The 65,341-nt window shown below is 35.1% G+C and overlaps 2 long non-coding RNA genes across 2 annotated transcripts; both read right to left on the bottom strand.

Moving 5' to 3' along the window:
• Positions 1 to 3,333: 3,333 nt before the first annotated feature.
• LOC310892080 lies at positions 3,334 to 8,694 on the bottom strand. The gene is made up of 3 exons (XR_014577864.1): positions 8,581 to 8,694; positions 8,274 to 8,373; positions 3,334 to 5,359 (listed from the first exon to the last, which is right to left on the bottom strand). It is a non-coding gene; the product is annotated as an uncharacterized lncRNA (long non-coding RNA).
• A 40,628-nt stretch (positions 8,695 to 49,322) lies between these two features.
• On the bottom strand, positions 49,323 to 60,609 carry LOC310892079. The gene is made up of 3 exons (XR_014577863.1): positions 60,107 to 60,609; positions 57,969 to 58,052; positions 49,323 to 49,839 (listed from the first exon to the last, which is right to left on the bottom strand). It is a non-coding gene; the product is annotated as an uncharacterized lncRNA (long non-coding RNA).
• Between the last annotated feature and the right edge of the window lie 4,732 nt (positions 60,610 to 65,341).

Raw genomic sequence — 65,341 nt, 5'->3', positions numbered from 1 at the left:
AGGAGAGGAGAGGAGAGGAGAGGAAAGGAGAGGAAAGGAAAGGAAAGAGGAAAGGAAAGGAAAGGAAAGGAAAGGAAAGGAAAGGAAAGGAAAGGAAAGGAAAGGAAAGGAAAGGAAAGGAAAGGAAAGGAAAGGAAAGGAAAGGAAAGGAAAGGAAAGGAAAGGAAAGGAAAGGAAAGGAAAGGAAAGGAAAGGAAAGGAAAGGAAAGGAAAGGAAAGGAAAGGAAAGAGAAAAGAAAAGAAAAGAAAAGAAAAGAAAAAAGAAAAGAAAAGAAAAGAAAAGAAAAGAAAAGAAAAAAGAAAAGAAAAGAAAAGAAAAGAAAAGAAAAGAAAAGAAAGAAAAGAAAAGAAAAGAAAAGAAAAGAAAAGAAAAGAAAAGAAAAGAAAAGAAAAGAAAAGAAAAGAAAAGAAAAGAAAAAGAAAAGAAAAGAAAAGAAAAGAAAAGAAAAGAAAAGAAAAAGAAAAGAAAAGAAAAAGAAAAGAAAAGAAAAGAAAAGAAAAGAAAAGAAAAGAAAAGAAAAGAAAAGAAAAGAAAAGAAAAGAAAAGAAAAAGAGAAAAGAAAAGAAAAGAAAAGAAAAAAAGAAAAGAAAGAAAAGAAAGAAAAGAAAGAAAAGAAAAGAAAAGAAAAGAAAAGAAAAGAAAAGAAAAGAAAAGAAAAGAAAAGAAAAGAAAAGAAAAGAAAAGAAATAAAAGAAAAGAAAAGAAAAGAAAAGAAAAGAAAAGAAAAGAAAAGAAAAGAAAAGAAAAGAAAAGAAAAGAAAAAAGAGAAAAGAAAATGGAGAGAAGAGGAGAGAAGAAAAGAATGGAGAGGAGAGAAGGGGAAAGGAGTGGAGGGGAGGGGAGTGGAGGGGGGGGAAAAGATATGTTGGTTTTCTGGAGTGCTAAAGAAAAATTTAATGTACAAAAATGAAATCTTATGGATTGTATATTTTTGAACATGAACCTTTTCTATATCTATCCTTTCACTACTTAAATAATATATATTAAATTCATGCTATAAAAGATACATAAACTACATATTTACGTGAAACTATGGGAGAAACTATGACTAAAGAGAGGGATAGACAAAAGTGGTGAAACCTATTATCCCATATTATATGATGGATTCTCAGGGAAATTCAGTAGTTTACTACATATTGCAAAGACACAAAAGACCAGATAAGAATTCTGCTCTAGTGCGGTGCTGTTTTTTTTTTTTTTCCTCCTGTATTTTTCCACTATTACAGTTCTTTGCTATGTCTTTTACTATTTGTTCTTCCAGTAAGGAAGTTTTGCAATTGTCTATCTCCCACCACCACCACCTTTTTTTTTTCTTTTTCTTTTTTCAATTTTCCTGTCCTATTTTTTCAAAGGTTTTATTCTCTCTTCACTTGTAGTAATTTTATTTTTGCTGTGATGTACTTACCAATAGATGTACTTCATGCAGTATTTCAGACATTTCCAGAACAGTTGTCACATGGCTAATTATGAACGTGTAAAGGACAAGATAAATAAATCTACCAGGTATATCAGAGTTTGTCCAGTTCAGGGTTATTTCACATTAACCAACTGAACAGTAGAAACATCAGAATCTACCTACTATCCCATAAATAGTATTGAAGGAACTCTTACTTTGCCCTGTTAGGGTAGTGATTCTGCCATTCTGTGCAGCCTAGTACTTCCATTGTGAGTTATGGCTACAGTGAAATAGAGCAGTTTCTTCATGATTACTCCCTGAGTAGAAGCTCTAGCATTAGATACTGTGCTTCTCCAGGTGATGTGCTTCTCCTTATGCTTCCATGAAGACTGGATTCATCTGGTCTCATAGGCAGAAATATATCCAAATGACTAATGATTTCATGTGCTTCGTTTTTCCTGTAAAAGTTTATTATTCACAAATGTGCCTATGCTTAGAATACCATTTTTCTTTAAGTCTTGGCATACAAAGTTAATATATCTAAAGACCAGGCTTTAGAAAATAATCTATTTTCCTTGCAGTATACATTTATTTTTATTTTTTTAATTGTACTGGGAGTGTCTGAAATATTTTGTACGTGCACCTACATATAAATTTGATGAATGCATTTTGAATAATCCAACATAAATCCAAGTTTAAGAGAGAGCATAATCTCGACTTTTTTTTTTTTTTTTAAATAGTTGAAATAGTTGCAGTATTAGGCAAGTCCAATGAAAAAATATTTAGCTGTCATTGTATATATTACATTGATAAAGAAATCTAGACACTATACGGTCTGCAATTCATCAAGTGCTTAAGTGTATATTCTATTTAAATAGCAGTGACGATTTAAATATGGTCAGGATTCAGGAGCTAGAAGTTAGTCTCACATGTTTCCAACGCATGAGCTAAAGTCCAATGAAATGTGATAAAAATATTCCCATTGACTCTGATGGACTGTAGATCAAGCTCAGGCTAACTGAAAAACATCTTGCAAATGAAAGACTTCTAGACAAAGTAAATTGCTTTCACTATGGAATTGGATTATTTTTCAGGATGTCAAATAGTAGCTACTACAATAAATGATAAATAAGATAAATTAATAAAGCAGAGCCCAGGTGCTAAAAAACAGACAAACAAACAAAAAAAAACCAACAAAACAAAGAAACAACAACAAAAAGAAAAACAACACACATTAAATAATTTAAAGTAACTTCTTAAGTTTGATGCATTCATTGTGTGACACAGTTGAAAATTATTTAAGCTTTTAATCTTTAACTAGCATATAGACTTAAAAATAATTATTTAAAGCCTAAACTTGTGTTAAATGTTAAAATATTTGATTCCTTTTCACAGTTATAATTCTTCTCTAAATACAGACCTACTTGGCATACTAGTTGTGTATTTTATAGTTTTCAAATGAATTTTAAAAGCTTGCCTTTTCAGAGCAAAGAATCTAACCACCACACCAGGGAATCCATGCCTGCCAGCCTCTCCATATGTTCCCTACATTCATAAGCCCTCTTGCAGCAATACTTGCTTAACAAATGTAAATACAGTTCTAAACCAAGTTTTCTCTCAAATGAGCACACATCAAAGATCAGTGTCAGTGAAGAGACTTTTCCTTAGTCTATTGCTCTCCAACTTTGAACATTGCCTTATACTTAAATTTTACAAAAGTGACTGCATAAGATTAAAAAGCAGATACTACCTCAGGGCAAAAAACTGCCCCTTATATACATCTTGACTACTACCTTACTCTCTGAGTGAACCTTTTAAGACAAGCATCGGTTTTGACTTCTGTTTGTCAAGTAATACTTTGATATCACTGGACATGTTACAGGATGATGAGTGAGTCTGTAGAACAAAATATTACTCAGTGTAGTTCAGTCATGGGACTATGCATATAGAGGAGTTGCCAGTGTCTCAGATACTGGTGATCAGATACTCACAGGAGGTTTCCACTGAAATCAAAGGCTATTAATATCAGCAACTCCTTCACAGGGTTACTCAGGTAATTCTGAATTGATTCTGGGTAATAAATTAACTCTTATAACACAGGATATAACATACATAACAACATATAACATACTTGTATGTTTTTTAAATTTTGTATGGGTTATCTGGGGAATTGCAGAGGATTAAAACTTAAAACTGTATCTGGTAAAGATGTTGAAATGAAACTTCAGGATAATAAAACACCTGGAATATCATCTAACAAGAATGGCTAAACCAGTATGGTTTCTAACAATAGAGGATCAATCTGTTCAATTTCTTTGAATGAAGAAGAGAAAATCAGCTGGTATAATATATTTAGTCTTTTAAAAGGCATCTGACAAGGTCTCTTACTGTAAGCTGCTAAACCAAAATAGTCATGGGACAAGATGCAAATGTTATGTTAAGAGACCAGGAAAAAGAGAAGCAAACGACAATTTTAATCAAGAAAAAGGATTTGTTGAATATATATATATATTAATGAACAGAAAACACAGTGATAGATGAAAATCAGCAGTGATAACATAAAGAACATCTAACACAGAAGGGAGACACCTTAAGTGCTCATACCACTCACATGTTTCTAAATTAATCATAGCAGCTCAGGAAATGAACCTCAGCATCACTGAAAACAACTCGATGAAGACTTCACTTCAATGTGCAATGGTACTCACCAAGCACATACTGGATATGTGAGAGACGTGGTAGTGAATAATGTGAAATTGTGTAATACCATTATATACACTATTATTTACACATTTTTTTTTTTTCTCATATCTAAAATGTTGTCCATATGTAGGTCAAATGATTTCTGTGACTTTAGAAAACTTAGAGACAATTAAGACAACAAATAGAATTTGTAAATGGAAAATACTTGTATGAAAGAGTGGAGAGATTTGGGCTTTTTTATTTTTGAAAAAAAAATGTTTTAATCAAGTTGTGTATGGAGGAGACAGTTTGAGGCTCTCTGTTTCATAACAGATGAAAATAACATTGTTCGGAAGCGGGAAGAAGCAATTAAAAATCTGTTGCTAAAAATACCTTTCCCATTTAACACATAATTGCACTGCAGAACTCACCATAAATATGTCACCAAGGCCAAAAAAACAGTGAGACTGAAAATTCGGCTGAAATTAAAAGGTATAAACAGCTAACAGATTGGTATGAGTTAAAATCTTTGCTCTTCAGCACTTAATCCAAATTCTTAACAGTCGTGATTAGGATGCAGGAAATTTGCCCTGTATCTGATTATTGCAGAGTATTATATTTACCAGATGTCATTCAGGCTGCTCATGCAGAAAGCTCAAATGGTGCAGGACACCTGTGGGCTTGGAACCCAGTGGTGAGCTTCAAAGGGCCACTGATTAGGAGTGGTAGGAATTACAATTTCCTGCTGAAGATGGAAGAACATTGTGGAAAATGAGGGGACTCATCTTCAGAAGAAGGTATGGGATGCACCGGTTTTCTTGAGAATCCCATTCCTGACCTCACAGATAACATCACTGTAGAAGAAATTTAGAGTTTGACACATCATTTCGTTCCAAACTGTCAGCTTCATAAAGCACCCATAACAGTATTTGAAGTCTGAATGTATACATGATGATAGCCAAGTTTTGTCATCTTCCCACTAAAAAGAAGGCTGTTTCAGTGAGTTGTTTGACTTCAGAACTTTTCTTTGGATGTAGGTCAGGAAAGGGCTCCAGAGCTGAGGGAATGTGACCAGTTTGGACTGACTGGCCATTGCATAGAACTGATATTGAATGGAACTGGTCAGTGGATGACAGGGGTAAATACTGTATAATTCACACTTCAAGTGTGGTGCGAGCCATGCTGCCTCTGTCACAAGAACAGAGCAAATGGCTTGGCAAGCTCCACCATGAAAAATGGCGTTGTCCTCTCCTTGGAAAGCTGTTAACATCAAGGGGCACCTGTAAAAAATACAGGAGAAGCATTGGCTGTAATCAGTCTTCCAAAGAACCTGCATACAAGTCCAGAAAAAAATAATATATATATATTAAAACCTTTTTCTCTACATGTTGATAAAATTTAACCCAGAAAAACTCTTATTCTGAATAAATATACTTATGGCCGAACTGAGTAGGTTCTCAAAATTTTGAACTGTAAAATATGCTGAGCATATAAGCAGAAAAATCAATTCATTTTTATAATATGTAAAAAATCTGCAGTATTTAGAAAGCAAGAACATTTGCCCATGCTCACACATTTTTTGTATTTGGAAACGATCCTTTTGGTCATTAGGGCTCTCTGCAAAACAGTGGTGCATGGGTGCTCCCTACCCTGCGTTCTGCTTGCTGGGCCACCAGCTCCCTTCCTTCTGCATGCACATCACAGAGGTTACATTAAGAGTACCCAGGCGTATTCAGGACTAGTCATAAATTCTCCAGAGCTCCATTCTGTGGCCAGTTCTCTTCAATGTTTTGGTAAATGGTCTGTTTGTAAGACTCAAATGCATACTAAATTTGCAGATGATACTAAATTAGGAGCTGTTGACTCCCTCAAGGGTGGAGATACCTTGCAGAGAGAGCTTGACAAACTAGGGGGCTGGGCAATCACCAAGTTTAACAAGAACAAGTGCTGGAACCTGCAGCTTGGAAGGCAAAACTCTGGATATATCTATAGACTGGGGGATGAGAGGCTCGAGAGCAGCCCCATGGAAAGGGATCTGGCGGGTCCAGCTGACAGCAAGCTGAATATGAGCCAGCAATGTGCCCTGGCTGCCAGGAGGGCCAGCTGTACACAGGGGCGCATCAGGCACAGCATTGCTAGCTGGCTGAGGGAAGGGATTGTCCTGCTCTGCTCTGTGCTGGTGTGGCCTCACCTCAACTACTGGGTGCAGTTTGGGGCACCACAATATAAGAAGGACATAAAACTATTAGAGAGTGTCCAAAGGAGGGCTATGAAGATGGTGAAGGGTCTAGCGGGGAAGACATATGAGGAGTGGCTGAAGTCACTTGGTTTGTTCAGCCCAGGGAGGAGGAGACTGAGGGTAGGCCTTATGGAGGCCTACAGCTTCCTCACAAGGAAAGGGGAAGCACTGACCTCTTCTCAGTGACCAGTGATAGCACACAAGGGAATGGCAAGAAGCTGTGACAGGGAAGGTTCAGGCTGGGTGTTAGGAAAAGGTTTTTCACCGAGAAGGTTTTTGGGCACTGGAACAGGCTCCCCAAGTAAGTGGTCAAAGCACCAAGCCTGTTGGATTTCAAGAAGTGTTTGGACAATGCTCTCAGACATATGGTTTGGTTTTTGGGTGGTCATATGTGGAGCTGGGAGCTGGACTTAATGATCCTTACAGGTTCCTTCCAACTCAGGATATTCTGTGATTCTGTATTGGCTGCTCTTAGACCTTGACACAGAGAAAGCAGAACTGTTAAAGTGGCTGATAGCTTCTATATAAAATTCAGTATGAAAAGGGTGATTGTACAAATTCTTTATATTATTAATTCTTAACTATAAGCAAAGTGAGAAAACCCTTTTCAGTGTGACCATATGGAAAAACAAATTAAGAAACTCATCCTGTGAATGCTATTGATTATATAGGTTACAGAGCAGCTACTTAAAAATAACTGCTTGTGCGCAAAGAATTGTAACTATGCCTGTGTTTGTAAGACTGGGCTCCAAACTGGAAATGTCAAATGCAGTGTAAGAAAAAATGTAGTAGTGTCACAACATCATTAAGTATTACATAATTTTATTATAAACATCATAAATCATTACCGAGCATGCTAATATATCAGTATTAATGTATTGTTATTTGCTGTACAATCAGAGTAAACAAGATAAAACTATTTTGTGGAAACCAATGCCAGCCAATAAAGAGGGTAACAAAATAACTTTAAGAAATACAGCGCTTATGGTATGTACTCTAAATCTTATGAAATAAGTTGTATCCCATCCCCCACCCCCACTCCCAGAACTGTCAAAGCAGTATATGCTTAAATTATAGTCAAAGCTCACAGTCTTGTCAGCATGGGTCCTCAGAGGATTACATTCTTTGAGGAAGTCAACCTACTTTGACTTTATGTTTCTCTAACTTTCTGAGAATCTGGAATTGCCTAAAAGACTGCCATCAGACAATTTCCAGAATAAAGATCACAGTTTTGCAGTTGTGGATCAAATTAAATTTTGATGGTAATCCATACGCCCCCTTGAGTTTGAGTAGCATAAATGTTGAGGTCAAAAAAAAAAAAGAAAAGCAAAACTCATGGAATTAATTCCTGCCAGAACTGTTAGAATGTTAAACAATGGACCACACCCAATAATTCTTTTCAAATGAAATTTTAAACAATTGTCAAGATTCCTTCCTCAGTAAATGTAGTGCTACTGGTTGAAAAGTCTGAATAGAAAACAGTGCCTCAGCACAGCAATCAATCCTAAAATCTCACAGTTCATTTACATATGGAAATTCTTACACATTGAGTAATGACATATAGATGCACACCACTAGTTGCCCTAGCTTTCCCTGTAGGCACTGGTAGCATGCAGTGTTGTACCTTTATTCTTCCTGTGTAAGATTTATCTTAAAAGAAGAATGAAACGTGTGTTGTGCTAACAACCAACCTTCAACTCCCCAAAATGCCTTACAAACACATATCTTTGAATTTATTTTTTTTTAGTTAAAATATTGTCTTTTGAAACCTGAAAAGCTGAAATGGTGTTGAAAGGCACAAAGAATTTTTGTTGATTTTGTTGATAAATCCACCAGTATAATACTGATCTACAACGAATCACAACAAGCTTTTGCCTTCAATATTTTGTGATCTTTCACTTCCTCAAAAGCAAACATACGTATGTCAGCATAATATAGAGAGACGTTTTACTCACCTAAGGAAAACAGGTGTGCATGAATTAGTTTACAGTTGGAGGAAATCTTATGAGTAGTTAGGAAGGTCTTCAGCAACTAGATGACTTGTGATCAGTAACCCTGGATTTAGAAACAAAAATTTAAAGCAGACAATATTATTTAGAATTGTAAGTGCCAATCAATCTTATCTCTATGGACCTGATCAGCCTTTCTTTACCAAACTTTTGATAACTTTAACAGTTATCGAAAAAAATTGATCCCTTCATAAAGTTGTACTTATATCTTCAGCTGTTAATTCTGGCATGGGACAGTTTAAGTGTTACTTACGTTTCCAACATAGTTGTATCTGCATAACTGAAATACTATTTTCCTATCCATGTTTAATCTAAAAGTCTAGTAATATTACTCCTGTCAAATCTGAACAGAATTGCGAGATGGTTTTATCCACAAAAGCAGATGGTACGTCAGAATGCATTAATGATGATTGTCTCTGTGAGAAGATTAGAGAAATCAGTTGTTTCTTTTTGAAAAATGTAAACCTTTGCACAAGCACTTATCCTAATTTACATCAATGGATTTACTGGCAAAGATCTTTTCCTTTGGCAGGTTTGTGAAATATGTTTAGGATTGCAGTATGAAATATGTTTAGTATTTTTAAGTCAAACTTTTTGTAGACCGGGCCACAGTCATAGTGATATGAAAAATATAAACTTATTTTAAAGTACACATACTTTCCTTTGTTATCTGAAGAATTCTGTATTCAAAGAGAAAAACTGTCCAAAGCAAAATGTTATGTCTGAGATGAACTGAGGAAGAAATAAAAAAAATACCACAGCATCTTTGTGGTATGCTAAGTATTCTGTTGCTCTTGAAATTACCACAGTGGACTGTCCTGAAGCATCCTCTTCAATTTATTAAGTGTTGAGTTGCTAAGATAAGAATTAGTTTCTACAAACCCATCTTTAATAGTACTGAATGTTTAGCAAGTACTACTAATAGGGAAAACATACTAATATGCTCCTAAGAATAAGCAAAGTAGTATCAAATTAGTATTAGTGAAAAAAATAATAGATCTTTGCACATGATCAGCTCAGTGAGAAGGTATCTGTACTTACAGTTTAACAATATTGTCTTGTTAGGCTGAGAAACAGGTATTTTCAAAGGCACAAGTTATGGTTAGATGCATAACTTCCTTTTTGCATATCCCCATAGATTTTTTTCTGGAGCAGCAGTTCTTTCCCTCTCACATGTTCAAGACCATATACCTACTTTTCTTATATCAGAAAGAAAAGAAACTGCAGACACAATTCTGATGCTGTTACAGCTTTTTCCAGCTCTCATTGGTTTCACTAGAAGCTGGAAGAGGACACAAGCACAACTAAGGCAGAAATGTAAGAACAAATAGCCAACATTTTGCCTTAAAAATGATACTTTCTCTTATATTTCCCAATCTTATAATCACTTTTAGAACTTTAGGTTCCTCCATTGTATAGAAGTGACCAAGAATATCACTTAGAAAAAATTAACTGTTTTTCAGTAGAATGCCACACAGTTTTATTTGATGTTTGACTTAATCCTTTCTCAAATATGTAAAGTTTTAATCTTACTATTCTACTTCAGAGGATTCTGCCTTGCTTTGACTGACATTTGTCATGTAGATATGGTAGAGAAAGATTATTTATCTTGACAGCAGGCTGATGACAAAACATCTATACTATGATTAAGCTCATTTCTAGATTAGAAGGATTGCACTAGCACTTTCTGCAGCTGGTGTCTCTGTGACAGTTTTAGTTATCTTAGTCTGCATTTCACTGTTTTGCATTTTTTGCCAAAGAATACCTGAAGATTTCTGATTTATAGACTGCATAATTTCATGATTACGTTCATGACTACATAAAAAAAAAAAGACCAGCAGTAGCATGACCTGTAGGATTTTTTTATTTTTTTTTATTTTTTAGTTAGAATATCCTGCTATTGGTATTCAATTTTGATGGAAATTTCATTTTGATTGTGGTCTTGAAATTGACAGCAAGTTTATAGGATTAGACTTGGGTTTGTCCTTTTATTTCCTGATTCTAAAAACTTTGGACATCTGAGCATTGACTTTTAGAAGTCATACTTTAATTTTTTATAGTATTCAGTGTGCATGTAGTTCAGCAAGTGAAGGGGTATTCTTGGAAAAAAAAAAGATGGCAGGTTGGGTTGTCTGTCTGTCAAAATAGCGCTGCAAATGGTAGAGGTTTTAGGAAGGTCTATTTAAAAATGAAAAACTTAGGGAAACTTGAATTTTAAGAGTTGGGTTATAATCTGAAGAAGGAAAACTAGAATTAAGACATCATCTATGATGTCTATTTTCTACAGAGGTTAAGGTCAAAGAGGATAACTGAACAGGACCATTTTTCAACAGGAATTACTAACCATGTTAGTGTTTTATAGACCTTACTAAGTAGATCATATGGCAATACAGATTGAACTTAAGTGTCATTCAAAGCTGATACATACAGTAAGGTAACACAAGGGGGATGGCATATAGAGCAATTATACAGCTTGGGGTAGGATGCAGACTGTAACTTTAGCAGTTTAGATAACCTATAAGATAACCTATAAGACTAAGATAACCTATAAGACTAAGCTATGTACCTTCTTAGAGACAGAGCTTGTATAGGAACACACAAGCATTCTGCAGCACTGTCTGTACTACTGCTGCACCTGCTAGTGTGCAAGCAAGCCTAGCCTACAGTTGAGGTAGATGCTTTATGGTCTTTGCACCAGAAACCAAATGAGCAGCAGTTTGTATCCCTGAAGAGCTGGTTCAGGAAGAAAGGGTGGTTCCATTCTTGTACATCTGTTAGGACGAGCACCTTTTCCTCTTATGTTCATAGACATATATCAAATCAGCTACTTTTTTATTATTTTTATTTTTTACTTTTTTTTTTTTTTTACATTGGTTTTGTGCTAATAGATATTCTGTGCAATGGCATTCAAACATAAGGCACTTGAGGCAGTGCTTTGTTTAATAAGGCAGTGGTGTGTCCCTACGGCTCTTGTTAGAGAATCTTTTGCTCTTAGCCTAGAAAAAAATCAGTAAGTCAGTCCAAACCTGCAGACCAGAATGTCCAGAAAGGATTATACATGCAAAGACAATTACTTTTCATTCATATATATATTAGGAGAAATTTTAAACATTCCACCTGGACAATAAATCTTCCAGTAGCTTATTTTTCCAGGGAATGTTGCCTTACACACCAGCTGTGTGGCCCAGAAAGGAAAAGGAAAAGAAACTTTAGACTGCCCCCGTTTCCATACTTTCCAAATGAAAAATGGCTTGGAGTGAAATAAGGTTTTTAAAGGCCTCTGATGTGACTTAAAGTGGAAGGTATTCAGCTGTATAAAATATGAATAGGCGAACAATCCAACAAGCAATGCCTCAGAGCATCAGAGCCCTCACAAATCAAAATTTCAAAAATATGTTGAAGCATCCATTTGGCAATCAGGGACATGTTCAACAACTCTTCTTGAGTAACCACAGCAAATAGAAGTTATTTAATTTTATAACTACAATATGGCAAATAAATAACACTTCTTTGCTTTCTTATGTTGCAACAGGTTCAAAAGTTCAGCTTCAGTCAATACAGACTCATCATAGTGTACTGATTATTATACTACTGACAGATGCTGTTAAATGTGAAATACTTTTAATGTACTCATTAAGTAATACATAAAGATTCCTGTAAAGGAGAATCAAAATAGATTCATATGGTATTATTTTGTTAATAAATATAGTTTATATATATAGTTATATATGTATTTATATATATGTTTTTTCAAAGTTTTTCATTGATCTCATAGAGAGATAGACTGAACATTCTTCATTTGTGGTTGCAATTAGAAAAAAGTATACCTTTTCAATTTAATAACATGCTGAAAACACTGTCTAGACTAATTTGGTCTATTTTACGTACTTCACACAGTCCTCAAACATATAGCGATTTGTTAACTGTTCTTTAAATAATAAGAACTTCTGTATTAAAACACTCAGATGTGTTTCATTCTGTATGATTCTACCCCCATGAGAAGCAGCTATAAAAAGTGTTAAAAAAAGAGAGTAGAAAACTTTAATTTGGTAGTATGTTACACCTGCACAGGTGATACTGAGTACAAAAGATGCAAGCAATGAAGAGCTAACCCCAGATACTATATATCCCAAAAAATTATCCAATATATCCATCTCCGTCACTCTTCATGTCTTCTCTTTTCCTCAGTGGCTCACCAGATGGTAATGTTCTCAGATCAAATATTCTCTATAAATTGGGAGACCATTTAGCTGATTTATGAGGCTTTTAGCTATTACATACTTACCTACTCAATAAAAGTACTTACATCATATGACACACAAGCTACCTCCACAATCCAAGAATCATTCTTAAAGTGACACATACATCAAATTGTAATGTGATTTCCTGTACCTAATATATCACTTAAGAGCAAATAACAGGCATTCCGTAGTAGATATTTTTTATTTCTTCATTAATTGTTCTTTGTTTTCTCAGACAGCATTTTTTTTTTACTCTTGTGGCTTTCTCTTGCACATAAATATATTCTTTAATATTAAAAAGAATGGGAGCTGGAAGGTGGAAAGGCAGACGGAGACAGGCTGTGGGAGTGAGAGGATCACAGAGACTGTAATTTTCTTAACATTTTCTTTTTATTTTCTGTTTTTCACTTGTAATTAAGTAGCAATTCATGCTAATATATAATAAAAAAGGGTGAATTTGAGATAGATTTTGATGAAAATATTTATCTTGTTTGCAAAATAGACTGTTTGGTTTATACCAGAACTAGTAACCTTAGATTAACTGAACATCAGAATACAATCAGGTATATTTAATTTACAATAACTGTGCTATTTCTGGCTGGCATGGTCTGCTAAGTGTGCATCTTATTGCATTAGAGGAAGTTCTACTATTCAATCTAATATTTTAGAGCCTGAACTGAAAATGAACAAATAAAGCTTTTGGGTAGTAATTAAGCAGTAGTCTAAGCTTCCTGTTGCAGCTCAAGTCTAATAATGCTGTCCTGGAGAGCATGAAATTCACATCTATAGAGATGTATAAAGGCTTTATAAAAATAAGTGTAAAAAAACCCTTTAGCTCTACAGAAAAAAAATATGACTTTTATCAGGTGTTTTATAACCTGTAGGCTTCTGCTTGTAACTGTTAGCTTTTCTTTCAGAGTGGCGTGGATACAGATGAACTTATTTGTGAGGGGGATGATAGTTATTTGATCAACTTTGATCCACAGCAGCAGCAATGAGACTAGATTTAGTTTTCTTAGTATTGCAGTAAGATATGGCTATGGCTAACAGACAGTCTTGAAAGACTTGGCAATAAATTTATCCGGATATTTTCTAGCTATTCTATTTCTAAAGCTGGTTAACAAAGACTATAAACAGACAAGTGATGCAAATACAGAAACTATGGCACAGACATCTGCAAAACACATAAAAGTGAAAGCTTGTAACATCATTAAACTGTGTTACCATTGATAATCCAGACCTGTGATGGTCTGCTCAAACATGGATTTCAACCATGCGTCAAGCATCTGGTTAGCTATTACTTTTTCTTTTTGTATGTGCTTTCACTCACTACTACCTAATCGGTCTTCTGATCAAGTTCAGGTGGAATAGATAGGCAAGATTTTCTTGATACTATATAAAATAGCCCTGCCCAACCTTTTTCTCTGTTGAGCATGGCCATGTAGACAGAGAAGAGAAGCCTCTTTTTTTCTCTCTCTTTCTTCAGGCTTTTCATGGTCCATCCCTACCCTATCATCAGTTATTGTTGATATATAAGCACTTCTTCAGAGCTTCATTTTTTATTTAGTTAAACTTGAAGTAGCTGCCTTATTTCTTTTTTCTTGTGTTATTCTACGTGCTTGGGAGGAATATGGAAGTAATATCTGTGAAATTATTTCAATGCCTACTATCAGCATGGCCTTTAAACCTATTTGACTATGATGTCTAAAAAAAAAATAAGAAAAGTGAAGTTGTTGTTCTTGGGACGGTTAACTGTTAAACAACCAGTATTTCTATTTATTTGTACTCTACTTGCTGTCTGTTGTTCATAGCTGGAACGTAAGCTTCATGGAGCAAGAAACTTTTTGTTGGTTGTGTTCCCTTACATAACCCAGAATACTATGGTACTGCATTTTGACTACATTTCCCTTATTATGGAAATGATGCTCATATCAACAAATACTGAGCATCAACCTGAGTTTTTTAGATAATGTAGAGTCTGTAGGCAAGAATGGCTGATGATTACCTTTCTTACTACAGCTGCAAAAGGTCTAAGTAGTTGCACTGAGAAATAAGGACTGCCCAGCTTGTAGAATCATAGAATGGCTTGGGTTGGAAGGGACCTCAAAGATCATCTAGTTCCAACCCCTCTGCCATAGGCATGGATGCCACCCACTGGATTAGGTTGCTCAGGGCCTCATCTAAGCTGGTCTTGGACACCTCCAGGGATGGGGCATCCACAACCTCTCTGGGCAACCTGTTCCAGTGCCTCACCACCCTCTGAGTGAAGAATTTCCTCCTAATCTCTAATCTAAATCTCCCCTCTTTTAGTTTAAAACCATTCCTCCTCATCCTGTCATTATCTAATTGAGCAAAGAGTCGTTTTTTATAAGTCCCCTTTAAGTATTGAAAGGCCGCAATGAAGTCTCCCCAGAGCCTTCTCCAAGCTGAACAGCCCCATCTCTCTCAGCTTTTCTTCGTAGGAGAGGTGCTCCAGCCCTTTGATCATCTTTGTGGCCCTCCTCTTGACCTGCTGTAACAGATCAACATCCTTGTGCTGGGAGCTCCAGACCTGGATGCAGTACTCTATGTGGGACCTCACAAGGGCAGAGTAGAGGGGGACAATCACCTCCCTTGACCTGCTTGCCATTTCTCTGTTGAGGAAACTGTTGAAGTTATGTCATGAGTCTTCTCTGCACTGAGGGCATGTATGACATTCTTATTGAAATAGTGCAGCAAGCCAGACAACCTATAATTTTGCTGGAAGCAGCTGATGATCTTGAAACTGAGCAAGTACTTTTGAGTTCAGTAGTAATCTGCCAAACACATTTCACAAACTGTGATGAAAATGGTATGCACCAATTTTTCTATTTAAGGAAAAACATTCTAGCATAATTAATGAATATTATGCACTAAATTTAATTAAATTGAGAGAAATGAAGTTGCAACATTCTTCACCATATACAAATTTTTAAAGGATTCCAGTCTCCATTAGTGATTGTTTTACACATCAGGTGTGTTCTCACTGAAGTTCATAGAAGCTGCATTAATCTTAGTAGCATGAAATATTACCATAACTTTAAAGGTGACTTTCAAGGTCATATATCTTGACAAAATATTGTAGAAGTGACAAAAATATTTGGCAGTCTGTTTTGTAGAGTAAGAGTTTATTAAGAACCCAATGGTTAATCATGAATTTAACACATACAATGATTGCCTGCTCTGCCCTCACCTTGTTTCCTATTAATTCAACATCACACCATGACAGTAGAGCAGATTGTCATCACTTCATGGCATTATACATAAAATGTGTTGTTATAAACATTGCATCAAATCAAGACGTAGGATATAAAACTAGAGTAACATGTTTGGCAAAAAGCGATACCTTATCTCTCTGAATTTTGTTTCTGAATTTAAACATCATTGAAGAGATTTTTGCAAAATCTGTTTATCATTATTCAGTGCTGGAAAGGAGGCAGACCAGAGAAACAGAACGTTTTTTCAGAATCAGGAAGTTACAGTGAGTGTCTTGGAAAGCTACTTGAATACACTGAAGCTGGTACAAAAGAAACAGCACCTCGTGAAGCAGAAGAATTAAGTATGTTTCCAGTAAGTAGAAGAGGAACTGTTTATCTTGTTTTCTGGGAAGTTTTGCAAGTTCAGAGTTGGGCCCTGAATTAGATAGATGGTAAAGAACAGAACTCAAAGTATCTTTATATCTAAATTCTAAGAAAAAAAAGTATCCGTCTTGAATTTTCAAAATGAGATGGTCTGATTTGGTCGAAATCCTTCAACCCTACTGAGGTTTATTTGTTTAAGTTTATACTGACTAGCAAAAATAGAAAATAATTTTGAAACATGAAATCAAAACATGCCATTCCAATGTTGTCCTTATCAAAAATCCCTTTCAACATTTTCTTTCCAAAAATTCATATTCAATTCATTTTATATCATTTCAGTTTTCTAGAACTGAAACATAAAACTTCAAACTGTTTAAAAAAAAGCAAAACAAAAAACCACCACCAACAACAACAAAAGAGAGAGAGAAAAAGAATATAAATAAGAGTAAGACTACTACTGTGTAAAGATACCATAAAATGCCTTACTTTAAGCTGCATGACCCTGGTATAACTTGGTTGACCAAAAGGATATTTGTAGCACAAAAACAAAAACAAAACAAAACACACACACACACAAAAACAAACAAACAAACAAAAAACCCTACAGCAAGAAGATGGTTGCAACTTCAGAACCATAGGAAATCTTCTTTTTTTTATTCAGGTTTACTCTAAAAGTTCCTGACTTTTACCATTTTGCTTTAGAAACTATTCCACAGCCTATGGAAAGCTAGGAAAGTCTTTTCTGATATTCTACATAAATTTATCCCTACTAAAATTTGCCATCTTTTTCTCATATAACATTTTAACCCCAGAATTACTTTTTCAACCCAAACAATCTTTAGAAATAGAAAGATTATTATCATGTTATTACTTCATCCTCACCCGAGGTAATACATTTTTTCATCCAGCTTTTCTGGAACTGAGGTCACAACTCTCAATATTATTATTTTTTGTAAGCTTGAATTGAAATTGCTATTATATGTCAATATTTTAAGGTGCTGAAATTATTCAAACAGAATCTGATGCACAAGAGACTGTCTTATCAAAACTGTATAGAGACATTCACTCACCTCTTCCTGATTATCTGATGTCTCTGCAAAATCTTTTCCCCTTGATCAAAAAAGGATCAATATACAATGTTGCATTACACAAGATATTTTTCATGTTAAAAATAAAGAGAAAAGGCTGATTTATAATCCCCACTAATTACCAGATGTAAATTGACTTCAGTGACTGTACTTGAGTGAATGGGTTGGAAAGTGGTGTTACTGTGGGTCAACATCAGCTATACATACAATGGTTGTGCAATGAAATCCAAGTTTAAATTCTTAGAAAATAGACTGATGGTACCACTCTTCCACTTTAATATATGGAATTTACTAGTGCAAATGCAAACTGCTTCAACTTATGGGTATGAAAAACAGTGGAATAGAATGAAGTTCTCTTCTAGAAAGGTCTTAAAACATAGGGTCTCAGTGAACTCTCTGTATTTTTGGTAGGGAAGTCAGTGTGATACTTGATTTCCTCTGCAGAACTGGCTGAACATGTGGTGACCACTAGATCAACCAAAAAAAATTGCACTGATGGATATTTTACTTGATATTCCCTATAACATCTGTCCTAAACCCAAAGATACTTCTTAGATGGATGTAGCTGAGCACTGCCCTAATTAGTGAGTGCTGATCTTTCTTCTCAGCCCCTCCCCTGCTCTGTCCTGTTGACCAAGATGCAAATGTTAGCAGTCCAAACAAATCCTATTCTTGCTCTGACCAACAGCTGGTGCAATGACCTGGAGCTTTACACAACCATTTACTCTGGAGTCTGAAATAGCTACAGCGGTTAGGGCAGCAACCCTGACACAACCATTGAATTGTTCCTGGAATTGCTCATTGTGGCTGCTCTGAGATGCAGACACTACTTTTCTCTCTTTCAGGGCTTCCACCTTTCATCAGGACATTGTCAGAGCTATAGTGAGAATTATTTTTCCTGCCCAAGAGTTTTCTTTCCAGTTTAATGTGATAAATTAACATTTCAGCCTGGGTTACTTGCACAGGCAGTACTGGGTGAAACAGTTTTGTTGGAGATGTGGGATGCACGGCTCCTCCAATTCTTTGTGACAGCATGGGCCTAAATGCTTCCTCAGTCCTTCTAGTATGCATTGGGAATAAATCCTTTGCAGAGGACACAACAGGTAAATCAGATAATATAACAGATAAATCAGAAGAATCAACCCTGATGAAAAATTATAAGCACTGTCTTCTTCCCTTCCTTTATTTTCTTTTCTACTTTTGCACTATTACTGGTTTTATCATTCAGCCTTCTGGGTTACAGAAACCAATAAGTGAGAATTCGGGTGCAGTGAAGACAAGAGTTCTTTTTGCAGGCTGTGCTGGACAATAAAGAGTGCTAAGGAAAGTCCTAACTCAGCTGGATTAAACAATCTTGCAATATATTGTTGCCCACATTATAAATACTCTTGGTAAGGTCAGAACTGAAATGTGTTGGAAATAAAGCAAATAACTAACTTCTCCATATGAGATAGTTTAAATAAGAGTTAAGAGCTTTAAACAAATGAGTTGTAAAAGTAGTGTCTTCTATTCTTATATGCTTATAGGCATACTTCATAAACACAGAGATCACATACATAAGTGAAGGTTATTATTTGTAAAAGTTTCTGCCATTGTGGACAAGTAGGAGGCTGAGAATTAGAGAATGAGAGAGGAAATGTTGAAAAAAAAAATCTGTGCAAAAGGGGCTGTAAAAGGTGTTGGCAAAAAGATCTGAAATAACATAGAAGAAAGGAAAAAGCATCTTGGGATACAGTGCTATAAGAAAACAAACAAACAAACGACAACAACAACAACAAAAATACAAAACAGCTTCCTTTCCATTGTTTTCCTCAGGCACACAGGAAGCCAGAGATGTATATGTTCATTATCAATAAAGAGAATTATATCAAAGTTTTGTCTTTTTTGTTGTTGTTGTTGTTTATTTGTTTGTTTTCTGTTGCTGAAACAAATCCATGCACCTCTGAATTTTGTAGGCTTAGGGCAATAATGTTGCCCTAACACAGCAGCTTGTCCAGAGTCCACACATTCCCTACAGACCCTATGAAGTTTTACAGTGGGAAACTAAACATTTCCAAGCTTATCACTTTTTTTCCTAAAGAGTGTCATTTTCTATGTAATGTCCGGGAAGATTATCAAAGAGACTTAGGTTTGATGTTAACATTCCCCCATGCATTCCTATGAGGAGTGGCCCTTCCAAAGCAGTTCAATAAACAGATAAATCAAGGGAAGACATTCATAGACATATCAACAGTGGGATATTTAATATAAGTTACAACTTCCTCTCTTCACACTAGCAAGCTGTTAATAGCATTCGATTCTTCTGCTGCAAAATTATGCATTAATTTTTAAAGGATAGCTCTAGACAAGTAAAAAATTGGCAATGTACCATTCCAAGAATTTATTTTTAAATTGTTTTCCCAGTTGCAGAGCTGGCTGTTTCATATTTTAATAAATATATCATTCAAATTAGCAAGAGTCATATGAAACTAAATTGGGTTTTGAACAGGAGAATTCAAATGACAAAAATTGGCTAGGTTGCTGCTTGTTTTTTGTTCAGCTCACCTTTACAAAGTGACCATATGTTATATCTTCATTTCTTGGCAACTGTAAGAGTTACATGCAGATACAGTCCTTCTGTTGATACTCTCTTTTCATTGTAGTGCTTCTGTCTAGAGGCGTCATTTTGTGAACAGCTGTAATGGTGTTATTAAAAGCAATACATATATTTTAAAACAAAATAGTAGACATATGTGCCTACTGTCAATGCAGGCAAGTCTATCTAAATGTCATGTCGAGTGTTGCAATGGCTGGAAAACAAAGCTGCTTTCTCCCATTTGCATTTCTGAAATCAATTTTGTGCCGGCTTACAATCTGTCTGCCTAAGAAAACCCATTCTGGGAGATACTCAGGTATGAACTTGGCACACACAGCTAGAGATACAGAACTTGATTCTTCACTGCCTTGCTCCCTTTGTAACCATTTACCCCTGTGGAAAATAGGTAGAAAACACAACTGTTCATTTTCAGTAATATGGCACACTTGTTTTTCAGAAGTGATGACACAAGGTACAACCAATTTAAGTAATGAAGAGTGATTCTATTTGATGTTTTTATTAGAAGTGTTTGGTGCTATTCTAGCACTACCTTTAAGTAACCTCCCCACCCCCCCCACCCCCCACCCCCCACCCAATATCTGTGACAGTGTGATTTCCAGTAGTTGGGGTCAAGTGCAATAAGGCTATGATCTCTTGAACTTCATTTTAAAACCTGCGAAATGCTATTGGTTTTCAGATCAGGTTACAGTGTTGGGTATCCTTGTTTATGAGCCTCTGAAATATTTTTAACTAGAAGAACATGAACTTTCTAATCACACAGTAAAATATGTGATTTATAATCTTACACTATTGGGCAAATAATTATATGAAATTATGAAATTATAATAGACTTATGCTACAGTATTTAAATTTTATCCTGCCTACCAAACTAATAAAGCCAAAAGGTGGTTATATGTGCAAATGCATATTTATTGTTACTAGAGGACTCCAGTGAGCATCTGGACTATAGATTCATAAGCAATACCATACAGAAATGAAAATGTCATTTAGTAGACTTTCTTTCAGATCACTATGAATCTAGTACCTCCAAAAATGAATGGATATGGGAGTTGCAGAACTTGTTTCTGAGTAGTTCCATATTTTTTGCTGTCACCATATACAACTTGAGGATCACCAACAGAAACCTCCCTTCTTACAGAAGATTTGAAAAAGCTCTTTCTTTACATACCTGCAGAAGAGGCTGACAAATTCAAATATGCAGCTGGAGTAGTTTGGTTTCTTAATAGTAAAATTAAAATAAAGACTTATGATGAATGTTTCTGGACTAAACGGTCTACCTCTGAGGATCCTCAAGAATGCATTGGCTTCTGTGTTACAGTATTCTTAGTAATGGTATATTAAAGAAAGCTAAGCTTGACAATATTCATAACAAGAAGAGACAGGAAAAAAAATCCAAATATTTTAAGATGCCATATTACTTGTGTTTTTGTCCTTTTAAAATTCTCAGACTTAAGTTTAACAGCATTTTTTGGTTTTATTATTTTAGTGTATGTTAAGTTTATTAGATCCCCTCCCATATATAAATCTGGCATATCAAACCACAATTTGCATTGTCAGCTCCTATGAGTGAAATCTATTGCAGTTACAAAGCTGTCCTGCTTTTGCCTTTGTAGCAACTTTCAGACCACAATAACCATCATCAGTTTAAAGCAGGCAGATCCATTACATTTCCTCTGTTCCTACAACCCCACATTAAGCTAATATTATCTATTTCCCAAGTGAAAAAAGCCCTTCCAGTCCTATCAATTATTAATTCCTTGCTTGCAGCTAATGTTTTGTTTGAATTATTTAAATGCATCTTCATTTATCAATAAACATAAAATGTTAAACAAAGAATACTGATGAAGGGCATTATTTAAGCTGTAACATTTTATGAGATTATTTCAAGCGCCTTTTTTGATTTACTAGCACAATATGTTTTATAATTATTTTTTCCATTTTTAAAAACAAAACAAAACAAGAAACACCATGTTTCTGGGTATCATCAAGAGATTTGGAGGCTTACTGAATGCTTTCAGGAATGTTACATTTTGGTTTGCTTTCTCAAAAAGAATTTATAATACAACATATATTAAATTCCCAATCCATTTGCTAAGAAAATTCAAGACATGGTTAAGATATAAAATGCCTGTGATTTATTATTAGAATAACAGTTACTGATGTTCACTCTGGTCTCCATTTCTTCTTTTCTATTTCAGCCATTGTATCAGAACCTGATTGAAAATCAAGGCTATTGTTAAAAGACTTGAAATTACAAAAGTTGAGGCAAAAGAAAATAAGCGGTCCATACTTTTTATTATCTTGAAATGCCTGTCATGGTTTTAAAAAATAAGGGGAATAAAATCAATATTATAATATTGATGATTTAATTCAAGCTAATTCTAATAAATTTAAATAACCCCTACTTAATATGTAACATTTTAAAAAATAGTCTTTTTTTTTCTAGTTTGTCATAGAATACATTAAAATAATCTTAAATTAATATCTCAGGCATATAAAAGTGATATTATGTGAAGTTGAAAAAATAGTTAAGACTACAGCCAAATTTTGCCCCATGTCCACTGTGCCTTTACCTTCAGGTGTACAATTTTCTCTTTTTCTACAATGCCATGCAGATGCTTGGAGAAAACTGCAGTTAAATCATGATTTTCAGACAAAATCCCTCATGATCATATACCTTTTTAAAAAAAATAAAAGTACCTTCAATAGACTTTTTCTTTTCTGTAATATAGAATATTGTGGTATTTCTTTGATGATCCAGATTATACAATGATTATGTCTGTGGTCTTAACATAAATATTTATCTTTCTAGTTTGTCCATTGAAAAACAACTCTCTGAAAAAAATTCTTATGACCATTTTTTACAATCTCAGTAAAGGCTTCAATGATGACCTAGGTTCTATTGTATAAAGCACTATACAAATACGAGCTTTCTCTGAAAGTTACCAGTCACCTAGCAAGACAGACAGAATTTGAAAGTCAGAAAGTGTTGGTCACCCAATTTTAGGATAGGCAGGTAGGGTACAGAAGTCTTGTATGCGCTGAATAGCTCTGCTGATTAATTATGTAATAGGAAGAATTTCTCATGACAATAGTGTACATGGGTGGATACAAATAACATCAGTGGCTCCAAACTGTAGTAATTATTTTCAGCCTTGGGAGTTTGTGGAACTACTGTTTCTCCATTGCCCTCCCATCTTAACCAAAACCTGTTGAATGTTTGTGTATATAAGTGGTATTTAAAGAGTAGAAAAACATCTGAAGGCCTGAAAAATGCTCCTGAAGTACAGGAGGACAGAAAGAGTTTTCTAATTTTTTTCAAAAATGCAATAAAATTTGAATTATTCATATTTTTAATTATTATTAATTATTCATTAATATTTAATGATACCTCATTAATGTATATAAATGTCTGAGGGGATGGAGCCAGTCTCTTTTCAGTTGTGCCCAGTGACAGGATGAGTGGCAACGGGCACAAACTGAAGCGCAGGAGGTTCCATCTCAATAAGAGGGGGCACTTCTTTGCTGTGAGGGTGACAGAGCACTGGGACAGGTTGTCCAGAAAAGTTGTGGAGTCTCCTTCTCTGGAGATATTCAAAACCTGCCTGGATGCCATCCTGCACAATGTGCTCTAGGTGATCCTGCTCGGCAGGGGGGTTGGACTAGATGATCTTCAGAGGTCCCTTCCAACCCTGCCCATTCTGTGAATAATTTTCATTTCATTACCCAAGAGGACCAAAGTGCCTTTCTGATGCTTTGAAGGGAGCAACAATTTGTTAGGAACAAAGTTGGAAGTTCATGCTAAATATAATTTTAGTGGTTTCCTGTGAAAATATTTCCATTTAAAGTCTACAACAGCTGACGTTGCTAGAGAAAACAAATACTAATATTCTTCAAAAAAAATGGTTCAGCATTGATCCTATCTATATGTAAGGTGACTATACAAATGAACTAAGAAACCTGAACTGCAGAACCAAACATGCAGCATATCCTACTAAAAGCAAGAGGATTGCTGTGCACTGAAAATAGTCTATCCAATGAGGCATAAATATGGTATACTTAAAAAGAAAAATGGCTTACCCATTTTGAGCTTCCAAATGCAGTTACAGAAATAAATTAATTTCTAACACTGAAATATTTTGGTAGTGGATATCTCTGGAAAATTAAATTTATATTAAAGACACAAAATGAAAAGAAGTTTTGTTTGTTTGTTTTAATGAACTATAGAGCATTTCCAGTATAACAGCAGTATTTCTTGCTTGGAAAAATGCTAATTACACACTAAATACATTTAGTGTGTCTGGCAATATGCAGGTAATATTTCCAGGAAACAAATCAAGATTAAATCAAGATTAATCCAGGAACTGGTTTCTTTTTTTTTTTTTTCTACTGGTAGCTTGAATCATACAGTCATGAAAATGTTGATTGAAAGAAATTACTGGAAGTTGCTTATTCCAATTTGCTGTTCAATGTGGGATTATCACCCTCGTTTTGTAAATTTTATGTCTTTCTGTGAAATATAAGTGTTAGGTGAGATTAGGGGTGCAATCCACTGAGTTAATACTTCTCTGTTTTCTCTACCGTAAAATAAATGCAAAAACTGGAGTTATGTAGGTAGTGATGAATTATTATTTTTTTAGCTTTATTGTCCAGGAAAAGTGCCTTGGCTTGCTCCAATATACCAAATTAAGACACCTGTCTGCATCCAAGACTCATTATTCTAAACCAGGCAGTTACAAAGCAGAAGAGACACAAGGAAAGCGTGATACATGAGGAAAGACAAGAATGTGGCAGAAGACGATTTTGAAGATTCCCATTGGAACCATATCTCTGAAGAAGTCCAGTCCCTCTGTGTGCAAGGACGAGTGTTCATATGACTCCCAAGCACCTCCTAGACCCCAGAATGCATCATCAGAGCTTTGATTTCATTCCCAGAACTACTAATCTCCCACATCAATATTTCCTGGAACAGGACCACAATGTTGAAAAGCTGACTGGCTGTTGCTGTAGGCAATAAGTCATGGAAAATGCAAAGCAGAGTGTAAGCATACCTGCAAGTGTGGGCATGGGATTAGGATGTGGGCACCCTCTTGTCTCCACCAGAAGGTAGCATGTCAGTAGATTCATGCCTACCCCTATGTAAAAAGCTTTTCAGTGTTATTTATCAATTTACGTCACTCTTTCAAACCATGGTACATTAGTTAATTCCTATATTACAGTGAAATTCCTATGGAAGTACATATTATAGCCACATTAATATCACATTAGCTCATCTTGATTAATGTTATTGCAATGAATGAATTAATAATGATTTGCCTCTTTACCAAGTTTTTTTTTTTTTTTTTTTTTTACCCTGACATGAAGAGGATCCATGACATTGATTATCACAAATATAATGGATTGATTCATCATTTATGGGAAAAGAGTCTGCTCTTCCCATAAAGCTTTTTTTTTTTTTTTTCCCCCTCCTTTCCTCAGTAGATGTATTATCTTTGGCAGGAATTCAAACCATGTATAGATCATTCATGAAAGTCAACTAAGCTTCAAGTACTGTGACTTGAATGCTCGCTGTGAGAGAATGAATGGAACTCAAGGAAATGGGTTGTCACATATAAACTCTGTCACGAAAGAAGAGAAAGAAGAGAGTTATCCTGGATAATGAAGGTTAGGCATTAATGGCTGCCCTCTGTACAGTGAGATTAGGTGCTATTGCAGCTATTTAATTATGGGTAAAGGTGATCTAACAGCATATGTTGTGACACTCAGGTATATAAAAGCATCATGATATCCAGTGCTTCTGTTTTGCCCAGCAGAAGACCAAGGCTTATGTCCTCACTGAAATGAGAAGTCATTGAAATTAATTTCTTGTTTGCTTCAGTGTTTTTATTATTAGAGGGTGGTCAGTGTTTATACACTGAGTACACAATTATATACTAAGAGAGTCACTTGTTAGCGAGCACTTGGTCTCATTTTTTCTCACAATATTTTATGGTTGTTGTAAAAGTGATAGTTTTCCTGCTATTTTTTTCTGCTGTTAATGTAACACTGAGGAATAGAAGAGATTTGGGTTTTCTTTTTCCATCTTCAGTCTTTCCAGGACTTATTACCTAAATCAAAGTTGCAAGAGTATAATGAAACACAAACCAAGGAAGAAACTGGAGCAAAGACTAAGAATGTGGGGTTATCCATAAGTAAGGACTAAGTCCTTATATAAAAGAATACACCTTTCAAAGCACTGTTCTAATGATGCAAACTCTACCAGTCATAGCCTGTTCTAAAATGGAAAAGCAACTGTTTTGCTCTCAGAGATCATGCCAACAGATAAAGTTTGAAGCCTGCAGATGTGGTAAAGCTAGAAGTAAGCATTCACAGTGGCATCCAGCTGCTCACACAAATCACACTGCCATATGTCCTGCTTTTGTGTGTGTATGGTAGAGGGGCAAATTTTTCGTGCTGATGTCAGTTGTGACACTTAAAATACACAGTTAAACAATCATCATGATTTTAGTCTTTTGCTATTGACTTTTAAATTTTACTTCTTCAAATTGATGATGAAAATTTAATATTTTAAAATCAGATGATAATTTTTTTTTTGTTTTGAAAAGTATCTCAGGGAGAAAAAAAAATAATATCAAGATTTACATATGAAACTTAAATTCAACAAAACCCATACAGCCTTCCAGAGTACTGACAGTGGATAATGCGAAGTTCTGTTGTTGTTTCTCAAGATTTTCTATTCTGAATTCCACCACATTCTGATAAGAATCCTATCAATAGATATTATATGTCTTGATGTTTTACTTTGCATGTAAAGTTCAATTTTGTCCACCTTTTTCATTCTTCCTGACTTATGTAGAGAGCTATTTAAAATACTTTACAGGTACACAAAAAAAATAAAAAGAAACATAGGCAGCCTCATAAATTCAGAATGAGACTGCCAGTGAGATTACCACATCTCCAAAGTTGAAAAATAAAAATAAAATATGACTAGAGAAAGTTGGGTTTTCCATATTGTTTCCAAAAGTCAGAAAACCATATGTTAGACCACTCTGCAAATGAACATTTTGCTGATGAAGAGGATCGTATAAGGAGCACTTCCACCTTGAACTGAGAGTTTAAGAATTCATTGAAAGTCTATATATTAATAGTAAAGCAAATGTGAATTTTCTTTGAAGGTCCAGTCTGACGTTAGGCTCTGACTCTACAGGTTGTTTGCAATTACATTCTACACTACTAGAAATTCAAGTCACCTAACACCTATAGATAAAAGTTCAATGTGGTGTTTTGATGATTTTAAAAATAATTTCAGAGTGTTTACTATAAAACTGTGTATTATTTCTCTCAGTAGCTGATTTTATTTTCAATGCAGTTAGAAGAAAGACAACGTTTTTTCCTCCCCAGAGTTTCTTTAAACCTTGGAGAACAGTTCATTTAATCAAGGGCTCAAGAAAGAGGATCATATAACAGGCTCGGTTACATCCATGTAAGTAATTCCAGATTCACACCTATTGCTGTAGATATACATTGATATAAAGTAGACACTGGGGGCTTCTCTTCCACTAATTAATCACCCAGTCCTAACCTCTTTTTCTCCACAATTATTACACAAGTCTCTAGGTTCACTTAATAGTTAATATGCTGAATCTTCAGGACAAATACATAAATGGATCAAACACATTTATAGTGGCAAGAAGGAAACATTTAAATTTTATAGCTCATTCCTCACCCAAATCCAATACTGCAAAAATAACTGAAATCTAGTTGACTACACTGATTTTTTAAATGTTTTTATTTTATTTTTTTATTTTTCCCCCCATGGCCTTTTGTTTTAAAGATAATGGATGGTAGAAATGGTAGAAATGTACTAACATTTTGAGTAATGTATATTAGCCATATTTCTGATGAAGAGGCTTGGACTAGCCCTACAGAGGTCTTATTGTACTGTCTAGAGCAATGATCTTCATTCTTCCCTGGTCCATAAGCAACACTGCTGAATAAATAAATTAATTAATAAATAAATTTACTTTGAAGACATATTTACAATTCTTGGTATATTTCAAAAATCCTTGGCATGATCTATCAATAGATGTTATATATGTCTTGATGTTGTACTTTGCATGTAAAGTCCAATTTTGTCCACTTTTCTCATTCTTCCTGATCTATGCAGGGAGTCTTTTAAAATACTTGACAGGTAGACAAAAAAAAAAAAAAAAAAAAAGAAATATAGGCAGCTGTACAAGAGGATACTTATTCATTAACTGTGCCTGTTTAAGAGCCAAATGCTTCTCCTTGACTAGAATCTCATCAAATTTCAAAATCAATTAAACTTATCAGAACATCTCAGGCTTGCCCTTAATTTGGTCATAGCTTAGTTACTGCTCTATTTTATAAACATTTTCAGATGAATTGTTTAGTTTCCCTAGCTGAAAGAAATTGGACTGAACGATCTTTTCTGTAAAACAATAAAATATGAGGAGTTTTTGTTTTGTTTTTCTCCAGTAGTGATTTTTCAAGCCACAGATAAGGCAGAGTTACAGCCTACTGTGATGTTTTTACTAAACTCTCTTCCTGTGTCTTAGAGCAACCCTAGACAGCAAATACGCATTATGTTTAGGATTACGGTCAATGCCAGTGAATATTCATGCTGCTCTATCAGCCACAAAATAGGTCTGAACTTCCTTTGTCAGTGAAAGAGGATGCCACTACTGTATTAACTGTAGAATCTGCACCACAAATATCTTGGAGCAAATTCTGACCTCTGTCAGAATATAGGGGCAATAAATAGCTACATAATTTGAGGAAAAGCTCATAGCTAGGAAAGAATATATTGCTGATGTACCCTTGAAGTATCAGGAGGGAAGAACAATAACAGAACATAATGTGAAACTACAAGGATAGTGATCTACAAAACATCACATCCAGTTTAAAAGGGCCAGTATCTATTGCAGTATGAAGCTAGAACAAATCTGTACACCATCATCTTGCTTCATTAATATCCTGTAAACTGATTGCTCATGAAATATAACAAAAGCATAGGCCCACGGTATGTGATTTGTCTGTTTCTTTATGGGAGTACTCAAATGCAGATCACACTGCAAAAGAAAAGAAAAATTTGCAGGCCATAGCCTAGGGCATAATCTTTCCTGACAGAAGAGTTTTTTGAAATGTTATGGCCTCTCAAAACTAGACAGCAATACAAATGCCAAAGGCAAATAGCAATATTCTTATGTTACTTTGTCTTTATTCCTCTAAGACATCATTCAACCTAGTTACATTTTTACATGATGTCTTTTATTTTACACACTAGTTCATTTCCTTGAACGTAATATAGTTTTTTTTTTTAAGATAAGAATTTGAAAAATCCTTTATTTTTGATTTTATTTATTTTACAAACCTGGAAACCTATTTTGGGAAATTCCAACAAAACTGGATTTTTGAATCATATTTGTCCACATATGGTATTAATGTATCTTTGTCTTGCCTTCATGCAACACTGCAACAGATGTTGAACATTTCTGCTTTTTAATAGGCCTCTGATCTTATGAAGATCCTTTTCAGGAACAGGCAGAAACAGGTTTATAAGCTACAGCTCATTTACAAAGTTGTCTCTGATGAAGTTTGTTTTACTAACAAAATGGATTTAGTCCCTTTTTCAGATATTTTGATTTTTAGATTTGCAGTGAATTTGTGTTGGGAAAAATGTAATGTTTAAAAGATGTCCTTTTTGTAGACTAGATTAAACTAGACATGGAGACATAGCGTGCTGACCTATATTCATGAGTTTAATTGCTGCAGTGTACTTTAACTTCTTACAGATGTACTATTGAAATGGTTAACCTTTACTGGCTATCTTCACTTATATGACCTTATCACTTCAGATTCTGATTTTTAAGGTGGATCTTTAAAAAATATATATGTTGAAAGGTTGTAATTTCTAATAAATTTGGGGCAATTTCAGAGAAGGCATTGGCCAAGTCTCATTAATACACGTGAACTGATTTGTGTGGTATCACCAAGTCAAAATAACTGTAAATCCATCTGAATCACCCAGATGAGACCTACATACACCTGGTTTACATTGGGTAGAGCAATACAAAGCAGCTGGAATGTATTGGTAAATCTGACCTGCTATTTATTAATAATTTATGTAGTGCAAGGCACATGTTATGGAGATGTATATCAGCAGATATATACATACGCAGAAACTTGCACACAGGTGCTACACAGATAATCTGTACCATGGACAGAAAAATAAGAGATGCACTTGCTTCTTGACTAACTTGAATTAATAACATTGGGGAAGGGAGAAGAGGGCTTAATGCGCCTTAATCACGCATCTTTTCTCATGCATAGCGTACGACTTAAGAACAAGTATGGTGAATGGCCATTCTTCATCCAGATAAACAGAAACATTTCATGTATCATAAATTTTACAAACATATACAAATAAGAAGGTTTTGCTTTGGATTTTTTTTTCCCCACAAATATATGTTCAAAATGCTTAAATTAATTTTACTGGATTGGGAATATCATTTTTCATGTGATTATTAGAACATTACCAAGCCATGCTTGACTACCAACAGAGCTTTGTGTGAGATATTGTTTGGAGAGCTGGAAGCAGATTCACCAGGTCTTTCTGTCTTCTATGATCAATTACAGCCCTGAATTGAACTCAGGAATAGTCATGAAACACTCTGAGTAGGGAAAAAAAAAAAAAGTAAGAAAAGTAAGAAAAGAAAGTAAAAAAGAAACAAAAGAGAAAGAGAAAGATGGGGAAGAAGAAAGAGAGAGAAAGAGATAAACACCAGAAAGGATAAACACCAGAAAGTGCTACAAAATATTTATTGTAATAATCTGTTAGACTGTTTTAAATTTCGAAGTTAAAATTTGTTTTGAACTGGAAAATTAAGCATATGAAACTCCTGAAGTAGAGCATTTCAAAACGTTTCCATTATTTCAGGAGTTTTTGAATTCACTGATATTGATCCTCTTCCAATTTCAACAAAATATTCGTTTTATCAAGACATGTTTTTAAATATTCTGTTTAGCTTTATTAATAACAAATGTACAAAAAAGAGAGGTAGTGAAAAGAATAAAAACAACCAAAAATTGAAAACTCAGAGTCTAAAGATTTCATACCTTCCCACTACTAAAATATTGAAGATCCAAATCATTTCCTACAGAAAATTTACACCTACCTTATTGAGTATATAAAAACCTTCTGAAAGCATGCTCATAGATCAACTTCTCCATTCTGCATTGTGTTTTTTTTTTCCTTAACTCTCAGAATAATGCAAATTATATTTGATAATCTATTTCCACTGTTGTTAAGGATAGCATATTTGTGACAGTGGTAGTGCCAGATGTGGTAAGGTTGTTTAGATAGAGATGAAGCAGATTAACTGGATATTACTAACATTCACTTATTCACCTGGTGTTTCCAACTTAGTGTTTTCAGCTTTGTTTTTTGGAGAATCTGTAACTAAGCAAATGCATTAGTCCTAAACACAACTAAGTCTTAGGGTTATCATTAGGGTTATCAGGCCTCAAGAACACATATATTTAACGGCTATACTATGCCTTTTAAATTACTTTTGATCTGGACAGTTATTAGTTAGTATTAATTTTCTCTCTGCACTGACTTGGGTTTTCAAACAGTCATTATTAAAAAGTGAAAAAAATGTCATGCCCTGGAAGAATCAAGTTTCTGATGTTTACGAAGCTTTTTGATGAGACTATATTGTACTCAAGAGTTTCCAGAGGCTAAGTTTTGAGATGCATTATCTTCTACTCATACACCCCGTTTCAGTCCATAAATGCTTAAAGTTTGATCACTGAAGGCAGAAGAAGAAAACAGCCTGAAGTTTAAACTTCATCCTTTTCCTTTTCTTAAAATTGTAAAATTCAGCTTTGTCAAAGAGCCTGCTTATAAAATGGATTATCCTGCAAATTAACTGTTTAGGGAAGTTAGTATTGAAAGTGATAGCCAAGTACATAACATAAAAATAACTTATTGTATATAACAAACTATACAAATAATGCCTGGGTTAAAGGAAATCAACAGTAAGTAGTGAACAAAAAGTCAAAATTTTACTGAAAGATTTAAAAAATATTTTTGTTCTTACTGGTGCACATGGATATAACCATCATGTACCTTATCATTTTGTATATCTGTTCAGCAATATTTTTCTTCTTAGTGCATTTATTTCTCTGTTGCTTGCTCAGAATATGGGAACATCCAATTAATTTCCCTGAAAACATAAGGGAAGACATCAGAGAAGACAATCATCTCCTTCTGAGGGTTTTGCAAATGAGCTACATGTTATTTGGCTTGTTTGCTCTTGGGTGTGTGTGTCAGATACAATTGGTGATGTCAGACATAGCCTCCATTATGCGTTATTGCCCAAGAGTGTTTTGCTCATATTAAACTGCATTATTTTCAGAAAACACTGAGTAGATAACATGCATAAGGATCTTGCAGCCTTGATTATGTATTTGGTGTGATACAATGCACTGTAGGTAGGTGTGTGGCTCAACAATGAATTTTCATTGTGTCTGAGTTAGTGGGTAGAATTACAATAAGATCCAAAACCAACCTTTTTTTATATACATATTTTTGAACTAACAAAAGGTATAAAGAGAACAGGATTTTTATGTTTTGGGACCTAGAACTAGGTACTTGAAAAAAGTTGGTATATATTCTCTCTGCTCAGTGGCATTTTTCTCTTTTGTCAAGAAAGAGAATGCTGTCTGGATTCTGAAAGTCTTCTCTATTAATTTATACTACAAACTGGTAATATTGCCTCTCCATAAAACAAAGCAGACAAAGCCCAAAACAAATAAAGACACCCTCAAACCAGTTTTCAAGTCTAATGTAAATCTGATGTTAGAAAGAGACACTTCTTGCCAGTGGGCTTTTTGAATGACTACTGAGCATTACATTGCTGTTTTTACAAGGAGTTGTTAAAAAGCTAAGCCAGAAGAAAAGCCAGCTTGTAGAAAGAGTAAAAGTATATAGAATAAATATTATTAACCTGGAATTTTTTTACAAAATTCTCAATGAGTTGTTATCTAGCTTGCAATTGATGTGGCGGTTTATGGATTATCTATGCAAAACTTCATAGAGGAATTAAACAAGATGACAGTGTCTTACATGCATCTCATGTACAAGCTGTTTAGTTGCAACCTGCTTTACTAATTTAAGGTACAGTGTGCAACCACATGTGTTCTGTGTGCCACCCGTGCAAAGAAGGAAGGAAGGAAGGAAGGAAGGAAGGAAGGAAGGAAGGAAGGAAGGAAGGAAAGAAAGAAAAAGAAAGAAAGGAAAAGAAAGGAAAGGAAGGAAAGGAAGGAAGGAAGGAAGGAAGGAAGGAAGGAAGGAAGGAAGGAAGGAAGGAAGGAAGGAAGGAAGGAAGGAAGGAAGGAAGGAAGGAAGGAAGGAAGGAAGGAAAAGGAAAAGAAAAAGAAAGAAAGAAAAGAAAGAAAGAAAGAAAGAAAGAAAGAAAGAAAGAAAGAAAGAAAGAAAGAAAGAAAGAGAAAGAAAGAAGGAAAGAAAGAAAAGAAAAGAGAAAGAAAGAAAGAAAGAAAGAAAGAAAGAAAGAAAGAAAGAAAGAAAGAGAAAGAAAGAAAAGAAAGAAAGAAAGAAAGAAAGAAAGAAAGAAAGAAAGAAAGAAAGAAAGAAAGAAAGAAAGAAAGAAAGAGAAAGAAAGGAAGGAAGGAAGGAAGGAAGGAAGCTGACTATCTTACTCAGATATTTGCACTTAGTGTCTTTACATTGTTCAAATAGCCTTAGTGCCCATGCCCACTAGTAGATAAAATGCAATGGTGTCTTACGTCTGTGTATCACAGTTCATTTGTCCCTGTTTAAGTATTAACCCACACACTGGCATGCTAATTTGCTTTTCCGTGAGAGGTAGTGCTCTCCCAGGCAATAGCAGCTCTTGATTCGGGGAATAGAATGTGCAACTGTCCATCCCCAGTAGTCTGTATTGATGGGACTTCTCCAGTTTGGAGGGTAAATTTACACTGTAGTTTAGCCATGTAAATGCAAGCTGGAATGTATCTCTTAGCCTCAGGGTCAAAGAACATTTCCTGACTGGTTTTGTTTAGTAGTACAGACACTGAGTAACTAGAAATGCACATTTGGAAACTCCTCAATAGCAAACTCCACTGGAAATATTATCAGATAAAACTCTGCTAACACTCTCATCTGGCCCACCACTTACAGAAAGAAGAAACTACCATAAGGTGATTCAGAGATCTCTGAGGGGAGCAAGAACACAGTAGAATACCTGATAAAAGAATGATACAAGATTTTTTTTTTCTATCACATTTTTTTTTCTCACTGAGTGTCCTGGGCATCTTTCAGATGGAATGGATTAATTTCTTAGAACTACAGCTTGCTCTCAACTGAGATTTACCTGGTGTAGTGTAAATATTATTAAAAGGAGAAAAGGTATTTAGTTGTAGGACTTGGAAAAAAAAAAAAAAAAAGATTTTTTTCCTACTTCCTTTCTCCATCCAATTTGGGCATGGTGTTGGGAAAGAAAGAAAGATCAAAAGCTATTCAGTGATAGCTACAGTCAGAGATAAATCTCATATGTGATTGTATCGAGAAAGATCCATTAAGTGAACTAGAGTTTTGCAGCTTTGCTTTTTGTCTAAAGTCAAGGAAATTATTTCTTTTAGCTTTTTCTATTTTTTTTTAATTTTTTTTTTTTTCAACAAAGAAAGGTGATAGCAAAGAGATAAAGTATGAGAAAGAAAAAATTAATACAATCTGGAAATTCTCCTGCTATTGTTAAATATATATATATATATATATATATATGTGTAAAAATCCCCCAAAATTCCAATTCCATTTTAGGGCTAGTCGTCTTCAATGTTTTTGTAAACACTTTGGATGTAAGACTAGCAGGTGTTTTGAGCAAATTTGCCAATGACACTAAACTTGGAGGAGTTGTGCACTCGCTCTATTGAGGGTGGAAAGGCCCTGCAGAGAGATCTGGACAGATTGGAGAGCTGGGCAATCACCAACCACATGAAGTTTAAAAAGAGCAAGTGCCAGGTCCTGCACCTGGGATGGGGCAGCCCTGGCTATACGTACAGACTGGGTGACGAGACGCTGCAGAGCAGCCCCGCAGAGAAGGATCTGGGGATTATGGTTGACAGCAAGTTGAATATGAGCCAGCAGTGTGCCCTGGCAGCCAGGAGGGCCAACCGTATCCTGGGGTGCATCAAGCACGGCATCGCTAGTTGGTCGAGGGAAGTGATTGTCCCGCTCTACTCTGTGCTGGTGCGGCCTCACCTCGAGTACTGTGTGCAGTTCTGGGCACCACAGTACAAAAAGGACATTAAGCTGTTGGAGAGTGTCCAGAGAAGGGCTACAAAGATGGTGAAGGGCCGAGAGGGGAAGACATATGAGGAGTGGCTGAGGTCACTTGGCCTGTTCAGCCTGGAGAAGAGGAGGCTGAGGGGTGACCTCGTCGCAGCCTACAGCTTCCTCACGAGGGGGAGTGGAGGGAAAACTACTGATCTATTCTCTTTAGTCACCAGTGATAGGACCGGTGGGAATGGTGTCAAGCTGAGGCAGGGGAGGTTTAGGCTAGACATCAGGAAGAGGTTCTCTACTGGAAGGGTTGTTGCACACTGGAACCGGCTCCCCAGTGAAGTAGTCACTGCACCAAGCCTGTTGGCGTTTAAGAAGCGTTTGGACTGTGCACTTAGTCATACGGTCTGAATTTTTGGGTAGACCTATGTGGTGCCATGAGTTGGACTTGATGATCCTTATGGGTCCCTTCCAACTCGGGATATTCTATGAAAATTGTAGGACTTTAAATTCATTTCCAAATAGTTTTTCAGTTTTGTGAATCAGCTTTTCCATTTGGAAAACATTTTTTCTATTGTGGCAAAGTGAGGATGACAATTTCTTTTTAGGTTTGCTAGCAATGCAGATCAACTGAAGGAAGAACACCTTCAGAAAACAGTTTGAAAGGCAGGCTCTAGATGACAATTTTGACTGACTTTTCAGTATTGACTGAGATCTCTTTTATTTAAGCATTATGGAAAGAATTCTTTTTTATCTCACTGGGCAGTATATCAAAACCTCTGAGAAGACAATATACTATAATGCTACTTCCAGGTGCACAGTGAATCTTCAATTGAGTAGCAGCATCCAGAACCCAGAAACTGTACTCTGCCCCCAAAGAAACACTGAGGCTATGTTTAACTAATGTCTGGCAGGGCTGACAGGAATCACAGCTGACCTAGGATACAAACAACTAGGTTAGTAAGAGCCCATGGGCCAACTCCGATGCTTCCCATCACTAAAAATTCTTAACAATTAATTAAACAGTAATACCAGGGTAATGATTATAACTGTCTACCTGCTGCAAAAGGTAATAAAAGAGAAGCCCAACTTACAAAGTGTACATGTTGGTGTGTAAAATCCTATTTGCCTTTATTAACGAGTGCTTAGGGCTAATTTCTCAGCATAGAGTTTAATTTTATCCATTCTTCATGAATAAAAGCAAGTAACCCCATGCTTTAATCAGGGTTACATTTAGGGGTCATAAAAACTCATCAGTGGAAGGATGGCTACTTCGTTTGTTTTTGATGGAATGCTTGAATTAGGTCACCCCAAAAAAGTGTGTTTTAATAACCTATGTCATTACTGAGCAAGGGAGGTTTAAATTCTACTGTAAAGAGGCAGCTCTAACATCAGACATCTGTTCTAAAACTTACTGTGGCAATATACTCACTGGACTGCCTGTACAAATTTGATTAGCTGGAACTTCCAGGAAAGATTTCCAACTAATTAACCCAGGGACCTTATCATCAAATATTGGTGTTGCAGAGATTGACCAAAATCCCAGCTAACATCAGGTATTAAAGCCTATAATTGCAAATTAAGTGGGAGATGAAGGAACTTAATGACAAACAGAATACAGTGTTCCTGGTATTGCCTTAGCAACTGAGTCTGATCATTTAATTCATATCATGATGTCAGCAGAAAGCAAGCTTGAATTTTTTCAGCTTCCTCTTCCCGAACTTCTGCCAAGTGACAATTCTGCACTGCATTTTATTAGCTTTCTAAGGCTTTTATTCTGTTTCTTAAAATGAAAAGGTGACCTTAGTAGTAATCGCTGTTAATGACATGGTATGTGTTTTTTTTTCTTTTTTCTTTTTTTTTTTTTAATTGCCAAGGAAACATAAATAGCAAAATATGTGGCATTTTAATGCATCCCTTTGCAATCCAGAACAATAAGGCCCTAATGTGCCATACAAATTTAAAGTGAGATCACTGGGTAATGGGGTACATATGGCAATCCTAAAAGAAAAGGTTACTATGGAGAATAATTAAAAAGGCCTTTTAAAAATTATTTTTGCTGCTTAGGTATTAGTTTTAGGTGCAAAAAGGGATTTCATTTTCCTTACCAGATGTATTGTCATTTTAGATTCTGCAAATCTGTGGTTTGGGAGGCTACCATTAAAATATCTCTTGATTTCAGATTGGAAGCATCAGCTTTTATAGGACTGTCCCATCCATATCTGCATCCCCTTCATCCATGAATGATCTGTGGCAGAAAAAGGAAAGCAATTAGAATTGTCCAAAAGTCAGCTCTTAGATTAGCTGTGTAGCTTTTGTAGTGCCTTGAGAATAAAAGGATAGTTAAGTGACCTTGTCTTTAGTGCCCAGTTTTATCCTGACTGGCTGTTGAAGCACCTAATTCAGTTCAGACCTGTTAAGGACTGAATCACCTTCTGGAACAGTGCAGTCCCCTCCACTCTCTGTAAAAAATGCCTATGTTTATAACTTAATTGATTGCATTGACAGTTAAGAGGGGAGAGAATTTAGGCCTCACTTCTCCATGCTCTTCATCTGTTAGTGATAAACTGAGATACAGAGGTGTCTGATGCTTAATTAATGCATAGAATGTATGGGAATGTCCCTTAAAAAAGTGCTAAATACTATTATTCAGAATTATGGTTACTGAGGCAACTACAAATATCACAGTGCATAACAAGAAAACAATATTTTATTCTGGGCAAAGCCCAGTAACATTCTTACTGTTAAAATTTAACTGGAATTGCCAGGATTCAGACTTTGGGAATGACCTTTTCAACCCAGAACAAAATAAAGCCTCAGAGGCCAGAACTTCTTTAACATGTCAAATGTGCTCTCAGGGGAAACCCTGGGCTACATGAAAAGTCCCAGCTTACAGAAATGAAAATTTTGTACTCAATTTCTCTCTTAATTTTTTTATGTCTGGTTATTCATGATGAGCAACAAGTTCAGAGGATTGTAAAGGGGAGATAAACTGTAGCACTCGGAAAGCTGAACAGGTCCAAACTAATGTGGAATGGTGTTATTCTAACACTGGAGAGTGACAGAATAAAGAACTACATCTTCTTTTAAACTGTTGAGTAAATAGCAAAAAAAATATATATATTAAAAAAAAAAATCATTATTCCTTTCCCAAGTAGGAGGTCATATCCATATATTTCCATATCCTTCATATTATTAGAGAGAAGATAGTGGAGGAGGTCTATTTTGACTTGTCTTTCTATTCTATAGAGGTCCAGGACATTCAGAACAAGATTGAATGTCCTTTATTTTCAGCTATAAATAAGCTTTTCTAATAAAGACACATTTGAACGGAAAACTAGTTAACCAATCCTCTACCTTAAATCTATTCTAAAAAGACTAGAGAAGGTTTTATTCATTTTTAAAATAAAGAAATGGAAGCTTGAATAGGAACACATCCTCATTCAATTGTGAAAGTATAAAAAAAAAAAAAAAAAGACCATTGAAATACCTGCATACCCACAAGCAATCGAATAAAGATCCACTAGTAGAAGCCTTATTTCCAAGACTGTCCTGAATTCTCCTCCCAAACATGGACATTTTTAGAACAGAAGTGAATCAAAGTCTGTTTTTAGTCTGGGGGTAAAGCTGGACTATCAGAACCAAACTCCTTTCTTGGTTACCAATGTCAATGGACACCTTATGGGTGAATTGGTTAAGCAGAGTATACATGACAAAATTTTTACTGTCTTTCTGGTGTGAGTCCATGAGCTCTGTATAAGAGCTACTATAAACAGCTAGAGCTCCACTAGCATGGAACCGGCCCTATGAAATAGCTGTGTTTTAATTAAGTTTATACCACTTTTATGATACAGTAGGTAGCCTCTAATGCCACCCAATGAAACCTCAGGGCCATCATATGTACTTCACAAGTAATTAATCTCCAATGTTCAGTTTTGTTAGGTAAATAACAGTGCTTCATAAAATAAAACAGAACTTCATAAAAGAGATAAAAGAGCCTTTGACTGGAATTGGTTTTCAAGCAGTTTCCTGAGCTTGATTTTATAAAAATAGGGAGCAAAATCTCACATTATATGAAAACAACTAGTGTTTCTAGTGTTTCTGATTTTCATGTTTTTCTCCTCTCTCAAATAATTTGTCTGTTTGTTTGTTAATGGCATTAAAAATTACTATTTCCTCATAAGTGAAATGTTTAATCTATTATCCTTTGGTTGTAATTCTTTTCTGGAATTGTCATCATATTCAGGAGTTGAAGAGAACACCACTTCTACTTAATACCCAACCATAAATTCGCTTTCTAAAGTAAATATTACTGACTTATTATTACACGTTATATTCTTTACAGCTGCTAGCTGGCCAAGAGTTTTTACAGCTGTATTATCTGTCTGGCAAAGAAACAGAAGTTATATTTCATCTTTGATGAGTACTTTGTTTTATTCTTTGAGTCCACACCATACCCAATATTTAGGAAAGAGTAATGACTCACTGTCTTGAATTGTCTTTTGCTTCATTTACGTAACATGTAAAATCCTATGATATGACTTCAAGTACAATAAACCCTATTCTTTCTAACCAATGAAAAAAGGTCACACACATTGCACCATATACATCACAAAATATCATCATGATTGCCTTGATTGCTAAATAAAATAACTTCAAAAATTTAAAAAACCCTACATCAAGTATCAAAAAGTTGAAAGAATTCTCCAGGGAGAACCAAACTTTTAAAGCAACTACTTTTTAAAGGCCATATATATGTTGGGGATTTTAGTTTTTGTGGTTTTGTTTGTATTGTGCTTTTTTTTTTTTTTTTTTGTGTGTGTATGCAGATCTAGCATATAAGATGTTCAAAGATGGGCATATGATAGTGAAAAGGTCTAGAAGCACGTTCCTTTTTCCATGGTTTCCAATGAGTTTCTTTCAGCAAAAACATATCACATCATACCCTTTTGCTAAGTCTGGAATAAAAAGTATGCTTATTAACCCCAACAGCAAGTGAAGATCAAGGGCATGAACATGGATTAGTCATGTCACTACAGCTGTGCATCTGTTCTCTTTTCCTTTCATTTTCAACTATGAATTTGTTGCATCACATTTAATAGGTAGATTTGAATGAATTTCTTACAAAATGTGTATTCATATATTTGTTTATTTTTATTTATATCAGTTGCTTATTTAGATATGTGTACAGACAAAAATAGTAAGTTGTAAATACAGGTCATAAGGTTGGTGTGCAAAATCCCTCAACATTACTTCTTTAAAATGCGAAGCAATCTTCATGTATTGATACTTCTTAGCATAAGTAACTAAATGACTTTCAAAACTTTCTCATTTATATATGTTAATGGCATAAAACATACAAAAAATCTGAATTATATTTATGATTTTTTTTCTACACTTCCATGACAAATTAAGAGATTTAGACTTTTCTATCAATCCTAACATGCATGAAACTCTATTAGAAGCATAAAGGATAAGAAAAGTTAATCATTATTTGGGTGTTATCTATATTCATAATAAAGAATTTCTTCAGTGTTCACTAACCTGAAGAAAGTAAGATTTTAGAGCAAGGCCCAAATAATTGACAAGTAATGAGAATATAAGATCCTTTCATAGCTGAAGAGAAAGTAAGTGCCCTAAAAAATAAGACTGAGACACAGGCTACTGGAAGGAGAGATGTACTCAGTAGAAGACTCATCATAAGCTCAAGAGACCTTAAGTAAGGTAAGTCTGGAGCTAGATTTTGATACATTATCTTCAGAAATCGTATGGGCAAGACAAGAAAGCAAAAGATTAGTGCTCCCTAGTAAAAGCAGTTCAGAGCAGTCTGAAAATCAAGTTTTAAAAGTTCTTAAACTGTTGTGTGTACTAAGTGAATGTGCTTCACTTGCTCTTCAAGTTCATTCTGATTGCTATGCTAACCAAGTGTTAATCACAGGAAACTTTAAAAAACTCATAAAGTAGCAGTCTCAGAGCAACACTTGTAAATTGGCTGAAAAAGAACCAGACACCCAGGATGATCATGACTAGGAAATCTGGGAACACTTCCTTGTTCCTGAGACCAGATGAATGATCCCACTGAGTCACAGAAAAACCTGTGTTTGTACTGCACATGTACTGCATCTTACTTTACACTGTGAAAGGGAACAATGACATACTAACGGGAAGGGAAATCTGAAAGAGGCATAAGCAACCAAGTATGAATAAGAACAATTTTTTTGTTTTGTTTTGTGCTCTGGCCATAGGAGTTTTAGCTACATATGGCTGTGACAAAGGAGGCATGTAAAACACAGCTGCATGCACATATACTTTAAATGAGACTATAAAAGGTAGCTATAATTTCTGGTTGTGATATTCCTGCTTTCAATGATTAGGATAACATTCTAGAATTACAGTGGCTTCCATATGACTTCATGCAGCTTCTGTAAAGATAATGAATGAAGTCTTATCCCAGGTAGGAAGGGCAAAAATTTCAGAAAGTCAATGACTGAAAAACTTTGCGTAATTAATGTCTTACTAAATAGTAGCACAACCCTCTAAATGTATAATTAGCATTCCACAACCCAGTGGAAAGACTAAACATTTTATCATTTTATTATGCTATACAGCATGACGAACAAAAACTTGAGTTTTGGGAATGCACTAATTAAATGGTGGAGTGCAATGATGCAGAATACTGCATTGGTGGTTGGGCATTTATGTAGCATACAAATCTTAGTGATCACATTTTCTATTCCTTAGGTTGATGCTGTAAGTCATATAAAGAACATTTACAGAATGAAAATAGAGGGTATCATAAAATTGAACATTTTCTTTTCTGTATAAACCAGGCTACTCAGGATTATTTGGCTTGTCCAATTATGTTAATGTAGTTCAGAGATTAGCAGAAAAACTGAGAGCAGAAATCTGTTTTTCTGTCCTGAATCTTTATTAAACTGGATGTATATGTAGCAAAGACAGGATATGTGGCAGAAGTAAAAGAATTGTAATGACATATAAATATATTTTGGAGAACTTGGATCATTGTAAAGAAAAAGGAGAAAAAAATGTATCTGCTTGATGCCAGGTAGAACAAGGAAATGTGGGCACAATATCTTTGATAATGGCTCAGATTCACTGTGGTTTTGGAGCTTTTTCCATTGGCCCAGAGCCATTGCATAATATAAAGATATAAAAAGTAGGTGAGAAATGGATATCTGTAAGCCATGTAGATATAATACTCTTCATGGTGATTCCAGCATGCAATCCCTATATGCTATGCTGAAAGCCAAGCCTGCATCACTTAATCTCCATGCATAACTTTTGCATAATGAACCTATTTTTTTTTTGTTAATATTACTATCTGTCTGAAAGACTTCATCTGTCTGCTTACAGACACCCTGAGAAGGCAACAAAACATTCAGGGCACTTTTTTTTTTTTAAACACAGACTTTGACTTAAATGCAGTTGAAAATCCCAATACATGTTATTCAGTTATATTTCACATTAAAATTAAACTGTCAATTAGTGTTAAAAGAATTGTGCAAATATTCCTCTTACTTTCACAGATTTCTTTTTCTCTGATTGTTACCATCATGGCCATGAGGGCACTAGCAGGCATTACTGGCCCTGCTGGATTTGATGGGACAGGCATGGCACGGCACGGCATGGCATGGCATAGCATGGGAGGGCTGGCCCCAGGAAGGCCCACACAAGACCCATGCAGTGAGCAGGAGTAAGGACTGAAGGTCCATACCTGAGTTGAAATGTGTGTGGAGGCTCTGGGTGAGGCTAGTCATTAAAGCTTATTAAAGCATTCAAAGCCCTGCGAGTCAGTTTGTGAAACTGTGAAGTTCTTCACAATTAGGCTTCAATCCACCACCACCACCCCCCCCCAAAAAAAAAAAAAATCACTGAGAAGTGTATTTTATTTCTAAAAAATAAACTGTTTTAAAAAATATTTCTCTGCAATGAAAGTAAGGACAATATCTGACAGTTAATAGCTAACCATCTGATTTCTTTATTGGTTTAGTTAACAAAACTTCTACAATAGTAGTGCAGAATGGAAACAAAATCTAATCTGTAAAGCTTGACTAGTGGGGAAGCATTATGCTGATTTTTGTCTGTCATTTTTCTAGAAATGAATACGTGATCATGAGGAATCAGGTGCCCCTTATTTTGCTGCTTTTTAAAAAGTAATAAAATAATTCAGTATACCTTTTTTTTTTTTTTCTTCCTTGAGGAAGTAAACGTATTGATGAATCACTTCAAACAATGCTAATCAACAGCGTGAGAAGTCTGCAAGAAAGGACATTGACAGGAGAAGTACTATTACTAATTTATTTGTCTTTTTATGGTTCAGTTAAAGGAATGTCTTAGGGAGTACAGCACATGTCAGTGTTGTCAGATGTTACATGGTAGCTGTCAGAATTTTGACTGATGTACAAGGACTACCTGCTCATGTTTGCCCTTCCTTTCTGTTGAGTGCACACAGGTAAGACAGCTTGTTGGTAATTTTTATTTAATGCTTTCAGTATCTGCAGCTGCTCTTTTATTGAAAGTTCTGACAAGAAGAGATTCCACTCACTGAGATTTCCAAGATTTCCACTGCAAGGATTTCATCACTTAAACAAGGTTTTCCTCTGGGATTAGAACACTCTTCACATTCTTTTTCTGATGCCTTGTGATCTCAGAGGTAACTGTTTGTATTTTGATTTATTAAAGTCCTCTGAAAAGCTTGTACTAAACAAATAAAATCATGGAAATTAAGGATGCAAATGGCTTGGCCAGACAAGGTATTTTTCATTTCAATATTTTTTTCTGGCATAGACATGTCTTAAATCTCACTTTATCTGGAAAAATTCTTCCATTTTTTTTTTTTTCTGTGTAGAAAATAACTGCAACTATTTGTCTAGGGAGGTGTGACCATCACACAAACTATAATCATCTCTAAGCCACATGACATGAAATCATACAACAACAGCTAGATAAAAAAGGCAGCATTACTTTTTAATGTGCAAAATCAGACGAAATCTTTAAACATAAATTGTGAAATGACAAGACCTATTTCTTAGTGCAATGCAGTAAGAAGCAAGAACAAAATTTTTTCGAAGAAATTGTGAAGAAATTTTTGAAAAATGCTGGGAAAGCCCAACTAGCTTTATAGCTGAACAGTTGAGATGTGTTGCACTTGTTCCAGGGAAGGAGAGGAGGTTGTTCCTAGATGCTGAAGTGAAACATTTTCAACATTTAGAAATTCATTCCAGATAACAAATAATACAGAAAAAATTCAGCATATCTTAAAGTTATTTCTTCAATATTATTGGCTTCATGATTCCTAGGCCTTAAAGGAAATGCCCATATATTTTAAAATATTTTCCCCTACCTTTGCAGTTTAATTTGGAACACAAATTCTGTTTTCCTTTTTTTTTTTCACCCCCATAGTATATCTTCCCATTTTGTATTTTCATCTGAACATCTGGTTCCACTCTTCAGTTAGCAAACACCAGTGAAGCAGAGTGCAGATGGGCACCAGTCATGTATGTTTCTCTTTGACTGTTCATTTGCTTATCAAAAAAGTTATGTTGTGGTGGTATGCTGAATAAATTTGATTGTCTTTCTCAATAATGTAAAAATCAGTTTCTAACATAACCATAGAAGCCTCTGATGCATTTTTTGTTTTGTTGCCTTTTTTTTTTTTTTTCTTTTTTTCCCTGCAGTGCTGTTTTTGTTATTCTGAGACCATATTTGTCTCACCGGGAGTCATTTTTCACTCAGAGGAATGTGGTTCTGCTGCATCTCTTCAAGGAATCATAGCAGCCCTGTGGTTTCTATGAACTCAGATGTTTTCAGGATATCAGCTGTGAAAATCATGCATTCACAAGAATTGAAGCTGTCTGGCAATCCCTGGAGGTAAGCAAGTCTGCATTTTCAAGCATGAGTATGAACAATGATGAAAAATGTGGGCATTTGTGTACCATGCAAATGCAACGGCTGAAAAATTTATCTCATCTCCAGGTTGACTCTAATAACAACGTAGGATGAAAATATCACTGGAAGTATTCATAACGAATATTAATAAAAGAATAAATCAAGCTCCTGAATATTTGGGATATTGGCAGAATTGGGAGCCACACAAGTAGAAAAGACCAGCTTTTATCCAAAGTTATTGCTCTTTCAGTGCAGAATGGAATTTCTTGATGCTAGTTCCATAACTTCAATTTTTCTTCCTGCAGGTGTAAAATGCAAAGTATTGGTATTACAATGTCCAGAACATAACTTGGCCATGGACTCCGTCATTCCTTTCATAAACAGTGTTGTCTTTCATTTCTTAAAGCTGAGTTAAGGCCATGATTTTAATCTCTTATCATGGCCAGTGGTACCTTATCCTGGTCTTGGTTCCACAAAAGTGGAAGCCACTAACAAAAGTGAAACTACTTGCATTTCACTGAAGGAAACACAGCATAAGGATATGTTTAAAGTTAAGCACAAAGTTAAATGTATTTTGGGAAGAAATGAATTTACATACATGCTTAAGTGCTTTGCTGAAATAAGGCCAAAACAGTAAGTATATGTGAAGGTAACAGAATATAAGAGAAAATCCTGGCCATCCTGAAGCTGAAGCAGCATTCCTAAGGGGAGCATAACTGTACTGTATAACTCAGGGTGAAAACACAAACTGGAATGACATGTCTGGCAAATTGGAATGAGCTTTATGTAAGTGTATATATACATATAAACATACATATATATATATATATATGTGTCCTTACTGCTAACCTGACTTGAAATTTGGAGATTCATATTTTTAAGGACCTTAGTAAGAAATTATTTTAGCCAACCTTATTATTTTAAATAAACTTTTATTTACAATGGTGGCCAATGCAATATTTTTAAGTGAAAATACTCAGATATTTCAAATGTTTTAATGTGTTTTTATGAGAAAATAATAATAAATAATTGCTAGTACATTAGCAGCTAATATGACTTTTGTTAGTTCCTGTGAAGAAATGACATGAAACATAAGATACAATCAGACCAATCACTCAGCGGACACTGGGCAAAATGTTTGTTCCTAAACACAACAAAAGAAAGGCATTAGTATGAGAAAGACAAGTGCAAATGTATGCAGCATAGATGTGTTTCTGTATGATAGCATAGGACAATATTGCCTCTCTTGTGACAGTTGGCTACTCTGTAATCTATCAGTAGTGAAAAAATGTAGGGTTGGAAGGATTGTGATTCTTTTAGTCATTTTCATGTTTGTGAAATATTTGGTAATAAGAAAACCATGTAGCAGTACATGCTGGAGGCCATAGAGCAGGAAAGCAGCTTGGCAGAAAAGAAGCTGAGGGTCCTGGTGGACATAAATTTGAACATGGTGCAGCAATGTGCCCTTGTGGCAAAGACCAGTGGTATTTGGGGCTGCATTAGGAGGAGTGCTGCCAGCATGTCAAGGGAGGTGTTCCTCTCTGCTCAGTACTGGTGAGGCCACAGCTGGAGCACTGCATCCAGTTCTGGGCTCCCCAGTACAAGAGAGATATGAACATACTGGAGAGAATCCAGTACAAGGTAACAAAGATGATGAAGGGACTGTATAACCTCCTCTATGAGGAAAGGCTGAGAGAGCTGGGACTGCTCAGTGTGGAGGTGAGAAGGTTCAGAGAAGATCTTTGCAATGTCTGTTGATAAGATCTAAAGGGAGGGTGCAATGAAGAAGGAGCACCCAGGCAATAGGCACAAACTGAAACACCGGAGGGTCTGCATGAACGTCAGGAAACATTTTTTCTCTGCAAGGGTGACTGAGCACTGGAACAGGTTGCCCAGAGGAATTGAGAAGTCTCCCTCCTTGCAGATATCTTAAAGGTGTCTGGACATGGTCCTGGGAAACTGTCTCTAGTTGCCCTGATCAGGGCCTTGATCAGGGCCAACTTGTGTGGGACAAGATGACCTCCAAAAGTCCCTTCTCACTTCAACTATTCTGTAATTCTGTGATTAACTTACAGAATTAAGAATACTAGATTTCCAAATGAAAACATTCATAAGAAACAAAACCTTGAACCAATAAAGATTTTCTATGACAAAAATGAACTGCATTCATTATTTGTTGAATACTTAGTGAACTATTAATAATAAATGTAAGTGAGAAAAATGTTTAATTGCTAGTTGGAAAACTGCAAACAAGTTAGACTGGCAACATGTTAATCCTATAAAATATCTAAAGAGATGTACACATACTTTTAAAAGAATCTCTTAAGTCCCAAAGGAAGAGTACAACAGTAGTTTTATTTTGGAAAAATAAGTAAGAACTGCTTTTTCTACTTTGGAATGGAGATTTTAAAAGTCTAAAATCCACACAAAGTCCTGAATCAATTAAATTTGCTAGGTTGACTTGGTTCCACCTTCTGTAACCTGAAAATTCTTGAATGTGGCTGCAGCTCTCCTAACAGACATGGGAGTGAGATGACATCTCTGAAGGTCAACCAGAACACTTCTTGCTTAAAGTGGAATTGTTTCTGTCTGCAGTCTGGATAAATTCTTATCTACCTCTTATCTTAAATTCACTTCTGAAACTAGTCACAGTGCTGGCTTAGCGGACCCACTGGCCCAGTAGACTTAGAGAGCTTTGCACAAATTAGCAGCATTGAAGTCAGCATAAAATATAGAAGTTGTTTTCACTCAAATACGCGTAGTTAGGATGTGTTTAACAAAGAAATATAAGATCTTTCAATTGTCTGAACTTATGGAACAACAAAAAAATCATATTAGTTAGCTAAGATTTATTTATTTATTTTATTTATTTATTTATTTTTCAGTTTAATAGCTTTAGATTGCAAAACTCAAAAACAAGAGAAGAACTGGAACCAGAATTCAGCATGCTCTCTTTTAGCTTTTGGTATGAAAGATTAGTCTTTGGTTTAATTCAGCATAAAACGATAAGGAATTTTTTGATCACAAAGACATAATATATGTCATTGCCCTTAATGTATCCATTACTTTACTGAATTAAGAAAGACCATAGTCAATGGCATGTGTCAAAACGGGAGTTTTCTATCACATATTATTCTAAGTGACTTTACTACATCATATGTTCCCCACGAAATTGTAGGTGAGGAGTAGTCATGTTAGATCTCTGCTGACGTTAAAATAGAATTACAGAAAAGCTACACAATCAATGTAATGTCCTTGAAGTAAAATACAAAATATTTTATTTTATACAAATTTATTGCCATAACACACATGATAAACCTTTCATGATAAGCATTTTCTTTGGAACTTGGTGTTTAATTGTATTTAAATGTTAGTCGACACCTAATGCTAATACTGTAAGGAGAAGTTTGTTTCTGTGGAGGAGGATCAATCCTGCAGTCTGATTGTTGGTAAGGGGTGAAATTCAATTCTTCGCTGTTGACAAGAGATCAAGACAGATTTCAGACAGATTTTCTACCATGTTCTAGCACACAAAGCTTTCCTTCCTTTCTTCCTTCTTTCATTCCTTCCTTCCTTCCTTCCTGGCTATCCACAGCAATTTCTGTTACTGCTGGCAAGTTGATATCCAATTTGAAAGCTAAAATGTGAATTTTAATGGCATAAGGAGTAAAAAAAAGAAGTGAATTTAAGGCAAGGATAGTTTGATGGACTATTCTTTACTTGTAAAGTTCCTTCTAACTATCATTTATGAAGGACATCTTCACATTACCACATTCATGGTTTTGTTCTTATTTTTCTCCTTCAAAATATGAGTGCACTGTGGCCACTGTAAGGGAAAATCCTCCTAATTTTAGTGTATGTAGCTTTCCTTCTAAGCCCCTTCTTTCCTTCCACAATTTTATAGGTTAGCAGGTCTTTTTTCTATTAAGATAAACAAATTATGAGCTCAGACCTTTGTTCTAAAACAGCAGCTGCTGTGATTGGTGTGGTTTTTGCATATCAGCATCATCCTGTGTTGATGGTATTTTTTTATAATTCTTTTGGTATATGTTGATTGGGAATCTGCCCCTTGATTCCATTTCCAGGAATAATGTACAGTATCAAGTGCTGCCAGGAATGCCACAGGCAAGACAGCAGCAGGGCTAGCAACTTCTGAAGAGAACTGTATTAAGGCAATTCTCTTTCACTGGCACCATGAAACTAAAATTCAGAGAAGGACATCTAAAATAATCAAAGGATTGAGAAATGAAATCTGTAAGCAATGTTAAGAGAGATAAACATGTGTACTTTACAGAAGAGCTGGTTGAGTGGGAGGACAGGAAACATGAAAGCATTTTACATAAAACAGTGCATATAAATAGATATTCTAAAAATCTCAATTTCATTAACTATAGCTATCAACAACAGAGATAAGAGGCCAAAGCCTGCAGATCTACTCTTTTAAAATTTTTTTCAGAGTATGCAGTACAGATAAGAATGATAGCTTATACAATAGAAGATAAAAAACAAATATTTATTGTGCGTATATACATATAAAACACACACGTGTTACACACATAAAATCTTACATTTCAGATTTCCAAGACTGCATTTTTAATGTGTGATAAGCATTGAAATTAATGTATTTCTCTCACAATTGATTTACTGTTTTTCTTTTTTCTTTTTTTTTTCTTTTTTTTTAACATAAACATTTGTCTTATCATTACTGGTGGACAGTCCAAAGGTTTCCTTTTCTGTTTTGTTAATACTACCTATAGAAAAACAAACAAACAAACAAAACACGTTTTACTTAGTTAAAACTCATGCAGTGTTTTGATATGTGAATGAAACATGCATAAAAAACATTCAGTAATATTATTAATGAAAAATGAGGAAATCTGTATAACGATGATAGGTTAATCATCCTTATGTATATTGGTAACATTTTATCTATTACATTTGGTGCAGCTTGATGCCATCTTAATATGTCAGATCATATGATCAGCAACCACATCTGAATGTATACAGTTTTTATGAAAAGAGAAAAACACTTCTCTTACACATACCATTTTGATTTGGTAAGTTAGCTTTTACTATGTTTTATAATATTCACAATTTAAATTGCAGAATAAATCTATCAGTTAAAAATTTAAACTAATTTTTAGTTTGTGTATTTTCAATGGCTTGTGAATGATTGTGATTTTTATGTTTTTTTTTTTTTTTTTTTTTTTCCAACTGAGAAGGAGTTATTGGACATTATTTCTGAGTATTTCATATATCAAATTTCAGCATTGGTTGAATGCAGGTATTATAACTTATGTTTCTGTTTCAATGAAGAAAAGTTCTGTCGGCTTTAGTGAAGGCCAGAGTCTATTTCTCTGAGCATCTCCTAATGTTATCTGAAATGTAGCTATTACTTCTTATATGCACATCAATATCAACAACAAAAAAATTTCTCCTCAAATAAATATCAGATGGGTGGTCCTGTGATGTAAATGGAGTCGCTTTAGGGTTTATAAGCAACTATCAGCAAACTATATTTTATGTACTAGAATAGAAATACAAAAGAGGTATAAATACAGAATAAAGAAGTTCAGTGTTATATGTGAGTAAAACCATATAAATCACTGTAAGAATATAGATGGAATTTTTAATAGATATTTACCTGTCCTGCTTCCAATATTTTAGTTGCTATTGCCTAAAAGGATTTGAACTGTTTTGGAAAAATATCCAAATTTGGTTTCTTATGTAAATTTCTGACTGGAAGAGAATATAAAGTAGTGACAGCATTGTTTGTCAACGTCCTCCAGTGATTGTTAGCAATGCATTCTTGCACATATTGTTTCAGACAAAAAATTAGTATTTTGCATTAGCTGAAGATAATTAGGCAATAAGATACAAAAGAGAGTAGGGTTATCATGAGACAAACACACACATGGGGTGTTATGAGGCACAGCCAAGTATCTGCAATCCCTCCGGGGTATGATTATCTTGTGATAACCGCACACCCTGGAGTTGCCTTATTGCTATTATAAAATATCTTTATTATAGGAAGAAATGCACATTTTTGTGCTGAAAGAAGACAAAGGTGGCAATTTAGAATGCTGAACAGCAGTTTCAGCTGAGCTGTGTGGTTTACATAGATTAATCTATCCCATTGGAATGTTTCCTCAGCCAAAAAAATGTTCCCTAAATCCAAGCAGTCATAATCTGTAGTGATGTGCAGCTATTTGGAGTATTTGAGAAATTCCCTCCTTGGTTCTTATGCTGTTCATTTGACTGCAAGGTATGCACATAGCAATATGAAGAGATGGAGAAGTGTTAACAGGATGTTGAGCATATTGAATGTGTGATAATATTTCTAAAGTCTGGATTCTTCCACTTCACTTTTATGCAAACTATGTGTAAACTCTAGAAAGCTTCAGAGAGTTGCATAATGCCTCTAAAGCTAATTGAAAACTCTTGGGAGAGAGAAGTTACAAAGTACAAACAGTGTCAACAGAGCTTTAAAAGATGGGAAACAGGAAGTGTCTTCCAAGCAGAGTAGTAGTTTCCCTACCAGATAGAGAGGTGATGTGGCAAGCTGGATAGATAGAGACTAGCCTCTGTACAAAATTGGAGCTGTGTCAATGCCTTCAGCGGTCCAAGGTTTTTACCAAGAGAATACTTAGCATCAGTCTTACACTTACATACGCAATAGCCTGGTCCACATGAATGACCTATCTGAGTTAACATTCCTGCCACCTGTCTTTGTAAGCCATTCTCCAGGCAACCTGTTCCAGTGCCTCAACACAATCATAGTAAAGAATTTCTTCCAAATATCTAATCTAAATTTACTGTCTTAGTTTAAAGTCATTACCCTTGTCCTCCACTATCCGATAAAGAGTCCCTCTTAGGCCCTTTAGGTACTGGAAGGTTACATTTTCGTATTCCAGTGCAACAGAAGGGAACGCAGGGAGCATTGTGTTTCTGTAAGTTTGTAATATTATTGAACAAATATTAGGAAGAAATAAGCTTTGAAATAGCTTACAAATTGTGTGTTAAAATGTAATCAATATTTGTATTCATGTTTGGGCATAAAAACACACAAAGAAAGTCTTGCAGAATTTATTTCTTCTTAGAAACTTGTAGCATGGCCTTCAAAAGTGTCAGCTTTAATTTAAGATTGGTGTTTAATATGGAATATGGAGATCAATGCAATTGATTTGATTGAATAAAAAAGTCCTTGTAAGGATATATGGTGCACATTTTTAAATGCAACAAGCCCAATAATTGGTTTAAATGTAAAAATAAATTGTGTCTAGAGATATTTATCCCGGCCAGGGGTGATGCTTTATTGGTTTTTGCATTTCACTAACTGATGTGCTTTCATGTAAAATCAATATTGTGCAGTCGAATATATTTTGCTTTGTTGTATAGTAGGCTCAGTTAGCTAAAAATATAATTTTAAACATAGGATACACCACCTTTATTTTAAAGTTAACTTTTTGTGAAGAAATGAAAACAAATTTTAAAGAGACACTTTTAGCTTCCTAAATGTTCTGTAGAGTCCCTTGCATAATGTATAGATTTTTCATGTGCTTCTCCAGCATTTTAGTTTGCTAACTCTCAGCCTTTTAATTAAGTCCCTAGCCATTCCTCTGAAAGTAATTGCCATCTGTGGAATATTAGACACCATTTCAAGTCATGCATACATACCTGCTTAGCAGAGCTGTGTAAAACTAGACATCACACTTTCTACCTCTACCAAAGCTGAAAATGTATTTGCCTTCATTTTTTTTAACTTATCATAAGGAGAAAATCTATTTATCCATGTAGTCAATTTTTACATTTTCAATACAATCAAAAGGCTTTTTTTTTAGAAAAAAATACTTAGCTCATACAACTTTTATGTTTTTGGAATTGTTATGTCTTCCTCACAACCGTGGAGAGCTGGGGATCAGATCAAAAAGGGAATTTTCTGCACCTCACTTGATCTTACTTTAAAAGTTACCTAAATGATCAGGGAAACCCGCTGCCACTACAGGAAGTCTCAGCAGAGGCAGAATACTAGATGAGTTAATTCTAATGGTTACAGTTAAACAATTCAACAGGATACAGTCAATATAATTAGTTTTAAAAGGGCCATAAACATCTGACAATTTTCTTAAATTTTGTGCCTCTCTCATCATTAAGAAAAACAGATTATTTGAAAAAGATGTTAGCATCCAAAGGGGAGATTTTATTTTGAAGATTTATTTCAGTGGGCTTTCTTGATGTACCAGTTGAAGAAGCTTGTGAAGAAAAGACATTTTTGCATGTGCTATTCTAGGAAATCAGTCTTTTAATGTCATTTTTGTCATCTAAACTCCAAATTACAGTGCTCCATTCTGTTTTATTTTCCTTACTGCAGGAAGCTGAATATATGGGTAGGGTTTGTTTTTCCCCTCTTTCTCCCTCTCTCAGTGCTCTTGAGGAAGTAGGTACAATTCTGCAGTCTGCTTTGCAAGCTGTAATTATTGTAGAAATCTATGTTGTCGTGTAAAAATAAAAAAAAATATATATTTTCTGTGCTATAAAGTTTGCATACATAAAGCTGGTATTTCTGAGTAAGTACTTCTTCCAACCCTACAATTCTGAAACACTCAAAAGGTTTGAAAAAAAAAAAAAAGAAGGAAAAGGTAATAGACAAAGAAAGTGAATGTACATACTGCTTATTGAATTCAACAGAGCAGAGAATTTTTTCTGGACTAGTGATTTCATAGACCAGTTTTACACTTTTTAGTCATGCCTTAAAACAATTGAGCACATGCCATAAACATTGAGTCACTGGAAAATGAAGACTGGTGAACCATTCACAACCCAACTGAACTAATATGTCAGAATGTTATAGCTTCAGAATGTGTGAAATGAATCCTAAACCTGCTTGCAAGTCATTTTGGTCAAGCAGTTTTTGAAAGATATTTGCACAGCGATATATATTTTTTCAAATCAAAAATTACCAGGACGTGGAATGCTGGTTTTAGAAAGACTTTGCTAAAGAAGGAGAAATGGGCCTGAATCTGTTTAAATCAAATCTTTGGCAGTATTTAAGACTACTTGGATAGGAATGCATTATTTGGCTACTTATGCAATTCAATATGGTTGAGATGTTACATGTCTGTTATTGTCATCATAGCCAAGAAGCTATTTTCACTCTTGTCTTGACTATCAGGTAACAAATAGAGGAGCTAGGTAGAAAACCTAGATTGATGAGGACAACGGTAATGAGAGAGAAAAACATTTGAATAGATGCCTTAAAAAAAAAAAGAAAAAGAAAAAGAAAAAGAAAAAGAAAAAGAAAAAGAAAAAAAAGAAAAAGAAAAAGAAAAAGAAAAAGAAAAAGAAAAAGAAAAAGAAAAAGAAAAAGAAAAAGAAAAAGAAAAAGAAAAAGAAAAAGAAAAAGAAAAAGAAAAAGAAAAAGAAAAGAAAGAGAAAGAGAAAGAGAAAGAGAAAGAAAAAGAAAAAGAAAAAGAAAAAGAAAAAAAAAGAAAAAGAAAAAGAAAAAGAAAAAGAAAAAGAAAAAGAAAAAGAAAAAGAAAAAGAAAAAGAAAAAGAAAAAGAAAAAGAAGAAGAAGAAGAAGAAGAAGAAGAAGAAGAAGAAAAAAGAAAAAAAAAGCATTGCAAATTACAAGACTTGTTCTTAAAACTAACCTTTTTCAAGGTGTTATAGGATAACATTCAAAGGGAAGATTTCACCAGAGAATTAAGACTCCTGGAACAAGTTCTTAAAACTAGCAAGGCAATGAAATTTGTAAGGCTCTGTGGAAAAGCTAATTACTAGGATGAAGAACAATGAACCAGTAAGGGAATTTTAAAAGTCACCTTTTGGGTGTTTTTGTTTTTCTTTATTCAGCTTCTCTTTGTTTGAGGTCCACTAAGTTATATGTTTATACAGTGCTGTCATGGTTTAACCCAGCAGCCAGCTAAGGACCACACAGACATTCACTCACTTCTCCCCACACACAGTGGGATGGGGAGAGAATTTGGGGGAAAAAAAAAAAAGGAAAAAAGTCATGGGCTGAGATAAAGATGGTTTAATAAGACAAAAATTGAAGGGATAATAGCAATAACCATAACCATAATAATAATAATAATAATAATGGCAAAAGAAAATACAAAGCAATTGAGACACAGTGCAATTGGTCACCGTCTGCTGACTGATGCCCAGCCAGACCCAGAGCAGCAGTCCACCCTCCCTGGCCCAAACCCAGTTTTATTGTTCAGCATGATGCCACATGGTATGGGACATCCCTGTGGCCATTCCGGGTCAGCTGTCCTGGTTCTGTCCTCTCCCAGCTCCTGGTACACCCCCACCCTCCTCACTGTCAGGGCGGTGTGAGAAGCTGAAAAGTCTTTGACTTGTAAGTGCAACAACTAAAATATCTGTGTATTATCAACATTTTTCTTACCCCAAATCCAAAACACAGCACCACACCAGCTACTAGGAAGACAATTAACTCTATACCATCTGAAACCAGGAGAAGTACCTATTGTAATGGGGCCTAATTGCAGAAGGGGGGGTTAAGGCAAAGGTGTAGTACAAACAATAATATCAATAATGTATCAAGTGACGACCACGCTGCATATTTTTGATATATCATAATGTCGTGATTGTAAAGGTACAAAAAAATCCTTCCAACTAAAACCCTGTTGGGGATGTTTAACTATAACAAACACCTAGTCAGAGCAAATTCCAGCAGGAAGGCAATGCCCCAGTATGGACCATCTCTTGCTCCTCCTGCACATGACACCAGCTGCTGGTACTGGCAGCCTCCACACTTCCCTCAACAACCACACTCCACAGACAACAGCTCAGGAAACATACAGTCCATTATTTGAATTTTACTCATGCTCTAACACAAAACAATGACTCTTTTAGCAATGACCTACTGGTTAACTTTGATCAAAATTTTGTGCATTCATGGAGTAAGAGGCAAGTCAGATAAAGCTAAAGGACAACAAAACTAAAGAAACACAAATAGGTCATCCTTAATGTGTTACAAAGTGTGCAGCTGATTTTTGGAGTCTAAAAAAAGCCCATGAAACAAGTGGTTTCACTACCAAAGTTGAGGCCAGGACACCACCTGAAACTATCATGACAGTATGTACTGGGTCGGGCTGGGATGTTAACTTTCCCTGCAGCAGCCCATACAGTGTTGTGCTCTGCACTCGTAGCTAAAACAGCAATGGTATCACACCAGTGTTGTGTCTGCTGCTGAGCAGTGCTGGCACAGCATCAGGACTCTCTCTAACCCCCCTAGGGGTGGGCAAAAATGTGAGAAAAGAAACATCAACAGGGCAGCTGACCTAAACCAACCAAAGGGGTATTCCATACCACATGATGTCACACTCAGCAATAAAAGGGGGAAAAAGGAGGAAGAGAGGAGGGGTGGGCTCTCGTTGTGAAAAGGTCTGTCCTCTCCCGAACACCGGCTACGTGCATTGAGGCCCTGCTTCAAGGACGTGGTCAAGCATCGCTCATTTGTGGGAAGTGGAGAGTAATTTCTTTCCTCTGCACTTCCACATAGCCTTTACTTGTTTTGTTTAGTTTTCCCTTTCCCCCTCCCTTTTCCCCTTTCCTTTTTTTTTTCCCCTTGAGTTAAATTGTTAATTGTTTAGTTAAATTGTTTAGTTAAATTGTTTAATTAATAATAATCTTTCCTTAATAATTATTTCTTTTTTTCCCCCTTTAATTAAATCATCCTTATCTCAACCCGTGAGTTGTTCTTTCCTTTACTTCTTCCCCTCCTCATCTAAGGAGGGGGAGTGAGAGTGCAGTTGTGGTGTTCAGCTGCCTAGCACGGTAAAACCACCACACAGCAAAATCCTGCATTCAACACTGCTGCCAGCCAGTGAAGTTCTTTTTTCTTATTCTTATTGGTATTCTAGAAAAGAGAGCTTTTTCAGTTAAATGTAAGTTCTTTCAGGTACTTCAGGTAGTTATATTGTATCTTGCTTTTGCAGGGGATAACTGAAAACAATAAGAGTCTTGAATTCAAATTAGAAGTACCTAGAAAAGTTGCTGACGTATCTATGTGTGAAGGAAGAAGAATTCCATTTATATTTAAAATTTATTTAAGACATATTAAAAAGAGTGGCTCCCAGTTTTAGTAGGATTTCTTCCTCTTTCTCTTTTTGTTCAGACAGTAAGAATCAAAACCTCCAAAGTCACTGAGTGGAGCACTTTGCTCCTGAAGGGAATACATTATTCAGCTCCCTTCAGAAATTCAACAAACTGCCTAGTAATGATTAGTACACCCTAATATATTTATAGATAACAATTGTAGTTCCTCTCAACATCAGAAGTTATGCTCAAGAGTGCTCTCATAAGATAGGCTTTCTGTTTCCCATGATCATCTTTGTATGTTCTTCGATTTGGCACATATCTTGAAATGTAGAATTATTAGGGTTATTTGGTACATTTTGCTGGAGAGAAGGAATAATGGCAGAAAAAAAATACTTTGTTACATGTGAGGGCGAAATGTAGGTCTGATACCTATAAATGCAAGTCATACCCCTCATTATACTGATCAGATGATTCAGGAACTGTACAGAAGTAATCTAGTCTACCTGTTTGTCCTAAAGGGGTTTTGTGATGTGATAAATATAAGATGATGGTTAGTTTTCAGAACAAACCACTGTTGTCCACTTCCCACTGTTGTCTTCTCACTTTTAATAGTAGAAAAAATAAAAATAAAATAAAAAAATCAGTCAACCATGAACTTAGCTGGAAGTATGTGACTCTAAAATGATTTTCTTGCTTTTCATGTATTTTTGTATTTTGACATGCTGGGTATATGTGTCCAGTGGATTTGCAGAATTAAAGAACTAGTTATCTTTTTAAAAGGAAATGTTAGTTTGTAACACCTAATTGATCTACCTGGCTGAGTGGGTTTGAATGATCTAGCTGATTTCTTGGTGGGGACTGTTGATCCAAAGAGGAGAGTTTCTTTTTCTTCTTGTTCTTTACTCAGGAAAACAAACAAACAATCAAACAAAACAACAACAACAACAAACACTCTTGTGTATATTCAGGTGTTAGTGGAAATATTGCTAAGAAACTTGAGAAAGACATAATACCTTGCAAATTAAGTTTTAAAATGTCAAAGCACTGTTTTCAAAGGTAATGAGCTCAATATATCCCTGCCAAAACTCTGCTGACTTCACTGGTGCTGCATCAGGGAAAAGATTAGTGCAGAGAAATGCAGAAGGACAAAGAAGTTGAAAACTAGTGGTTCTATGCCATTGAAAGAGCCTGACTTAGAATAACAATGGAGAGTGTTTTATTTCAACACAACAGCATTGGTCATATATATTGCTTGTAAAAAATAAAATATATTTTCTATTAATAAGTGCCTTAATTTTGCCTATGTTTGTAGTCTTTTTACATTGTGGTATATCCTGTTTTATAGGAAGTGCTGCTTCAGGAACTGTACATCTAAGTCTTGGCTTCTCATGTCATCAACCTGCACAGTACCTAATTAATGATTTTTCCTAATACATCTAAGACAGAAAGATTTCTATGGACTTTGATGTCTTTTTGCAGTTTCTTCAGCTGAAAGTAGAGCAAGTCAGCATTAAGTCTTAGTACTATATAATTATAAATGTCTTTTAAAGAAAACTCATTCTAAGTAAGTCTATAGATGGCAGATTTGCTGGCATGTTGGCAAAGGAATTTATATGGAAATGTTTTCTAATTACTAAGTTATTTTATATTTTATTTATATATGATTTTCAACAGTCACCATCTGTTTCTGAGTTATGTATTTAATATTCAAAACTGATCACTTCAACCATTTCGTTGTTCATAACATGCTAAGTTCCTAATTAATAAATGTAATTGACAAAGTTAATAAACAAACAGCATAGGTGACTTGACTCAAAATAGAACTGGCTTTGGTGTATTACACAATATACTGTTTGTTTCTTTAGAATAGCTGTTTTACATAAATAACAGTATTTTTTTTAGAAAGAATGGATAGTACAGAAATGCACAACTGAACTAGTTAGAACAAATTGCCTAGAGAGGTTGTGGAGTCTCATTCTCTGGAGATATTCAAAACCTGCCTGGATGCCATCCTGTGCAATGTGCTCTAGGTGATCCTGCTCGGCAGGGGGGTTGGACTAGGTGATCTTCAGAGGTCCCTTCTCCACAACACTAAACTGCAATGTGCTGTGATGAATGTAGCTAAATGAATTGTTTCCCTACGAAAATTACAAAGAAACCCAAAACTTATTACTGTCATTGAAGCAGCAATATGAATCAAAGAATCAGATGAAAGACAAACAAACAACAAAAAAAAACTTAAAAAATACCACCAACAACAAAAACAAACAAACAAACAAAAAAAAAACACATTTCCTCAATACTTCTTACCTTCTTTAGCAGGGATATTTGCATTAACACTGGTTTTATTAAGAACAGTATTTTCTTGATGGACAGCCTATTGGATTAGATATCACTGCACTTGGGAGTCCTAAGACTGGTCTAAATAAACAAGTAAACCCCTGTGCCACTTTGCCAGGTCTTATTGCCTCTGCTGCTGGTTGGCCTGCCTAGCACAGGGAAGAATATTTTTCATGTTTGCTGTCTTCCCATCTGAATCACGTGCTAAGAGTTGGAAGTGGGCAGGAAAAGGTCCACGTTTCAGCCGTAAACCTTTGACGTTGTCTCCCCCACCATTTCTTCCATAGTTATTCAAAGCTGATGGCTCTACCAGTTTGAATATTATTCCTCTTGTAAGGAGGAGCCACTCAGTAATGAAAGCTGTCGATTGCTCTGTCATAGACTATTATGGTTCCCTCACTAAGGTGTCAAAATGCTACTACAAAATGAATGCTTTAATTTGCAATAAATGTTACAATCACATGGTAAATTGAAATGATAATTTAACACAGACATAACCCCAAACTGCCATTGAGTGGGCAGAATTTTCCCCCTCCTCCTTTTGTCAGCTGTCTCTTTTTTGTTATAAGGACAAACTGTATTGTAGCCAGTCACTGTTATTTACAGATTACCTGTGTCTGATACAGCAGCAAGGAAGAAGGTGGAAACCTCTTACTGAAAGGTGTCTGAGTGATTACAGCAAAGAAAATGATGGTGTTTGAATGTTGCCTCTATCAATGTCACAAATGTGACATTCATTTTCAGACCTGGAATATGCTGCAAAATAGAAACAGAAATAAATAATAATAATAAAAACCCCAGAACAACAACCTAAAAATCCTGTTAACATCCGTTCAAATTATAGGAGGCCAAATGAATACACTAATGTGCTTTAAAGGTATCATTATATTCATCTTGTCTGACTTCTTAGACAGAAAATTTTAGACCAAAGATTTTCATTTGGTTTTCCTGTAGCAAAAAATAACCCATAGAGTTAAATGAAAAAATATCTTTTGGGAACCCATTTTGATTGAAAGACTCCAAGTTATGACAAAAACATTGTTTTCCTTGGTAAATTTTTGCAGTAGTTAATTGTTCTGATCATCTAATATTGCATCTTATTTCCACTTTGCACTTTCCTGCCTTCCACCTTCAACCATTTGACGTTATGCTTTTGTCTGCAAATTGAAATAATGTTCCAATATAAGTCCTATTTAGATAATTACAGACCATAAACGTGTTTTGTCTTCCTTTAAGTTAACTCCTGTGACTATTCCAATAAGTAAATTTCCTAATAGAACAGTTAAATGAAAAACTGAGTTGTCATCAAATACAATGAAATGAATTTAATTTCAGATTGATATTTGCAAATACACTTAACCAAGAAACAGCTCAAATCACTAGATTAGCCAGCCAGCAAGCCAAATCTTGCCTTATAATATGCAGAGTGTCTTGAAACATTAGCTTTGTTTTTCTTTTCATTGCAAATGTTTATGAGTTTGCAAATAGAGATATGCATATAAACTAAATGTTTGCATTGTTTTACTTCATGGTTTCTAATTGAAGTCTTCATATTTCCAAGACAAAATCTTTAATTAAATTATTATGCTTTTTGGTAACAGGGGTAGGCAGAACTCATAGTCATATAAAAGTCATATCTTGTATACAGTGATTTGTACAGAGGATGTCTGATCTTGGAGGCTTCCTAGAGGAAAAATCAAGTATAGTTTCCAAATGTGTTCTTTGCTTTTATCATGGATTAAATCCTCAACAAAGAAAATCCATTTCCTTTGATAAAATAAGAAGTAGAAGCAAATGTATAGGAATGTAAGATAAAGCATCTGAGACTAACTAAAATTCTAATTTCTCTTCTGTAGAATATTTTAAACAAGACACAAAGGTTTCAATGATATGATATTTAATTTCTTCATGTCTACTTTTAATAGACAGCGTTGCTCAAGATTACTGTTTATCAGCTAATAAATCTGCAAGTATGCAACTGGCCTGTTCCCATAGCTGTAAAACTTATATACGTTTATCAGCCCTGAGTCTTCTTGCCAGGTAACAAGGTCTAACTTTGCATTCCAAAGATTTCCCCTTTCATACACTGCAAGGTTCACTAATTTTTCCACCTTTTATTTATAGTAGTGTCAGTACCAGTCAACTCACCTTACAGCTGATATTTATTATGCTGAGTAATATGATGTCACTTAGCCTCTCCAAAGGGCCTTTGCTGTATCACAAAGAAAGTCAGCTCCAGTCCAATCTGTATTACTATCTGTGGGTAAGAAGAGTTCTGAGATACCTTACAGATAAGAATGTTCATGGAAAGAAGTATAACATTCATATTGAGGATATATCTGTTCCTGATATGAGCATCAGCTATGATTGGATCAGAGAGCATATACCAATACGAACACAAGCTAATGTACAAATTATGTATTAAGTATTGTTTATATAGCAGAGTGTTTTTTTTTTCCAAACATTAATACATTAAAATTTTTCTTTTGTGCTTTAATTCTTTCTAATGCTTAATAAACCAGTAACAAGCTTTTTGCAAAGACAGCAAAATTATGGCCTGTAGGTGACTATAATAGTGTGACAGGCTGGAATTTAATTTACTTTTCAGTGCTTCATTTTTAAACAATTAATTGGCACACAGCGATATCCAAATCTCTGACCAGACACGCTGCTGGCAATTGGACACCCATCTCATTGGGGAATGGAAGAGCAGGGCAGAACTATAAAGCCTGTGATATGCTTAAGACTTTTAAAGAGAAAAGTCCTCAAAGGAAGGGTAGTGCTCTTTAGGTCTGAGATTTCCCTGTATGACTATGCTCAGCAGGTATTCTTTGGATTTGATAGTCATGGTTCTATCCTGCACGTTCTACTAGGAATCCCCTCTATAGCCTCCCTAGATGCAGAGCACCAGCTGCTGATGACTGTTGCTAGCAAGCTATTCCCATGTGTTTCCTCCTCCTGCTGAGCTGTCTCCCTCCAGTCATGAAAACAGATTCACTTCTTAGTAGATATATCACATTAAATTCTGTTGCTTGGCTGAGTCATTATGTAATGTAATTGTTGTTCTTTAATAAATCAGTTTGTTTTTTCCATATATTCACATTTTAATTCAATTCCAAGCAATGCACTCTAGATTGCTGCATCAAAAATATGCATTGAACTGAAAAACTTAGAGCTACATGGTGTCTTAAATTTACAAAATCAGGAGATAAACCTATCTGTAGCAAAATAATTATCCAAGAAAAAATTGTACATGACGCAAACTTTAAAATAAGGACTGTGTGATCAGACTGCACTGAATTATAACAAAGTCAAGGTTTTTGTTTTCAGAAGTAAACCTTATATAACTGCACTTGTAATATGTGAAAAATTTAATTTTAATGTACAGCTATCAAAGGTATATATGTTCTTGCAGTTTTATATATGTAAAAAGATTTATTACAAAGTCAACTGATCATTTACACATAAGAAAACTGCAGTTTTATTCATTTGGTTGGTTTTAGCTTTGTGTGTGTGTATGTGTACAAATTATACCAAATCACAAGCAAGCATTACAGGCCAGAGAGAATAATTCAATATGAGAGCTGCCTGCTTTGTGAATAAATCAAAGGCTTCAGTTCAGATAGTAGAACTGTTGAGCCAGGCTCAAGGGAAAGAGGGCACAAGGGACAAATCATGCAATTCTGCGGTACCTCAGCTTCTCAAAAATTTCACGAATGGAAAACATTCAGTACTGCAATTGCAATTCAAAGTAACAAACAGCCTTCAATGGCTGAATGACCATGTGAAGTCATGTTTTACATCATTTACTGCCAGATGCCATTGTTCCCAGAATGTCTTTCAAGAGACAATGCATGATATTCTAGAACATGGGTGTCGCTACATGTAGGTGCAAAATTTCTTGGCTCTGGAAGAACAATTCTTTGTAACAATCAGACAGAATTTTGAATTATATAGAAGCATAAATAAAAGAAAATTAGCAAAAACGTTTATTCTCAGCTATTAGTGATTACCACTGAAAACTGCTACTTCCATGTCTGTTATTTTACAACTGTGTTCTTCTCTTAGAAAAACAAAACTTCAGCAAAAACAAGACTTTCTTTTGAATTGTGATTATATTTCATTTTATGATATTTAAAAATGTTGTTAGGGTAGAAATATGTTTTGAAGTTATTTGAATGGTAAATTACTTTTCTCTTTTCTTCAAATACATGATTTAGAGAAGTCAGTTTCATAAACAAACCATTTCCAACCAAACTGAGAGTAAACTTTAAAAAGAGCATTAACTAGGCTCTTCTGGTGGAAACAACAGATCATATAACTAATTCATTATTAGGACAGTTTTCAAATTTCTTCTCAATAAGAACTCAGCTTTTTTACTGTTTCTTGGACACGTTGAAGATGTTAGAATTGTTCAGAAGGACTTAATATGAGTCAATGGCAATTCTGAACATTCACCAAATGTCTTCATTAAATGAAATATGAGCATTCAAACAAAGGTCTGGGAATCTGGAGTGCAGCAATTTCCATGTTAACTTAGTAAAGCACTAGGTTAAAAAAAATAAATAAAAAATAAAGTAAGGATATAAGTTTACTTAATAAGTGTTTCAGGCAGATATTCATCCCTTCTATTGTCTTCTTACATTGTTGTTTTTCATGTCCTGGATAAAATTTGAGGGGAAAATCAGGATTTAATCTCCTCCTCCCTCTCTAGTTCCAAGTACCTTGTCTTTTGACCCTGGGTGTTGACATGTAACACACTCTGTTCTTTTCTTTCTTGTTTAAGATCAAAAAGGATAGAGAAATGAAGGAAACTTGGAGAGACAATTCTGGAGTGCAACTATGAAAACTGATATATTATATTCATGACCTAATACAGGTCTCTTCTATGAATAATCCTAGTACTTCTGAAATTAATTTGTATACAGAATTTTAAGACATTCTTAAGCTTAGCTCTAGCATCTTCTTGTTCTTATACTTCTGTACTATGGATTATGTCTCTCTTTCCTTAACTTTTTATAGACTTAATCTAGAAGTGCTTTAAAGTGTATCCAAAGACTACTTTACTTTGACATGTGTTTTTCATGTTTTTTTTTGTGTAATTTCCAGTGCATTTCTGATTTCTCTGATGAATACTGTGCCAAAAGCATTTTTGGAAAGAATTGTGGGTATTTGGCAGGAATCCATGTATCTTTAAAGAACTGTTATCAGAGATTAGATAGCCATGAAACACAGGTAACTTTTATTATCTTCCTTATAAATTTCCTTTGGTTGATGTTTCACTGCTTGCACATCCCTACTCCAAATGTTTATACAATATCATCTGAAATTATGGTTTCCGTTTACATTCAAGCTGCCAATCAAACATGATTCTGCAGACAACAGTAATTATCTGTGTTACCCAATTAAAAAAGAGAAGGAAATATCTTGTTGGCACTCACAGTAAGTAATACTTGACATGCAGCTTGAATTTTGAAGGATTTTGCGTTGGGGAAAAAAAATAATCTCCAAGATTTTCAATAACTAAATGAAAAGCTGAACAGTTATCACTTTTTTTTTTTTCATGAAAACCTTGAAACTAAAACCAAAATGCTGAAAAGCTAAGAAGCTTTATCATTATGTTTTAAAATGTCTTCCTTCTTAACCATTTAGGGGAATTGTGATGAAGCAGGAACTTTTATTTGCAGAATGTTTGGGATCAAGAATACTGAGTCATTTATATCACATTCCTTGGGCACTGTTTTTCAATGGAGACGTGACAAGGGACATCGCTCTCTTGCACATCACTGTGGAACTCATGTGAATTCTTTTCCCCAACATATCTTGGTAGAGCATTTCCTACTTAG

Source organism: Anser anser (genome assembly GCF_964211835.1).
Source record: "Anser anser genome assembly, contig: HAP1_SCAFFOLD_413, whole genome shotgun sequence".
NCBI lineage: Eukaryota > Metazoa > Chordata > Aves > Anseriformes > Anatidae > Anser > Anser anser.
Note: the sequence above shows the minus strand (reverse complement) of the source record. Positions and strands in the feature narration are given on the sequence as shown.